Here is a 72,089-nt window from a genome sequence, read left to right as displayed (position 1 = left end):
CATGATACTTTTTCTGCATTTATTTATCCATAAATGATTCAACATTCAATATCCATGTGTGAAAAAGTATGTGAACCTCTAGATTCAGTAATTGGTGGCACGCCCTTGAGCAGCAATTAAGCGTTTCCTGTAACTGTTGGTCAGTCTCACATCGGTTATGAGGAATTTTGCCAATTGCTCCTTACAGAACTGCTTCAACTCGATGACATTTGAGGGCTTCCTTGCATGGACAGCTCGCTTCAGGTCCTGCCACAAAATTTCAAAGGGGGTTAGGTTGCAGACTGACTATTTCTGTGGAATTTCTTCTTCTGCAGCTATTCTTTTGTAGATCTGCTTGTATGTTTAGGATCATTGTCTTGCTGCATGACCCACTTTCGGTTCAGCTCACGGATGGATAGCCTGACATTCTTCTCTAGAATCATGAACACTAACAATAGCCAAGGCGAGAGTGGCCTGCAGATCCTTGGATGTTACTCTGGGGTTCTTTGTGACTTCCTTGATGATTTTCCGGTTTGTTCTTGGAGAGATTTTATTAGGACAAACGCTCCTGGGTAGAGTGACTGTGGTCTTGAACTTTCTCCATTTGTAGACTGCAGATCTGTCTGAAAGTGGATTGGTGGAGCTCCAAATCCTTTAGAAATGGTTTTGTAAACCTATCCTTTTGTAACTGATGAACATCAATAACTGTTTTTTTCTGAGGTCCTTTCTTTTGATCGTGGCATGACGTGTTCCCACACATCTGCATGGTGAAGACCAAATTCACAAACTCACTCTGATCTTTATATAGGATGGGGCCTCCCAAACTCACCCCTGAAGATATACCTAATTATTTAAACACCTGATTGTAATTATCCCTTTAATTGAGCTGATAAAACCAGTGGTTCACAAACTTTCTCTGCACTGTAGCTGCAAAATAATCATAATGATAAGCTGGTGACTTGGTGACTGCTCATAACTGCCCCCCCCCCATCTAAAAATATCACATATACAATATTGTAAAACTCAGTATGTGCAATAAATCCATCTGTGGTGTTATGTAACTATGGTCCCTTGCCTCATTAGTTGTGACAAGTATCAGAATGCAAATAATGGGGAAGTGCCTGCAAGGGAACATGGATACAAAATTAAGAGTTTCATGAGTGAAAACGGAACATTCGTTAGAAAATACCCAGGAGAACCAGGAAGGTAGGCGTGACACCATTGCAGCTTCATTTTGTTATATAAGTAGCACCTCATCCAACATGATGTGCCAATCCTAGCATAACCTTTTATTTTTAAAATGGCTGTAATTGTTGAGAGACTACAGAGTATGAATTGTTTACTCAAGCTTGGCTTACTTGTGAGAAGTGATAAACCTCATCAACATACTGTAAAGTGCAATTGTGTAAATCTTAAGCCAATCAAGCATGCTTTTTTTTTTTCTTAATGACCTATTATACAAGAAAGGCTAGGCAGCTAAATATATACTGAGATGTGTTGTTACTATCATTGTCATACCAGTCTGTCCCATAATAGAAAGTCCAATTCTCCACAATAAGCAGCAAACACTACAGGCCATCAACATGCTGCTGCTTGATTTTTTTTTTTTTTTTTTTTTATCTGTCTTTGAAAGGTTTATATGTTTGTAATATAATAGCATGCATAAACTTAAAGGGTAATCTAACCTATATTTCACTAATAGGATGTTTCAATCTAATATCTAGCATTTATAAACTTGCATAGGCCAGAGAACCTGATTTCAATACATGGCTTTAGTTCATTAGCTTAAATATGGCTTATTTGGCATTATATTTTAACTTAATGCAAACAGACATTTACTGCAACAGGCAATGATACAGGTCATGATATACCGTACTGTCAATATGGCCTAAACCGTGAATTAAGTAAACATTAAACCTTGAAAAGAGAGAGCTTTGTTTGGATTACTTACACTATGTATGTGTCTGTTTGTTTAGTTTATAAATTATGAACATAGAATAACACTTCCTGTTTACAAGGAGCACTCACATAATCAACATTAATACAAATGCATCAGGTAGCCATTAAAATAAGTGAACAAATTACTTCTTTAAAAATGGAAACCAATTCTAAAATTTGTGTTGATGAACAAAACAAATACTACATCAATAATGAATTAAATAACAATTATATCCAAAACTCCTGGTTTTATTTAGCTTGCTGTTTATTGTTGTAGTAAATATATACAGTGCTACCCCATTACAAGGTGACCCGTTATAGTGCGGAATCGGTTATAACACGGTAAGGTTGTGGCTCCCATTTCCCCATGTGGCAGAGTGTCCCGCCCCTATATATATGTGATCTCTTATTATTATTTGTCGCCTTATTGTTTGCGGCACAGATGTAAAGCCACCGCCATTATTTGTTATTTTGTATTTTTGATTTTAAAATCATGTGAGGATGTGTGACTGATCAGACACTGATTATTTAACTAGCTGCCAGTCATGCATCCTTCTTAAACTTGTGAAGGCTATGGCAGAGGGGTAATAATTAATTAATAGCTAGTTAACCCCTTGGCAGGAATATAAAAGCCTGCAGCTGTCTTTGTAGAGAGAGAAGAGTGTCTAGAAGTAGAGAATGAGAGCAAGGAGGTAAATCATTTAAGAATAACAACAATTGCTAAGTGTGCTAGCTTAAACACCAGCACGATACTTATTGTTTATTTGTTTGGCCAATGCACCTTTTTTGTTTTCCAGTGTTTTTGTTTAAATATTTATTTTGTTTATTATTTAATAGAAGAGCTGAGCACTTCAGTTTCAGCACCCATACCTGTTTTATTGTTGCACCACTTCCTGATCCGTGACGTCACCACAAACGTCACTCAAGCCCATCTGGTCACACACCCATAATGCAATTTGAGTCGCAAGCATTGGTGAACGTTCCAGATATTTTAAGTAATCCTGGTGATGTTATCGTGAATTATGCTAGGATAAATTGTACCAGAAACTCAATAAAAAGAAAAGAAAACCTACAACACTGATTTTGTTTTATTTGTTGTATTTAAATGCATTTAAGTTGAAACTAGGACATATAGTACTTAGAAAGCTCCCGTATTGCACTGTATTTAGTAAGAACAAACTGAGTGTTAATGTTACAAAACAAGTACGAAACAATACAAGTATGTATAAACGTCCTTGGATTCGGTGTTATTAATTTACAGTTGTGGCAAAGTGGTTTGTAGTGCACAGGTGTAGAGGTGAAGCAGTTCTTAATAACAACAGCCCACCAACAGTTCCAAAGATGAAAACAAAGCTTTATATATTGCTTTAAATAATAAGACTATGTGTAAAGCCAGTCAAAACCATGAGGTTCCGTCCTGAAATAATAACAACACACTCTAAAACAGACATGGTCACGAATCCCAAGGTGAGTGCTCCTTGTGTAAGTGGTGAATTATACAGTAACAGTGAAACAGTAGTCTGGGGCTGATGCTGGCTGAATAGCGACAGCTCCCAGATTTAGTCTTCTATGAATTATAAGGGTGACAATTAAGAGAAAGTGTGACAGAAATATGAGCTCTGGTGATAAATCTTCCTCCCGACCTGTGAGGGCGCTAAAGAACGAGAGAAGTATCTGGAAGGGCTGGTCTGACAGTTTGTTTCCGGGTCAGGGAAGTGGGTCAGCCTGGAAAGACGTGAGACTCTGTTGTAAGACCGTATTGATTTGAAAGGTAAACGAGAGGCAGCTGCAAGTAATAAGGCAGCTGCAACCGTTTACCTAGATATCATGTGGGATTACATATAGGGGCCAGGGTAACGCTGATCTTTTCCTTCGTTTGGGTTAAACGATTGGAGAGAGAGAAGGACTGAGAGAGGAGCTCTCAGAGTGGATTGTGTTTGTGTTTTGTATTGTTGTGTCTGTCCGTGTAACTGTCTGTTTTTGTATTCAGCACTAGACAGTTAAGCACACCTCTGGAGCTGTCGCCAGAGTCAGCATGAGCCGGAGCACCACTACACTCCACACAAACCTGTGTCTGCACCGAGCACCTGCACGCACCCAGGACTGGTGACCGCGTCTTGTGTTTTGTGCGGGACTGTACCCTGTTTTCATTATCCCCGCGCTTTACACATTGTTGTATATAGCCAGGGATTTATTATTTTACGGTCACCAGACCTGGATTATAATTAAAGCACCTTTTTTACTGAAATACCATTGTCTGCCTGTAACTCCTGCATCGCACCACCGCTACACCTGTTCCCCTTACCAGCCACCTTGCCACAGACAGATGGATACAACACGACAGAAACTCACGGTTACTTTTGGCTTTTACCGTCCTTTACAGGTTTTTCAGAACAACAACAAAGGAACAGATTTCAGTCATGCCCCCTTTGGTAGCGAGTGCAATCATGTCTCCTCCAATCCCTGACTGACACATCGCCTAACGCAGTATGGCGCTGACTTCTGGTATTGTGGCGTTGCCCCCTTTGTAGGTGGACGACTTCTGACTAACCCTGGAATAAACTGTCAAACTGTCCTGTAGCATCAGAGTGGGTCATAATATCATTCTGTATATGAAATTAACAGAAATTAAATATATAGCGGGAGGTCCTAAGTCATTCTCTGTGCATACTTTGTTTCTGGTCACAAACTCCCCCACTGACAAAGAATGCTTTTACAAAGAGCCATAAAATAAATGTCTTGTTTTCCCCCACCGCTGAATGATTCATATGGCGCCAGCAGCACCTTGCACAACGCAAGCCAGACAGTTTTAGACGCTTTGACACCTCGGACAGAGAACAGTACCCTTAATGAATACAGCCAACAGGGGTCGAAACCACAGATCTGTTGAGAACAATGGACTGTCTCTGAACAAGAACAACCAATGAGAAACACCCCACGTGGACTTGGGCACAGCCCAAAATAAACAAACTGACCAATCAGAGGGTGGAAGTGAAGCGGTTTATAATGAAGCGAGATTGAATTCTGGACATTTTAAGGAGTAAAGTATTTCACTTATTAAAGATGTTACATAACCTAAATCTCCTGTGGGAACACAGTGATAAGGTATACTGACTAGTGTGCTGACGAGCTGCTGTCAGGAGTGTGATCTGCAAGGTTACCAAAAATATTATGCAATACACAGTTTGACTAATTATGAGTAAATCTTTTTGTGTAGATTCTGTTAAAGAGTCAACACAATGCTGACCTCCCCACATAACCCAGCATATGGATTTGGATATTGTATTTCATAAATCAGCTAAATAATTGGATATGGTTTAAATAGAGATTGGTAAAGGTGTGAAAATGTTTTATCAAACCTACCTGTAGTTCTAATAGCCATTAGAATTATTCCAACTATGTCTACTAAAAGTTAATCCAATAATGAGTAAGAATGGCCTTGCTCTATATAATTTACACAGAGTAAATGGGGAAATGTAACTGATAAATATCATGTGGGCCTAACAAATGTGTACCACGCTGGAATAGCATTCGCTTGAAACCTTTGCAATCAGAATTAAGAGTGTGAAAAAAATAATCACTCAAATTTAATTTAATTCAAAGTCTGCCTTTTTCATATGTAACACACTTGAAAGAACATGTGCAAGAAACCTTTGCTTTCATGCTACAAATTTAGAATGTAGTGAAAGAAAGAAAACAGAGAAATCTTTAGGTTATCTTTATAGTTTACCAAATTAAGCTTGATAAGTATTCCTAAAATGCAATTTTCAAGTATGTTCATATTAACTAGTTGAGGTAATATTCTCATGTTGAGCAATAATTAGTAAACCTAATAATCTTGTTGTTTTTCTAACCATTTATAAAGGAACAGATTACTTTGCTACGGCCCTATTTTATACCCTCACTCATGACCCCTTGGTTAATGGCGCATCCGCTTCTCCAGTCCACGGATGCCATGCCTTTTCCTGTTCGGGTCATTGGGTTCAGGTACCATAGCTTAGTCCCTATTCTAGCCGGCCGACTTCCACCTATCCATGGGAATAAAGTGTCATGCCTTTTAGTTCAGGCTATTCTGCTCCCTTTATCTAGTACCCTCTCAGGTCGGGAGGGAGATCTAACACCAAGCGCCATTCGCTCTCTGTCACAACTGTACTTGTAAAATTGAAAAACTTGAAATAAATAACTAGTATATTTTTGTTGACTTTGGAGATGTTAATAATCATTGAAACGTTGTTAACTGAAATTTGTAAGAATGTAACTCTCACCGTTCTATAAGAATGGCTCACTGAGGTTTCATGACTACGTGAAGCTGTGACAGGTATTGGTATGAGTACTGTGTCTAAAATAGATCTGTCAGTTTGAATCTCATGTTAAGAAAACATGAAATATGTGGTCTGTGTTGCTGTATATTGTTTGTCATAAGGATCTGTATGTGAATTAGACTGAATCTATTAAGGTTCGATTACAGTAATTCCATTCCTGTGAATGTTAATTGTCATATATTGAAATCAGTAGACACGTTTCGCACACATGATAAATGGTGAACTATAAGTTCGTAAGACCATACCACGAAAATGCATTAGATTAGATTCCCTATTAAGAATACTGTTACAGTAATACTAATATATGTACTTTCTAACGTAGAGCTGATAACTATTGCTAAAACTAACCTTAATACTGTTAAGTAATTCTTTACCAAATGTCAAGCTTTTTACAAGACGTACCTCACAATTGTGTAAGAATTGATTCCTGGTGTATATAAAATGTGTAATACTTTACATGGTGAGATTAGATACAGCACTGTTTGAGAGAAAAATAATAAAAACATTGTATTTTGATGTAGGGTTTTTAGAAAGATACCATTTAAATCAAATTTAAAAATTCCTTTTTTGTGAAGAACAAAAAGAACCATAGACATGTTTTTTTTTTAATTTTGATAATGTAACCAATATTCATTGGTTGTGCGATCTAAAACCCCTCATTAAAATGAATGACTACAATACCTGTGTGTAATAGGAAGTAATTAAGTTACTACAAAGGTTGAGAACCCTTAATGATATAATATCATAAATAAAATATGTAATAACTTGCATGCTAAAGCTAGTTTACCTCATGATTGAGTAGAAACTATTAAACTTGATGACTTAGGAATGCACTGGAATTTTCTCTTTCATATATGCAAATGTTTTTGATTTTTTTCCTTTAGTTCTCGAGTCATAAATGATTAAATTAATTGTTGATGCTTAACTTGCTATAATAATGAAATGATGAAGGACTACAACATCTCAGGACCTTGTCGCCCTCAAGAAGGTGGGAATGTAGCATCAGAGTGGGTCATAATATCATTCTGAGAATTAAGAGTCATAAACTAAATGTCTTATCTTTCCCCACCACTGAATGATTCATTTGGTGCCAGCAGCACCTTGTGCAACCAAGCCAGATAGTTTTAGGTGCTCTGACACCTCAGACAGAGAACAGTACCCCTCATATATACAGCCAAAAGGGGTCGAAACCACAGACCTGTTGAAAACAATGGGTTGTCTCTGAACAAGAACAACCAATGAGAAACACCCCACGTGGACTCGGGCACAGCCTAAAATAACCAGACTACTCAATCACAGAGTGGAAGTGAGAATCACAAAACCAGCCACGTGACTTTCAAACAAAGCGCTCTCCACAAACGAAGAGTTTTTTCACACTAAGCAAATTTCCCCACAGAAGGAACATTGCTCCAGGCAAGACAGAGAGCACTCCACACTGAGAGCTCCCTACACTAGATGTGCCCCACAGAAAGAACAGTGCTCCAGGCAAGAGAGAGTGCTCTTCACACAAGGAACAAGTCTTCAGACAATCAGAAGGAGTGCTAAGCTGAACTGTTCTGAAGAAAGTTCCTGAAGTCATTGAAGAATAATTGCTCAAATTCACAGAATACAAGGAAGAACAAATGTTCTGAAAAATGGCTAAAATCATCTTCTGAGAGGGCGTGTCTCTTTGATTCATTTTTCACCATACACATCAATATTAATTTGGTTTGTGAGCAGTATAAATCATTTCAGGATCAAAAATGCCAATATTTGTTATAAGGCGAAACACAAATAACACGGCCTCCTTGTACTTAGGAAAGCCCTTCATATTGTTGTGGATCAGTAACGGGGCAAAATACTTAACTCATTAAATAAAGTGTACATTTTGTATTTATTTTGTGTGGTTGGGCCCCCCATCCTACACAGACAGACACTAATAAAGAATGTGGTTCCTGTTATACACACACTATGCAGTGTTTATTTTGTGACAATGCACTCTTCTCTTGTCAAGATCAAGGTGAATGACTCTACTATCCATGGTCTCTGGAGTCAGATTTGGCCTGCTGGGCAATTTAGAGTGACCAATCAACCTGAACAGCACCAGAGTACCTGGAGAAAACCCACGCGAACACAGGGAGAACATGCAAACCCCACACAGACAGACCCCTAGGCTGGAATCAAACCCAGGACCCTGGCGCTGTGAGGCAGCAGTGCTAACCACCATGCCACTGTGCCGTCCTACTATTTTTTCATGATAAATGTAATATAATTACAATACAGCATTTCAGATTTTTTTTTAAAGTAGTATTTAAAGGGCATATTTAAAATGAAAAAAGTGACATTTTTTAGGAAATTAAATTCCATACACTCTTCAGCCAGTGTTGACTTTTGTTAATGGATGTCCCTGTGTCTTTTTGATGCATTGGAACAACTGTTATCCAGAACCTTTGGCTTTTGAAGACACCACCTGGATTGAACAGCATTTCCTGGTGACTGTTGCTGATACCTCTGCTCTGTTTGCTCTGGAAACGGCATAAGATCCCAATATTCACCCTGCAATAGGCAATGTGATGCTGACAGTATGTTTATCAACATTCCTGTTAGGTGCAATGCAAATGTCTAGTTTGAAGAAAAACAAAATCTTGATGCTGATGGTATATTTGTATAATAACATAGGCGGGATTACACAGGGAGGTGAAGGTGAACATTTGCCCCCTAATGTTTCCAATATACATGTCTTTAAGGGGTAAAGATGCAGTTTCAATTTTCCTTCTCATTCCTGTACTGTGTTTTCATGTGATCCTAAATAAGATGTAAGCCTTCATGTATCATCAATAAAAATGGCTAAGCGTATACTTTATATTCATATTTTATAAAACGCACAAGAATCACTATTGACTGTGACAGAAGAAACAGTAATACCACTCTCCCAAAGAAGTGATATAGATCAGCGGTTCCCAAATTGTGGCTTGCAAAAGGTCCCTAGGTGGGTCTCTGAGCAGGGTGGGTACAGTTAACATGTGCAAAAAAAATGTTTTGCTCAATTTCTCACCTCTCTCCCTACTACAAGAGCAAAACAGCCATATACAATCGTTGAGAAGCTGATCTTTCTACCTGTCTCAGTGTGGACACCACTGAAGCTAATGCTAAGTAAGGAGGCTGTCAAATAATACAGTGCAAAGCAAAGTAATTGAAGACATGTCAGATGATACAACTTTGCCGCTTGATTGAAAGACTTTGCTCTCCAAGTTGATTCTGAACAAGGATGGACATTTGTATAGGTACTGTGTAGTGTTAGGGTAGGTCTGCATCTGTTTTTCAACAGCAATAAAACAGTTTGTGTAACCATAGATGTGATTTGTATTAGAGCTTAATTTTATTAATTGTTTTGTACATTCTAAAGCCTGATCCCCTCATCAGTTTTACTCCACAAGTGGTATAATGATTGCTTCAAAATACAACAATTTCTATGTAGCTAACTAATGACTGAGTCCTTTGTTGGAAATAATGCTAGTAGGCCTTTCAGTGCAGTCAATACAGTACTTGGTGGCAGTAATTTAGGTGCAGAGGAAACATTTTGTACAGAAAACTTTTCAAATTACAAAAAATAAAAATGTAGCGAGCAGCAAAAAAGCTGTTCACATGTTTCAGATTTTTTTTTTTTTAGTGCAGTACATATTAAAAGAACTTTGTATAAGCAATGTATAATGGCATAGTTATGTAAATTCAATATGCGTGAAATTTAAGGGAAAAGATACAAGTGTAGTAAATGAAATAATAACTTTTGGCTCAATGAGTCAGAAAGCTCATTTCGCTTGTGTAAACACATTTCAATGTTGCATAGTAATCCTGCACAAAACTGTGGTAAACTCTGTTACTGCATATTTCCCAGTTGTAATTTCACACAATATGGAGTTATATGATGTTTTAAATCTATAAACACTTTTCAAGCCAAAAACTTATTATTGCTATTGCATTTTTTTTAATATGTATAGAAATCGTTTTCAGCAGGTTACATTTCTGATGATGAGGCAATTTTACGTTTGTGCTAATCAATTGAAATATTTGAACTTTGATTGAAACTTTCCAGTGAAAGCGACATTTGCATTTGGCCTACCAAATCATTATTTTATAGACCTTTTCCACAATTACTAGAGATGTTAATATAGCTTCCAAACAGAATGTGTTCTGATTCCTGTGCCCCAATCATTTAGTTTTATTGCCTCTAAATTAGTTTCCTTTTAACCCCTCTGGCAAAGAAATTTAATGTTGCATAAATATAATTTATAGACATAAACATTTGTATTCTAAATATTCAACTGAAGGAATTATGCCTCAAGGAAGTAAATTAGTTTCAAACTACTTCAGTTCTCTGATCTCATCTAGTTGACATTTTGTTCTGTAATTTTTCAAAACTGCCTAGGTTTTAGACCTAGCACAACCTTGTAAACGCATCAGGTTTTTGTATTTGAGTTTACCATACATTAACATTTCCCTTCTAGTTAAGGCTTGGAAAAGCTTCTTAGTTAATTTACAATATAATCGTAAATCTTGAAAAACTACTCACTTCTAAATCTTTTGTAGTCATTTTTGTATTACTTTAGTATAAATACATGTTCATTTGGATTCATATGTTGTTTTTTTCTGACTATGTGAACGAAAAGACACATTCGCCCATTTTCTCATTGGAAATAGTGATATTTTGAAATTTACCTGTCCTGGTCACAAAAGCAAAGTTTGTGGGGAATAATAGCCATTTTCTATACTTTTGAGGCATAAGCAATTAGGAAATAACACTTACTACCCAGGAACAAAAAAAAAAAAAAAAAAATTGTTACACGGTGTTATATATTATAGTTTATGGTTTATAATTTGCCAATAATATCTAATATTATCTTACAAGCTGATTTCTTTCATAGTGTATTGGGCACAGAGGAAGGCAGCAGCAGGACTTGTAGGTGACATAATCACATACAAAGAGACACAAGCCTAATATACGCTCTTGCAATGGAGTCGGCTCTTTTGTACAGCGATATCGGCGCTATGCTTTAGTGCGAGGTCCTGGGTTCGCACCTACCCTCCGCCTGTGTGTGGATTGCCTCGCCCTGTGTGATGCGCCTGCCTGCAGGAACTGAGATCGCAACAATATCTACCAGTAATCAACTTAAAAAACGTACTATACTGTAAACAAAATTGGTTGTTCCCTATATTAGAACACACCTAGGTGTCTTTAAGGATTTTTCCAAACTCATTAAAGTTTCAAAGCGTTATTTTATGTTGGCTACATTTCATTTTTGATATTTTGGGATTTAAAGTTTACTTGCCAACTCTAGTTGTTTTACAGCATCTCCATTTTTCACTCGTTTTGAGTGATTTTGTAAAGAGTGTGTAGGTCCTTGTTTTATTATAAAATTTCTGTGACGTCACCCTTTGATCTTGTGATTGATTAATTCTATGAATCTTTCAAACAATAATAATAATAATAATAATAATAATAATAATAATAATAATAAAAACACAACTTGGCAATTATGTGTCAATGATAAGGGAATGTATTCATTTTAATATAAGGCCTTGACAGCATTAAAATACAAATGAAACTTGTATAAATGTGCATTTACCATGCTCAATACTGGAAGAGTAGAGGAATTCAGATAATGGACTATTAACATTCAATGCCACCAACGTATTTTTGGCGCTAAAAACTCCACCACCGTTAGTACCAGAAACAGACAGTTTGGTGCTTTTACTGATTTTTTCCACCTGACATTCTGGGTCAGAAGAAATTTTTTAAACCAAAATTATCTGCTTCCATTTGCTCATTACTACCACTACATAAACAGTACAATCCTATAATCTTAAAATGTCTGTTTCGCTTCAACCGATCGCACAAGATTATATGCGAGTCCACACTTACGAAGCCGACATTTTGCAAACCACAGGTATTAACATGTGAATGGCAGCGGGCACTAGTGTTTATTCAGAACTTTAACTTAGGTCACCTATGCAAGCTATTACTTTATCTCTGAAAATACTTAGATTAAAATCTTAAAATATAAATGTGGAATCACACTGGTATCACTTATGGAAAGAAAAGGTACCAATGCACAAAATGTCATGAAGACAACCATTTGCTTGTAAATAAAAACTGCACCTTACACTTTTTCTTCTTCATACAGTCTACATGCACCTTGCAGTGTAAATATGTATTCACTATTAAATATTCTCTTACTGCTTTGACAAAAAGGGTGACCAAAATAAGTGAAATCTGTAAATGTATATGTAAAAGATGAACTCACCATTAGGCATAAGCAGTATCACAGAATATATTATTGTGTACCCAATTATATTAGCTATGGACCAGCAATCCCTTTATTTGTATAGCTGCCAATAAGATATACAACCCTACAGATCGTAGCTGACTTGAAGGTGGCAAAAGAAACATCTTAAATAATGGTCTTTCTCTCTTCAACACCCATCCATCACTACAAGAGTGAAAAACAGAGTGGGTTATAGGGAGGTCATTCTATCCCTGTCAATATAATCTGGATTTTCTGGACCCCTCTGACCTTCAGATAAAGCGATTTTCTTTTCATATGCTGCTGGTGTTTTACTGCATTTGAGGAAGAAAAAAAAACAAACACGATTCTCACTGGCAATGTGTTCAGGATCAAAACCAACAACCTTTTGTGATTGTTTGTTTTTAACACTCTGTAAGGGTTTGACATTAATCTGAAAAATTCTCAGTTTGAAGTATCCAACTTTCTACAATGTGTTGTACTGGGAGTTAAATCAGATTTTAAATCCAACTTAACAGCCAAGGATAGGTGAATAAATATCAAAGGAACCCTGGTTTTACGTTATAGTAGGATACAAGGCACTCGAGGTCAAGTCATACATCAAAGGAACCATGATACCCTTTAAGACACTGAGCTTACCTGATGTGAGTGCTAGACAGAATTCTAAATAGAATTTAGCACCTTTATAATAGTACTGGTAACAGTTCATTTCTCAGCAATGAAAACAAAAAGGAAAAGGCTCAGACTGGATTTCTTTTTTTACAGTTTCCTACAAACATGCACCAAAGGAGATGTTTTTGGGCTGGTGCTCCAGTACCTACTTTGTTATTCACCCCAGCTAGTGTGAAACATCATTAGAGCCATTGAAGCATGTATTTCTGGAATTAACAGTGCCTGGAAATAACTGTCATTGCTTAACAACAGGCTGTCAGTTACCTGGATTTACATATTTTATTCTGGCATTTGGAATGGACAGCAATAGAACAAAAGCAGTGAAACTAACCATTTAAGCAAAACCACCACACACTTACAGAGATATGCAACATAAAGTCTGATAACCTTTTACAGTGTCTCTTTACTATACTTAATTACACGGTAATAACATTGTAATTACACATAAAGGTCTACTGTTTTACTGTTTGATAGGCAGTTGCTAACACATTTTGTAATAATATTGTGTTGTAATAACATATATGGTTGTGTATTAATAATGTAAACACATTTTTAAATAATACAGAAATACATCAGAATTTTCAGGCAGAATCAAATGTGGTGTGTTTGACGTCATGAAGTAGTTTGGTTGTGATGTGTTGTGGGATTTACAGTATCACAAAAAACTCAAAAAAAGTTCTGATTTTCTAAATTCTCTTCAGCAGTCCATTATTTAAAATATAGTTTGACTGTATTAACTATAATGGAGTGCCTGTTCTACCATTATTGCCAACGGAATTCTTTTTTTTTTTTTTCTTTCCAGTGGCCTTAGAGTTTCTGACCACTTTTGCTGTTAGTTTCTGTTTCAAACATTGAAAAAATAGTAGTGTCTACATTTAACTGCTAATGCTAATCATTTGTATAAGTGTAATGAGCCCACTCACCTTGTTAGGCTTCATAGTAATTTTTTACAGTACATTTTATATAAATATGTTGCTTAGACTGTGCTTATTAATACTAAAGGTATATAAAAAAAAAACATTGAGGTATTGTTATACATGGTGCTGTTCAATTGAAATACAATCATTGGTTCCCTTTCAATTCGAAGATGACCATCAACAATACTTTCGGGATATGCCTGACACAGGTCAGGTATACACTGAGCATTTTATGTCAGAGCTGCCGGTTCCTCCATGGAGTGACTATGTTTTCCCTCGGAAAGCAGGACCGAGGACGTCACTCCCCTCACTTCCTCTTTTGCTTCTCACTGCAGTAATATAAGGTACTAACCTGTCCAGTTGCTGTCATTTAGCCTGCTTTATTTTAAAAGAATATTGCTGGAAGTTAGCTTGCCACTGCCCTTGCAGTAAAAAAAAAACTCCACCGGGGCCTGGTTCTACCTTGCCCCGTGGCTGAGTAGACTTCACCAGCTGTCTCGGTTTGCCCACACAGGCGCAACAGTGCTCTTGGTGCATCGACACTCTGGCATTAAACGCACTAGGAGATCGTCACGCTCTGTGTTTTCAGCACCCTCGGGGCCTCAGAGCCCCAGAGCGTCGGTACTTTTGGTGGTTCACTGCACTCAGTGCCTCTGTGCTTCTGTTTTGGATACCGCCGGTGCTTGAGCAATCAATTTTCTCACTCGCTTGTGCCTCAGTGCTTGACACCTTGTGAACGTGGTGTGACCTTGAGAGCAATCATGCCTAAGTATCATGCTTGCACGTCCTGAGTGACGCTTCGTCCAGAGGAAAAGGACCTCCTCCGCATCCGGTGCCTGGGCATGCAGACCGCCTCATCTGCCTTGGGAGATGAAACTTTCTGCAAGAGCTACGCAGCGTTCCAGCCACGGGTCCTACGCTGCAGAATCGCCTGGTTCACTGGTGCGCCTTCTCCAGCTAGCTAGCTGAGCCATCCGCGGCGCTGGGAGCCCCTGTCTCCCCATCCTCCATCTATCCCAGAGCCCCTCGCAGAGCATTCTCTGCGCTCAGGCTCTGGTGCCTCATGCTCACAACTATTCTCAGTCTCCTACGCGGAGTACTAAGCAGGCGAGACAAATGAAGCAGGCACAGGATATCTCCGACTTGAACGACCAAATGGCTCAAGTCCTGGAGTATTTGGCCAAGCAACAGGCCCAACCTGGGATTTTACACAGCCAGACTTGGCTTTGGCTGAGGAAGACCAGGACACATATTTTCAGTCCCATTTGTCCTGTGCACAGGAAATATCTCTGCTTCTCCATTCAGCCTCTCCTTAGCCCCCCGCACATTTTCAAAGTGCTTGGATGCCATCCTGGCTCCCTTGCATCTGCAAGGGATCAGGGTGTTGAACTACTTGGACGACTGGTTGATCTGTTCCCAGTCGCAGGTAGATCCCACTATGCCTTTGTTAGGCACAAGGGTCCTTCAGATTGCATGCTTCACTGTGGTTTTGCGGTCTTGAGACATCCCTTGTCTGGTGTCTATACTCACGCTCCCTAGCTACGGCTTTGGTATACTATTCCCAAAAGTATTGTTGGTGGTCGTTTTCGAATTGAACAGTAACGTTACGTTACAGATGTAACCCAGGTTCCCTGAAAGAGAAGATGATCACCAACCTGCGAGGTCGCATCGGTCACCTTCGCGAGTTCGATGCAGTGTGAAAGTGAGCTCTCTGGAGTGACTGTTTGTTCCCTCGGGAGCCGTTAAGACAGCACTCCCCGGAGGGGCCTATTGGCAGCTCTGACATTCACTGAACATTTTATACCTGACCTGTGGAAGGTATATCCCAAAACTAATGTTGCTGGTCATCTTCTCTTTCAGGGAACCATCTAACATTCCCAATCTTTTTCAATGTAGGGATTTTTCTCATGGACCACTTGTCACGTATTTTTTCACAACAGCATTTTGAAACTACTTTTTATGTGTATATGTATAAGTACATGTATAAAGAATGTATATAACATACTAACTTAATAAGATTTCTAGGCTTGGATCTTTGCTACCGGGTCAGCAAGGAATGTTGTCATTTTGTGCATTGAATGTTGCTGATGGCAAGGTTCCTGTTTCTTTTGTTTGTTTTTCACATTCCATGCTTTATAGATAAATGGCGTCTCAATTTTGCAGATTTAAGAGTTTTATTTGACAAACAATATACTGGGGCTTGGGTCATTCTCGAATCCAGTAAATGAAATACAGTACATGCTGGTCCCCACAGCCATAAACTTGTGTAGTAAATTAATCTATCCATTTTCTAATGCAACTTATTGCACTCACTGAGTCGCAAATTTGGGCGATGTACATATTAAAAAACACTGGAATACGAATACAAGGTGGGTGGAAAACAATTTGCAAAATAACACAAAAATTATTGGAGAGTGTACAGGATGTTTTATGCCACTTTCAGTGCACTGTGAGATATTAAACCTGGTTGAATAAACCTGTATAATAACATGGAGCTGAAATCTATCATCACACTACTGTACAGTTCACAAGTCAAGCTACAAATATAACCTTGTATTGTTTCACATTAACTTCTGTGTCTATATGCAGCTATCTTCTCCAAAAAGTTATGGAAATAAGAAGTATATTCCCATTACACTTTAGCACAAATCTTATGTTGTTAAAAATGAAAAGTACTAAAACTATGGTTTTAATGTTTTTGTTTATTTAATTTAGTCATTCCAACCAAGCACTACCTTTATGCAGAGTGAAAAGGCTGGGACAGCCAGATTACATTTTATTTCCTGAACTGTGGAGGATGAGCACAGATTAAAAAGATGTGATCTGTGAAGGCTACTTCCCAGCCGGACCTTTAGGTCTATTGTGTGTTCATGATTTATTTTTGTTTACATCTTTTGTTTCGATCTGTGAGAAGTGTTTGTTTTGTTTCAATATTTTATTTATTTTTTTGTTAATTTATTTTAATAAAAGGTGCACGCCGCGCCTTTGAACTGCAGTTACCTTTTGTTGTTCGTCCTTCTGGTCTGACTTCACCGCTCAGCCATTTTCTGCCACAGAAGGCGATGCTTGGTCTTGCATCAAAGGGAGCTATAATATATATATTAATTTATAAACACACCTGTAATAAAAGAAAACAGATAAAAGGGAAAAATGCAGACTACATACATATATTATAATTATAAATCACATGTTTAAGTTGTTTGTTGTGTTGCTTACTATTGGTAGTTGCACAACATGTGATTGTGTAGAAATGGGTTTTTGCAAGAACTGCATGACCGAATTTTGGGAGTTGTTTGCGGAACGCCTGACGTTTTCTCATGGACCAGAGGATGGGAACCACTGCACTAAATCATTAAATTATGGTTTGAGCTGGCCTCTTTATTTGTCCAGGTTATTTTTCTGCAGTCTTTCGTGTTTGATTGGGCTAACGAAGCAGTTCAAAACTACCTGTGTACTACATGGCATCAACATTCTCTCTACTATTCTCCAATTCTGTTGGTAAAAAAAATGATTTTGCAGACATAGAATTGCATTTCTCATTCTTCCTCCCTCAGATATGTTATTGTGTTGGTTCTGGAAAACTGGAATCAGTCCATTATTGTGAGAGAAACATTACACCCTATTGCATCTTAGGCAACTCCTGGTACCTCACAAAAGAGTTTTCAATGAATGAAGCCTAATTTCAGCTACATTGGGATTCAAGCTTTAATAGAAAATCCTTGGGGGAGGTTAATATGTTTTTTCAATCCAGGATTATACAAATCCCAAAGCAGCAATGTTAACAAACAGACTTAAATCCCCATACATAGATGCACAAGAAAAGTCAGCTATGTCTCTTTTACATTTTAACCTATTTCTTGAGCCTGGAGCTATGAAATCAGATTCAAGTAAAGCACAAAGGGGTTTTTATGTTTGACTGCATGTATGCATACCTGTTTGATTTCTATAAAGACATTTTTTTTAAAGCTAATCTAAATGACTCACTTGCAATTAAAATAAGCATTATGTCGCACAATACACCTCAACTTTATTGTCAATGCATCCTGAGAATTGAAAAATTCCAATGATTTAATATCTATTAAAATGGATTTAGAGCCTGCTTTCAATCATGTGCTTTAAACTCTAGGGCAATACCCAGTATAGTGTTGATGAATGCTGTACATTTCCATGCAATGACTTATTGCTGCTTGTTAATATATTTATGAATCTGAGATATAGATCTTAATCTACTTGTTCATATATTCATGAATCTGAGATGTAGATGTCAATCTACTCTACTGAGGACTACAAAACACTTAATTCCCAGGGGAAAGCAGGCACTCATCAATCCATGATAATAGCAAAGACTATAATGCAAACAATGACACAATACATAAAATTAAACACAAAAAAATAAAGTCATAAGTTAACATACAATTATATATATGAAGCTCAGATCTAACTTGTGTTCTTTCCACAAAACTTGGATGTAGATATTTCTCTTTGATTTAGGCTGCATTTCACTCCCAGTCTTCAGTCTTGTTAAAAAGAAAAATATGACAACAGCCTCTTTAGTCTCAGTAGTAATCCTTTTTCTTCTGCTCTGTGTATATTAAATGCCACCAATTACCCATCTGCTGAAACAAACATTATCCAGTCCTTTCTGTATGCCTCATTCTGTGGAGTCAAGCATGTCATTTCAATTCTTTGACTCCATCAGTATTGATTGAAACATCCATAGAAAATAAAAGTAGATACATGTAACAGGGTTAGTAGGGTGTAAGGCCACCAAGGGGATCCAGGATGACACTGAATCTACATTGAAAATCCTTGCAAGGTGTGCAAATTCACCTATTCTAACCATGGTGGGGGCTAGTTTGATAAAGATGCTCAAGTGTATATAAACATTGTAACTGGTTATTTTTTCAAGGTTGAAAAATAAACTGATTTGTGTGGATTCCAAATCCCTAGATGATCCCTCAAGGAAGCTAATAATATACTAAAGGTCCACTAAATCAATACAAATAATCAAAGTAACACACTCTTAGAAAGAGCTCTCAAGCAATAAAGCTACCCCACTATAAATCTCGGGAGTCTTTTGTGATACAGTTGAATTAGGAAGTGGAATAATTACCTAAAGCTCAACTGGAAACAAAAAGGTGTCACAAAGGATAGCATTATAATTATAATAACCAGGAATACCGCTGCTCCACCTTTTAGAAAAGATATTTGACTGATTGTAAATATATATATTTTTTAAAATGTAAACGTGGCAGCCTTACCAGTGTGAAGAAAACAAATCTGACACACAACAGGGCCATAGCCAGCCATGGAAAATCACCCCCCACTGCCCACCCCGACTCCTATATGGTGTCGATGTAGTCTGCAATCACAGTACAAGATTTTGAAGAGTACAGGGGCATATAACATAGGACGAAATGCATTTTATTTTGTGGCAAAGCAATGTGTAAAACAGCCTAAATAAATAATTATTAGTATGATTTTAAGTGAGGCCCATGCCTCGGGTGCCTCACAGCTGGCTATGGCATTGCACAAGTAAGGCAGTCTACACTGTATTAATTGCAGTTCTATATGGTTCAGAGTCTCTGAAACACTGTTTCAAAGTTTACTCTACTTGTAAATTCAGTTCTCAGACATATTAATGTGGTTATGTAAGCACAACTTTTTAAATTATGGATCATGTTCAACTTCAGAGTAACCTAAAATATCAATAACACATTACAATTGAAAGTAATGATTCCAATGTGATAACAAGCATAACCAATATTATTTCAAACCGAATTCCACTTTTTTTTTTTATTCCACACAACAGTTTTAAGCCCTTACATATAAAATTGGCTTAGAAAATGGCAACAAGGAAAAAAAATACATAGGAGAAAAAAACACCAAACACAAGGAGTTTCAAAATTAGCTTTTAAAATATTTACAGACAATAATACAAAGTATTAACAATGTAGTAGTACAGAAACTGGGACATCACTCTTATCTCTTTAAGTAGATAAAACGTAGTAGATGTACAATATGCTGTACAGATTTTTTTTTTCCCAATTGTGTGGTTCACAAATAATTGTTAATTAAAAAAACAAAACATGCAGTTGTCTTAAATGCATATTTTTAATTACATCAAATAACATTCATGAAAAAAACAAAACATTTTAATGGTTTAAGTAAATGCCAATAAAATTATAAACTAATTACAAGATACTGTTGCTGTCTCCTAATGTATCCTGATTAACTGCACAATTTGGTTGTTTCATATTCCACAGAGTTTGGTAGCTTGGCATTGAAAACCTGCAGAGCAGCTACAATTCTCACTACCTCACTAGTGGATAGTTTAAGCCGATGGCGAAGTAAGCAAGAAAAGAGGTCCAATTGCTGCTGGCCAGGCGGGGAGAGCCTGTTAACCCGGTCTCTGATTTCCAGCAGCTGCAGTAGAGCAGAGTCCTGTGATCCCTGAGTGTACGGATAGTCCAACTGTAGAATCAGGTCCTGAATCGCCTCCGGGTCAAAGTGCATACTGTAACCGAACACCTGCACACTGTTTATTTTCATGTATCCCAGGTTCCTTGAAGGGTCCATAAAGTCCAGTGGCTCATAATAAAAGCTGCTGTTGCCAAAGGGGCCTGCTGACGTGACCCGGCTCCTCAGATAGATGTGAACAGTTTCAAAAAAGGTCTTCCATTTGTTACCTAGAGTCAAAGTCCAGTTGTAACAATCAAGAGGTATATCCATCTTAGTCCTTTCCCAGTCTGGGTAACTGTTTTGATCAATGGGCATAAACCAGCTTTCTGAGTGACTACCCCCAAAGGGGTTGATATAAACAGACAGCACTGGTTCCAATGTACTGTTTTTGGTCACACAGATTTGTATAGACATTCCCAGAAGCATGTGGACGAGGCTGGACTTGTACTTGTTGCTCTTCAGTGTAAGCAACATCCGTTTGCGCCACGATGGATCAAACCAGTTGTTGAGCCGCATATCATTGCTGACGAAGATGGCATGGACTGCAATCCTGCTGTCCCTTTTCTGAAGCAGGTATTTCATCTCAAGGTCTTGCAAGTCAGTTTCAAACCCAATGTAATGCTCTGTGGAATCAGATGCCTCAGGCCTACAAGATCCTTGGCTAAGCATGTAGCCTGGGTTGCAACTCCCACATCGGGTGCGGTTTTCATATGAGCAAGAGGCACAGTAAGTCCCATCCCCTACAATACATGGAATAAGCCCCTGACAGGTAGGCTGCTCATAGGGACAAGAGCAGCTTCTTGTCTCTTCAGAAAAGGTCCCAATCTGATTGTTCTCATTGCAGTACAGGATGGACTGTACATAACTCAACCAGTATTTTAGAGACCTACAAAAAAAGAAAAAAAAAAAACAACTAATTATAACAAAGAGTGTGAAAACCATTAACATCAAGCATAAGCAAAACCAATACCTATATATGTCAACTGTGAATTAACTACATGCTACTTACAACTTCCAATAATAATAACAACAAACCGTGGCTTAAATACTATACTGGTGTTTTGCAGTCAGATCCATGTACATTTTTAATTACACCACCTTTAAGTAATCTGCAACGTTTCTGAACAAATTATAACAAAACCAATCATAAGAGCTACATCTAGCTATTTGGTTTTTATTTCTGTGGAACATGAAGAGGCCATGTTAACAAAATGCCTTCATCAGGTTGACCAATAATGCATTTTACAACTTGAGATTTAGTATCCATCTGTAAACAGTGTTTTACAACAATGTCAATTACATTTACATATCATGAAAGGCCTTTAAAATTCCTAATACATTATACATGATGTTGGGACTGTGATAATTACCACCAACTGCTGAATATGAACTGCTGGGTGCATCTTAATGCTTACAATTTTTTAACGAGAAAAAAAAAAAAAAAACCTATGGAAATAGCAAGTTGCATATCTTTATATGGCATTTGATCTAGATAATGATATTCCTATACACTACCAATACCTAAAAGTGTGGATTCGTTTTTTGAAGACTCCCAAATTATGTAACAGCAGCTTAAAGTACAAAGATATCTGAATTGCTTGTAAATTTAATTTAAATACTAAATTGGAAAATAAAGAAAAATTAATTCAATGACTACTGTGACTTAAACTCTCATGAGGCATATTGGTAGTTCTAAAAATAAACTTATTAATTATTTTGATGAATCATTCAAAGAAAGTTTTCAGAACAGTGTGACTCGCATCTGGCATTTTCCTACCTTTCTCTCAGCATAACTAGTTTAGGTTGCATGCGACATCTCTTACTAAGGCTAAAAAGTCTATTGACATTTGTTTGTGCCTTTTTTAGGAGCAGACTCAAGCCTGACTCCAGCTGATTATAGCGATGCTGAATGCTGGAATCCATCTTCCACAAGTCCTGAACAGCAGATGCGTTTAAATTGTAGAATGTTGGTAGTCTTTTCACAAAGAGCTTGAACTCATCTGAAAAAGACAAGTGTGGACTTCAATAAACAGCAATAAGTTTTTGCTTGAATGCTTCAGAATGTATTTTAAATCCAAAGATACACTTCAGTATGACACATGCGCTTTACTAAGTATATCTAAGTACATGGATGGAAACATCTTGTTTTTTAGAGATGTTTTCAGCTGAAATGATAAACATTATTAGCATGTCTAAATGTTGTATGCTTCATTCATCAACCTATTCAGTACAGTTAAGGATAACCTTGATGCAAATATTGATTACAGAAAAGTGATACAAAATAAATAGCACTGTTGACAAGAGAAAAACTGGTTTGGATTACATTTATCGTTAACATGTTTTGAGATTAGTTTAAATTATCTGTGACAAAAATAATGAGATAAACCAAAGATTAAAAGGTATAATCATTTAATATGCTGAAATATAGTATTACTATTATCACTGTTAATCTTCTCAGCTCAATATATACATATTGTCCTAATGGTACATTTTAAGGATTATCCCACTGACAAGTGCAAACCAGGTCACTGTTTTTTTAAAACAAGCTTTATAATCCACAAACATAATCCTTTCACAGCAGCACACAAGGTCTTTTCTCGTACAAAACAACTTTCATATGGCATTTGGTTTAAGGATTTTTTAATTTTATTTCATACCTTTTAAAACACAGCTACAGTTTTTTCTTTATAGAAAATAAATGGCCTGTAGTTTAAACATAGCTGCTTTCTAGTATCATTCATACCTGATTCCTCGAAATCTTTATTCATTATTGTCCAAGCCTCTCTGATGTGTAGTAGGTTATCTTCCATTGCTTTGAGGTCCTTGTATGGACAGTTGCATTCTGGAAATCTGTCACTGCATTCGCACCAGCAGTCACTGTCTTTACAAGTGAATTCTCCCTCCGAGTTACAGCCAATGTAACTAAGAGCAGCCTGCACAAAGCGCTTTTTCAGATATTCTGGTAAAATAACTTGTAGTCCTTCAGAAAAAAAAAAGATGCAGAATATTGTTTAGGCCCCCCAAAATGACACTGTTTACAGTTGTTTGTGTGACAAAATATACATTCTGACAAAAAACTATTGATGTTATACAGCGTATACATGTTACGTACTGTATTCTCTGCAAATTAAAAAAAAAAAACTAACAAAAAAAAAACCTGTAAAACAAGTAAAGGGTTTTCTTGACTGTGAGCGTAAGATATACATTTTGGCAGACATGGAATGTGGACAAATGTACAGTATAAAATATGCATTGTTATTTAGCTGTATTTTCATTCAATTCCTGTGTTTAGCTTGACTGAATTTTTTTATTACGTGGTATATTTCCTTTTTTTTATATGCTTAGGAATGTTCTTTTCCACGAATCTCATCTTGGCTATTAGTGGCAATGTTTCTGAAAATTTTGTGGGTAGCGAAAGAGGGTTAATTCATTTCTCAATTCAATCTGACTGCCTTTGCTTTAACACCAGGATGAAATGTAATTGTATTGAAACTGCAGGCTGTGAAGATTCATGTATACCTTGTAAATGAATTTTGTTTTCGGGACTCTGAACCAGAACAGAACTGACAGAATCAAGGTTGTCATAGTTACTGCATCCAAGAGGACCAGTTCTCGTTTCAGATACCTGGGAAACAAAGACAATACAAGTTATTATTCAGTTGATGACAAAAAAGGTGTCTGTACTCTGATCTATTAAGTCAACCGGCCTGCGTTCACACTATGTAGTATAATTTTATTTTGTAACAAACGCAATGTCAATGCAGATTGCCATCACATTTTTACCACAACACCAAAGTCAGTGAGTCAATGTAACTTCAGTAAACTTACACAGCACCAGGGGTGCAAACATTAGGTTATGGATGTTACCCTGGTTCCCTGAAAGAGAAGACAACCACCAACAGTACTTTTGGGATATGCCTGCCACAGGTCAGGTATTCACTGAGCATTTAATGTCAGAGCTGCCGATAGGTCACTCCGGGGAGTGATGTCCTCTGTCCCGCATCCCGAGGGATCAAACTGTCACTCCACGGAGATCACTTCCTCTTTTGCACTGAACCCGCGAAAGCGACCAATGTGACCTCGCAGGTTGGTGGTTGTCTTCTCTTTCAAGGAACCGGGTGTGGGAACAATTCAATAATTGATCTTTTAATATCTGGGTTGATTAGTTCTCTCAATAATATTTAAATTGACATGTTTCAGAGATTGAGGATTTACTATGAACATACATTCACACGCAGAAACAAGGAATGGTTAATCAATAGTAGTATTTTATTAAGTACACAAATAATAAACAGAAATCAGAAAAGTCAGAAAGTAAACCTCTTAGTCTCTAAGCACAAAACACAATTCCAAAGCTCTCACTACATTCATGCTTGACTAGAAGGCAGTTGAAATACGACACCGCCTTTCCCCTGGAACATCAGCAGCAGGCAGCAGCCTGTGACATAGTTAGTCTCTCACTCACACACACACACACACCCAATGCACAGAGTACAGCTGAGATAATGCAGACAATCTTAAGAATATATCACATTAAGCTTATTAATGGTATACAGATTAAGTATATGGCAAGTCTACTTTTAAAGAAATTCTTCATATAACAATATGAGGTAGATTAATTATAGTTACTTCATCAAGTTTCACTAAAAGTTATTTCATTCGCAAAGTGTGCAAACTAAATAATTAACTGTTCAATTCTATGTGAATGTGTTACAATTAATTAATTTAGTTCCATGAAAGGAAAATGCAACCAGAATTATACTCAATGGTTCCTTGAAGCTTAGACTTTGGTCCGCTGGTTTGGAAACTCAATCTGTTGAAGTGTCCAGTACAAAACTCTCCTCTCAGCAACGAAGTCTTCAGGTCCACATTGGATCGAAACTTAGCAACAAGGTTTCAATTCTAGATAGAATCAACAAACAGCTGTAGCAAAGTTTCCAGTCCTCGGTATAGGATCCACAACAGCGTCCGTCCACTCTGTCCACTTCGTTGACTCTTTAGCTAGCAGGTAGCAGGGCACATTTTCTTTTGGATATTGTGGGCTTTAGGTGTACAGCAGGCCCAGACTGGTTTGTCTGATAACAGTCGCTCTAAGTTTTACGACAGTCTTCTTGCCGGGCCTCTGTCTCGTTGCTTGTGGTCGTTGACTCGCTTGCAGCTTTCTTCCTCGTCTTGGATCCATTCCAGGCAGAGTCCTGTCTTGATTCCGTTTTCAGTCAGAGTCCCAGAGTTGCAGCTTTGCTTAGCAGAGTGACAGCACCTTGTTCAGCATTCAATGTGGAGAGCAAAATGTTCAATTTCGCTTCGATTTTTATAGTCTTTTCACTCTGCTTAGTAGTCACTTTCATGAGATCATTTGTGTATCTTGCTTTTTCAACTCACGAATCTTGGAGATTTGTCCTCTGTCTGATTATTTTTGTCCAGCAGCTTGTTGTTGCAGTTGGGACTTGTTGACATCTGTACTTTATGTCTTCCTTGCACCAAATCGCTTGTGTTTGCAGTTTCGCAGTCTCTTCACTGTCCTTTCAGCCTCACCCAGTTCAGATGCCCCCCTCCTAGCCCTGGTCATCTTCAGTTCAGTATTCCTGCCAGGAACAAAGGGGCTCTTTTTCTTAAGACACAGCAGTTTCCTTTTTTCCTAAGACACAGCAGTTTCATTAATTAGTCCAGCTATATCATTAATACATGTTCATGTATTATATTCATGGAATATGTCCTACACAGGGTTACATCCCTAACCTAACGTTCCCTTTCAATTCGAAGATGACCACCAACCATACTTTTGGGAAAAGTATACCAAAACCGTCGCGAGGGAGCGTGATTGGAGATAGCAGATGAGGGATGACTCGAGACCCCAAAACCACAAAACCACAGTTTGTGGCGCGAGTGTGGACCCTTGTGCCTAACGAAGGCACAGAGGAATCTACCACATTAAGTCGGTAGAACCTGGTTAAAGTATGCTGAATAGCCCAGCTAACCACAGTACATATATCAGTCAAAATGGGTCGCCAGGAAATGAGCGCCTGAGGACATTGAGTCAATGGGGACATAACATGCAGATATGGCTGCCAGGTACACTTTCAGCATAGAGGTGGATTTACCCGCTTCCAGCAGGATTTGCAAAATAATAGCTATAAAGCAAGAGATAAGGTCACACACCAATCTTGAAAATACCTATATTTATAGGCGTACAACAACCTTGTGGAGGACGCCCTAGCGATCTTATCTTCAGTGCACTAAAGGCCATGTCTGAGAGCCCTAAGGCAGACAGACGGTTCTGTTCAGGGGCTACACCCATAGCTGGAGTTTGCCCGGTTCTGAGTGCCAGAGAGTGTGCCAAGGCAGAAGAGGTGTGCTGTATGCCTAGGCATCAGACCCAGAAGAGGTGCTTGTCCTCTGAAGGAAGCTTTCCTTAGGAAGGCATTAACCAGAAGAGCACTGGGGTATCAAGACGCCGAAACAGTGAGGGCACCGGAGCTCTGAGGCACCAAGATTCTGGAACACTCAGGTACCAAGGGTGCAGAAGCACTGAGGACACTGAGTGCAGGTAGGCTGAGTCTCCGAAAGGTGCCAAAGCACTGTGGAATTGAAGCACCAATGCACCGAAGGCACCGAGTGCGGTAAGGCTTCGAGGCCCAGAGGGCGGCAACGCATCGAAGGGCAACGGGCACTGAGGGCGTCTCACTCTGGAGTGGTGAGGCATGAGAGTGCCAAAGAACCGGGGGCAATGCGTGTATCAAGGCTCTGAGGCTCTGGAAGCACCGAAGCACCAAGGGGCAGCACGCACCAAGGACGTTTGACTCTGGTGCGGCAAGACACCGACGGCGCCTAAGCACCAAGGGGACTGTGTGCATCGAAGCTCTGAGGCTCCGAGGGTACGAAAGCACAGAGGGTGGCAAGCATTGAGGGCGTATGATTTTAGAACACCAAGGCACCAAGGGTGCTGGAGCACTGAGGGGGCGGTGAGCACCAAGGGTGTTTGACTCTAGAGTGGCGAGATACCGACGACACTGAAGCACCGAGGGCACTGTGTACACCGCAGCTCTGAGGCCCAGAGGGCACCGAAGCACCAAAGGGCAGCGACCACTGAGGGCGTCCACTTTTCAATGAGTTTACTCCCACCATTGTCTTCTTTCACTGTTTTCATATAATATACAGTAAATATTTTTTCATAACCAGATAAACTGCTACAGTAACAATCAGCTAGCTGTTGCCAAGATATACAGATTACTTTTTTATTATTGCTTTCTCTTGCAGAAAAGTGACAGCACAGAAAAAAAGAGCCTTGTTCTCTTTTTAGCATTGCATTAGTGTCTTCACAAACACAGCTCAATCATTCATGACTAAAGCCTCATTTAAAGCAACAATAAATCAAGGTTCTGCTGACACAATGGTAGACATAAAACCAGACTAAGGGCAGACATATTTCTAGTTGTCGCTTAAGATAGATTATTCTCAGGGCTATAGTGTTTGCTTTTAATATTTTCCCAGAAGACAGATAAAGGAAACAGTAATGTTACATTAGATTAATCATTTTTTCGTAAAAGACAGTTTATCTTTAACATGCAAAAAAACATACTTTACCGTTTTTATCTTTATCATGAAATGTAAGATCAATACTAAATGTGGTTTTAGAAGTCTCTAATATATTTGTACAGCAAAAGTGTTTAATATTTCATAAGATATTAAAAAATAATAAACCATGAATTAAAAACTGTGAATCATCTTCTGGAATCATCAGAAATTATTTTTACAAATATTTTTCTTAACTTCTCTATGATACAACCAAGTATCCTATTACTCGCAAATGATATAAATGTTGAGCAAATTCTTGAAAGTGCACTTTCTACAATCATATATGTTATTTTATACCATTTCACTGGCCCTTGCGCTATTTGTTTTGATGTAGTTCGATGTGCATTTCTTAACATGACATTTGCAACAGAATTACAGGAGATAAGAAAGTGTATCTCTTAAATTTGTTCCATGCGTCAGAATGTGTCAATACCAATTGTACCAAACTACCCCCAGGTGTTCTACACTTGGAATGCGCATTTCCCAAATCCAGAAAAGCATAGTACAATGACAGTATGATGACATGACAAATCTAGAAAAAACAATGTTCCGTTCTGGATGCCAAAAGTCACTGTAAACATAGCCCTTGTCTGTCCTGTTGCACCCTCAGCTACAGCTCAGACTCACCTTCTCAATTAGCCTCCAATTCCTAGCATTTCTTGTAAACCCGACATGACTAATTTGGGTGATATCCCCTCATTCTGATTAATTTGTTCTGTGAGCTAACACTAAATCTGGACTACTTGTGGAATGTAAATGTAAAACTGATAAGAAGCTCAGATTCTCAACTGTAAATCACATTTAAAAGCCATTTACCTCTCCCAACAGCATCAGTATTACAAGTCTGGTTCCCAAGCAAACTGTTATGTTAAGAAACCATTTGTTTTTGGCAGAGCATAAGATGCAGAATATAACTCACCCATTCATTAGTGTTTGACACCTAACTCGCTAGAAATAGCTATCTATCTATGAGATTATTGAGATGGAGCAGATAATGTATCACCCAAATCAATAATCACAGTCACACACTCATTTATTTGATTTTTGTTCATACTGATGGAACAAAGTAAATTAAAAGAAGTGTTTTTAATCGATTCTGCCAACTTTTTCCACATTACTCTTGACCAACATGAGTTCAAAACTCTTTCCTGAAATTCAAGGTTGTTGGTGACATAAATATTTCAGTCACTGAAAGTGTATGGGATGAAAGGCTCTGTGGCGGCTCTTATTCATTCATCTCAATCCACTTGTTCTTGAGTAACCCTCACGATGGATTTTTCTGATGAACCCTAATAAGCCTAAAATGATACCAAGATGCTAAGTTAATGACAGTGCCTTTAGATCTACCCATCTGTCCTGATAGCCTTTCTCACAGGCAGGGTCAATACTGATATGGGTTTGACGCCCCCAATCCTTTTCACTGCCATTATTACCACAGCTAACTGCTTTCTAGAATCATTATGTCTTCACAAGTTCAAAAAATCTTTAACCCACCAGAAAAATGAAGAAAAACTTCAATACATATTACATAACCACAGAATAAGGTGTCGCAGGGACAATACAAGATTACAATGAAGCTTAATATGTAATACAGTATATGTTTCAGTAAGTGCAAATACCAGTATATAAAACACAAAAATAATGTATTAAAGTTAGTGTTTTGTTGCCGACAGTGACTCACTGATAATGTAAAGGACTGAATCTGTTGAACCGTATATGCAAGATTTACTATCAAGTACTATTTTGAATGATATTGTCATAAACTATTTATTGCACTCTGTTTGAATCTCTGCTAATTAAGTCCAGTGAATGTCTGAAATTGATTCGAGCAGCCTACTTTGCAATCAGTGGAGGGAGGTGTGACTCTGAGGAGGTGTTGCAGAACTAAATATAATAAACTGCCCACTAGCCTAATTATTTAATATCTCCCTTTTCAGGTCAGCACTGATTTTTAAATGCATATTGTGTTTTCATTAATTATTATTGCTAGAAGTATCACATTTATACCATGTAGTCTAATAATGCAATAGTTGTAATATTTGTTAATACAAATATGCGCATGGCTGATGTAGTTTTGGTTTATTTATTGTTACCACTCAGTAATTAAGCTATTAAAGTGAAAATATCTATGGGACTGATAATAAAACAAAAGACTGCTAACTTGACAAATGAGTATTAAAGAAGGAAACACATTATATATAGTTTTAAGTACAACAGTAATTAATGGCTTATGCTTACATGTTAAACTGGTATGTAAAGTGATTATTATCAGAGCCATTAATGCATATTATTAACATTATTAAGCTTCAGAATGCTCACATGTTTAATTGTAATTATTTAGGTGTAAGCATTTTACTGACTGTTTTTCTGTTTGAATATGATACATATGAACAAATTATGAATACTGCACTATATTCAATATGGGGGGGGGGGGGTATCTTTACTTTAAAGTCCACACAACATGTTTTTAGTACAAAATAATAAGAAGTAATAAAAATTCTTTAAAAAAATTCTATTAAAAATTTTGTAAATTTGGGCTCCCGTCATTTTACATTATAAAAAGTAATTATTCTTGATTTCATCCCATTATATTGGTAAAAACTATAAGTTTGACATACATACAGTATGCACATTAAGACAGGCAGACAGGAACCTCTTTATATCTCCAGATTCTGATTATCTTCAATAACTTGCGCATCCTGATAATGTGATGTAGTTTAAACAGAAAGTAAAATAATAAAGGACAGCAGGGTATTCATTATGGCCTAATACCAACTTAGATTCAGGTTAGCTAGATTCAATCCATAAGGCGAACTGCTGTTACAAAAATGGTTGCGAAATACCACACCACCACCGGTCCTTCATTTATCCATCTGTCCCTATACTTTTTTGAGTTGTTGTACATACTGTTCTGCTGATTTTGACTAGCCAGGTTTAAATGAAATGGGAGCGTAATTAGATAAGACTCTTGTCTCTTGTGGGTGTACAACTCTGGCTGCACTCCATCTCATAAGAAAAACAGACTGAAGCTGAAACGATAAATTCATTAAGATGGTGGCAAACAGATTGTATCTGGCTGCTATTTGAAAAAGATAGCGCTAAATTGCTATCAGCTCTGTCCTGTTTAAGTGGGAATTGGACACCTTGACTCCACATAAATTACTGAAAGACAGTATGAAACATTTGTGGGAGACAAAAAGAAAAATGTGTGTAGCCCACCAGGATGTTATTAAGCTTTTAAAATGGTAAGCTTTACCTTGATAGCTGTTGAGGCAATCTGACTGTGGTGCAGCTTGCGCAGTGTGCTCTCCCTGTCAATGAAATATGAGGCTGCAAGCTGGTGAAGAGTCTCCAGAGATACGGACGTACTATTAGCATGAGAATCACTGGCATCAGAGTTCTTACTCAGCTTCCTCTTATCCACAAATATAGTCAAAGATTCTTCTCCTGAAAAATCAAGAATTCTGTAATCAGTTTAGTATTCCAAATCTCCATCATATGTTATGGAGATTTGTGTCACTCATTTGTGTCTCTAAAAGTATTTATTTTTGTTTTCATTAAAAAGTACATTAAGCTTTTATTTTAAATAATACAAAATTAATACCTCCCAATGTCGATGACAGTAAAAAATGGGTCCCATATTTCTTTATGATGTTTTCAGTTATCCTGTTGAGGCTTGGTCTGCGTCCCAACAATCTTATATTCTGTGCAAACTCTGGATCAAGAGGCAAAGCAAAGCCAGTGTAGTCTTTCTTTTCGAGAGCAATGTTGTTGACCTTCCAGCGTCCAAACTCTCTAAGAAATGAACAGATTAAGAATAAATTGCAAGCTACAAAGAAAGATTAAAGTAGATCAGTCTAAAAGCAAAAACTCTGTAATGCCATTCTTCTAAGCTTGGTTAGCTTTACCACATATATAAGATATTATCTACCAGAAAGGCCACATAGGAGAATGGCTTCAGGATATCCCCAGTGATTGGCAAGTCTGTGCTTTGCGTGCTTTATGAATAATCAGGGCATTCAGAATGTTCTAATCCTTTGTGCAACTGGTTAGTTAATAAATGAACCAGGTTATCTGCCTTGATAACTATCTGTAACCGCCAGTTGCATACAGTATTTGTACAATGGGTAGCTCCCTGAGAGACCATTAGAAAAGACTGGCTAATGCCTTAATATTTAAATCAATAACTGTACATCTAATAATTCAGATAATGAAAACAGGTGTAACCTAACGCCACTCTGCACATATTAAAAAGTACAGAGTTACAGCAGTGATGAAATTTTGGGATAGCAACCTCCATATCAGTGGATCAAGCTAATTCTGAAAAGAGCATTAACTATGCATGAGTATGGTGGGTTTTATATTAGATTCAATATTCACAGATGAGTGTGGCATTGACAGGGGCTTTAATCTTGTTTTGCACTTGTTTTTGTTCGATGCAAGCCTTTTTTCACTGAAATCATCTGCAGAATTTTACATTATTTTAAATAAGAATGTCTCCTGCATTTTACAAACAGATGGAGGTGTGGAGGCTGCTTTACCCTTTACCAGCAGAGAGAACTCTATACACCACTACCCACCACCCGCCAACATTCAATTAAACTAGCAATAACACCCTAATGTGTCTGTTGTATTTAGGGGGTAGATTAAGCATATTTTGAGCTTATTTAAAAACAAGTTCCATTAGAAGGTGTTCAATGTTGAAATCAAAAATCAAAAATAATATATATTTTTTCTTTATTCAAGGATGTAAGGAAACTGCACAAAACCACAGCATAATCCCAAAATAATGAAAATACAACCCATCTGTGCCTAGCATTACACTGTGTTTGGCAGCCTGTTACCTGCCAGGTTTACTGGTCTGTAACTCACTGCTAACTAATTGCCCCTCAACCATTTGATTCGCTGTTGAAAAAAAAAAAAAAGGTCTGTGACACTGACTGTGTTGTACTTACCCTTGAATGAAATGTACAGTATAAGATAAATCATCCCAAAATGTTATCATATTTGAAGCACTATATTACTGCACTCCTTGTGCTGTCAGATTAAAATAAATGGCAGTAAATCCAGCATTGTTTAGGACCAGGGCATTGTGCCGGATTATACAGTGTGCTGGTTTAGAGAGGCACAGTAAAATCCAGGTATCACTTTATTTTTATTTCTCTCCATTACGAAAACAAGTATTTTACTGTAGATGTACTACACCAGGGGGACGTGTATATTACACATTATAAAATGGGGACTTTAACACTAGAAGGACCAGAGATATACTCATACCTAGAAGCCCCGCAGCAGTCTTTCTAACGGCTGTATTAAAAAAAAAAAAAAACCCTGTAAATAGTATGACAAAAAGAGAGTACACCACAAACATCTGAACAACCAAAGCATATTTACGTATACTGTGTATATGTAAATGATCTGAACAGACATCGGTTTACAACATACGGTACATATTTTTAAAACTGAAACGATAGCAATACATTTTTTTTACATTTCAACAGCAATCGGCTTATTATCAGATGCAACTGAACAACGTAGATAAAAAAAAAAAACATTTTACAGAAGCGCACAGCACAAGAAGTTATAAAAAAAGTCTAATTTATTTTTATTTTTTTCGACAAAAGGCTATTCCTTTACCTTGAGTCAGACTGTTCACAATCAACATAGCTAAAGCGCTTCTCCACGCCGCCTTTCTGCACATGGCACAGCTGTCCGAAGTTTTATTTTTATTGCACTTGCCAGCTTCAGCTGTGGGTACACGCTTGGCAGTCTCCTTCTGTTCCAAATGCTTCTTACGAAGTTCCTGTGCTAACTGTAAAATATATTCTCTCCTTGGTAAATTCTTCTCCGTGCATTCTTTCTGAAGTACCCGGGAGCTGATGGCTGCTAGGTCCAATACATTGTAAAACACCTGAAAAGGTCACCTTCGGGAGCCAGCTTTCACAGAATACTTCCGTGCCATCTGATCCAAAACATCAACTCCATATTTTGTTGCGCAGTAAAACTCCACGGTCTCTGGTATTTATTTTTACTAGTCCCGATGTTAATCGACTGACCAAAGCAGCAATGCTGGCAAGCAAGAGAGAGCCTTCAAAAGGCTGATTGAAAACAATAGACTGCCAGTCATTCACTCAGGCAGAGAGACTAATCTGATTACAGCTAAACACATTGCGGACTGGTAAATAAAAATAACAAAGTAGAATACCGTTCTGTATAATCAAAATACAGTTGTTTTCCGTGTGGCCGTCAATGTGACTGCTCCCGGGGCTTTTAGGGATAATGTAATATATCTCCTTTATTTCTGCACTGCTGCGTTTCATGCTTTGTGAAAAATACATATTGACAGAAAGGTACATGAACACGCAGCCCCATATGTGTTACACGACTGGAGAAAATTACATGTAAAACCAAAAACCGCCAAAATGACTGCCGCTGGGCTTCTAGTGTTAAATACTCTATCCTGATTGGTCAAAACAGGTCACATTGGGGTGATGATATTACAGTATATCATCATGGGTCAGCACTTCTTTTCAAAAGGGGCAAATCACTGGTAGATATCCATACACCATTAGAATGTTGAGAAAAAAAAGTGACAGATATATTGAAATTTATTGCAGTAAACTGACAAGATTTATGTAACTATTGACCTTTTGGGAAACCAAAGTGTACGTGAGATATTGAATGAGTCTGAATAGGATCTGAACCGATTTTGCAGATTTTGTGGAAATTGGGAAATTGAGGGGTCACCGCGTCCAGCCGTAAACTGCAAAGTCAGTTTGATACGGAACCAGGTATTCTTCCATAATGCAAATAACATTTTTCTCGCCTCCGTGAAGCGGTATCAATAATCTGATACGGATACCTCCTGTTACTACCCCGGATAACAAAGGACAATTGAAAAAAAAAAAAAAAAACAGCACTTGCACCTGACACTGTTGCTGATCTTGTAAGGAACGGTCTGCATGATTTAAAGGCAGACTCATTTGTGCTGTGTCATAATGAAAATGGGCTGTAATATTTTACTTTACAATGTAATAAACAAACCAAGAATTACAAGAAACATAATTAATCAAATACAGAAAGACTGCACTTTCAATGACAATGTTCAATTCAACATTTATATTTCTCTCTTTTTTTAATTTATGCATTTTTTAAGTTAATGTATATGGAACTATTTTTTCTTAGCTCAGCTTTAGGCAGAAGGATATTTAATAAAAATAACTTTTTTTGTTAGTTAAAAAATGTTTTTTCTTTTTATTTTCAATATTGTTAGTTAACCCATTTTATAAGCGCAATAAGGCACGTCAGGTTTAGTGATGTAATATCACCACACCCCGGGCGGGTGAAGCCATTCGGCTTCACCTCGTGACTTACAATGCATACGGGTCGTGGTGATATCAGAGTCTGCTGTGTCTTATTGCTTACATGTAGTTGATTACAAACTTAGAAAAGACAAATCTCAACATTTTGTGCAGAACTGCACGGTCAGTTTTACATTGATTTTAGGAAGACTAGATTTACAAATCTATAGGAATTTGGTCAGGATCAAAAAAGAATGCTGAGTTATACAGAATGTCTGTATGTAGAAGGGCTGGATTGCACTGGCTTTACCATTCAGTCTTCAATTATCAAATGTCATATTTATAATAAATAAATAAATAATAGTAAAAAAAAAGTAATCTAATCCACCAAAAATCAACCAACTTTTTACTTTTTGTATTTGCTGTTAGTACTTGTACACAGATGTCTTAAATCTCTTTAAAGAATGTGTTAATTTTGTTAGATAACAGGGTCTAATTTAATTATTTAGACTTAACCAGTTGACCTAAAAAGTATTAACCTATTCTTTGGAATCCACTGTATATTGTAATGCAAATAAGGGGTTACTTTAATATAACCATAATATATATATATATATATATATATATATATATATATATATATATATATATATATATATATATAGCGTACGTATATATATAGCATGCAGCTGAATAAAGTACCTGTATTCCCTTTAGTCCTGAAACTATTGAATATGTTACCCCAGGGCAGTCTTTATGTAAAGTTACTTAGTGTTCAGTAGAAAGGAATGATTTATGGTTGAGTATCTTACCTGTAAATCTTGTATCTGGTAGTAAATCCCTGCTGGTACCTTGCCACACATTCTGTGAATTCTTGTGACTGGTGAAACGGCCCTTTGTCAGACAGGAGCCAGCCCAGAGGACCAGCTGCATCACTGGAACCTGCTGTGACAGCTACACCCCAGCAGTGAAGACTCAGTGTTATCCACTCCCATAGAACCATTAGTAAGAGCAGTTTAAAAACAATATACCAGTAGATCATGCTTCACCCAGGGACTCTTCATTCTTCCAAAACGTTTTCCAGTTGCCTGCACATAGACAATAATACATAGATAAATACGAATAAAATACATGCGAAAGTAATCTTTTTAAAGGGATATTAATACTGAACAATGTATCGTAATTTGTCAATTTAGTGTTTCTGTTCTTTATTAATTTGTTTTTAAAAAATCACAAGCAAAGACACTATTCGTTAGATCTTGTTTATCTAAAGCTTTTTTATTCTCTAAGCACCTCCTACTGGGTAACACTAGGTATGTTATTAATTATGCTATTAACAATGATAGAATATGACTATTATCATACACTTTTGCCACTGTATCTTTTGTGTGATATTTTATAATCACTTACAACGGATAACTAGGCTGTTACCTTCTACTGTAAGTGAAGAAAACTGCATAAAGACTTTGATAGTTGAAGCATGGTGACAATTTGTTTCTACTGTACTTATAAAAGCTGGTCTATGCTTTTACCAGTTACTAAGCCACCCATTTAGTTCTGGAAATTGCAACAGAGTCAGACTCATCATGCTACTTTAAAAGTATCAGTCACCACAACTTTTACTGTAGGCTACTTAAATGTCTGTATTAATGAACAGTGTACAGTGGGCTACTACAGTATAATGGCCCTGAATAACTATTAAGAATAAAATATTAATAATAATAATAATAATATTTCCCTTAACCGTACCACAAAAAAACAAAACAGTACCAGCTGCATTGTGTAAAAATACCCCAAAAAACCTCGAAATGTTCTTACCTGCTGCTGACGCTTTATTATCCAGTCAACTTATCTGATGTTTTATAAACATCACTGGAGAAGTGTTTTTCCTCTTGCAGTTAAACACAGATGTCCATGACTTAGTGAGTATGTGCGCATCACAGCTGCTTCAGCAAACCTGGTGCAGCAACATTCTCATCTCACAAGTTCACAAAATTACACTAAGCATTTCCTTCAGAAGCTGTACATCTACAGCAGTGCGACTTCTGATTACTGTTTAAAATCAGATTCCAAAATGTATCAGACCCTTCTAAACAACTTCCAAAACACAGGTGTATGCGCTCCTAATGAAACTATTTCTCTTTATCAGAGTGAGCTGCAACGATGTGGACATTAAACGTGCCAGTCACACCAGCAACAGCATTATTTTCTTGTCCATATGGAATTTCGGTAATATTGTTAACATATGCAGCTTATTCAGATGAATTAGTCTTTCGAATTCGACTTCAAGTCAATACCTTCTGACTGTTTTACGGTTTTAATGATAAAACTACCTGACCAGCTATCCACTCGCACTGCCACTGGTTTCCATCGCTACTCTTTTGCTCTGTCAAACTTCCAGTGCATTCTTGCACTTCCCCCTCTCGCGCTCTGTTTGGTTGTTGCTGATGTAAGGGGGAGGGCTCGTCTTCTTAGGCTGGTTTCTGGCAGGAGACTACGACATTGCCGAGTTGGTGTCCTGCATTGAATTAACCCGTTTGCGTTTGGACTCAAAAGCATCCTATTTAGTGCATAGACTCATAAACTGTATTTATTGCCTGTGAGACATTTTGAAATGTGACTTACTGTCTTGCTTCAGTGGAATAATGGAATTAAGAGCACTGATGTATTACTTCTTATGTTAGATAGAAAATTTGAATGGCACAGAGAATGTCTTCTAACCCACCGTTTGTTGAAGGTCTTAAATTTGAAGACACTTAAATATTTTTGTCTGGTTATGGTTTATTTCTCTTTACAGGTTTATAGTTTTTTGTACTCACCTTGTTCTTGTTTAAATAAGGCATAATGACACACTAGGCTTGTACTCAGATGACATCCACTGACACAGAACTTCACATTTTTTCAACTTTGAACAAACATGTTGTAAGAAGTGACAGATGGTGATCTTTGGTTCAGTAATCACTAATTTACAATCACCTGCAATTACCAGGCCATTGTGTCTTCTGCTAAAGGTCACAAGAAAAGCAAACATAAAAAGTGTAATTGCATTCCTCCATTCTTTTACTGCATGTGGAAGCAATTAAATAAAATATTATACCTTGTAAAATATGAATGTAATGTGAAATAAGAAACGATCAACCAGAGAAAAGCGTGAGCAGTCGAGATGCATTTAGAGAGTTCATATTACATCTAAAAGGATGCTCAACTAAATAACATTCCTAAAATATAATCACTAAAGCATGACCTTCTCATCTTATAAACCAATAATGCTTCCATACATCAAATTTTCAATCTGCAGTGTACATAACTTATTAGATTTTCTTAAAACTAACTAGGAACCTTATCTAATCTGCATGAAACCCAACTGCTGCCATATTTAATAAAATACACTTCTTATAGAATTTGAAAGGCGGAAAGCCATTATTTTACTGTTGGGAAGGGCAGGTGCAAACCCAGAACAGAGGTTCCAGTGTTCACATATCTGGAAAGACAGTAAGGTTTAGAAAGTAAGAAACAGTCAAATACTCTTGAAGAAGAAGCTGTTGTTTTCTTTCCAAAAAAAAACAGTGCAACTTTGTGAGAAAGAGAGAGGAGCAGTATATTTCTGGGGGTAAGATGTAATAAAATGAGGTACTGTGATTAGTAACAAAAATAATGTTATTTTGCATTTACTCTACTAGCTACGCCCCTGTGCATAAATGAAGATAACCTAGTGTGGTGGCAAATGCCTATAACATGTTACTATCCTAATTTCTCTCTCTTATAGTCCCCTTTTGGGAATTTATATCACCATACATATGTCACAGTTTTGAGTTTTGCGTGTGATGAAACTTGCTAAACGTCTTTACAAACATTTTACAACATATCATAATCCTGTGGCATATGAGACTGCTTCTTTCTCCTTCCAACTGCTTTGAGTCATTTTGAAGATAGATGACACTTTCTAAGAGGCTTCATCATAATCTCTCCATGTATATTGTCTGTAAGCTTCTTGTTTAATATATTCACGTATTGCATGTTTTCTCAGCCAAAAAAAAAAAGAAAAGAAATAATTGCTGTGAAATGAATTTCCCTGCTGGCATATTCCATTGTACTCTAGAATGGTGAACATTCTATTTTTTTAGATGTTTTTAACCTGCCATGCAATTTGTTTATTGACTGCTCTGATGTACAAAGCTGAGGCTGGTTATTTGTGCTGTAATCATCTATTGGAATTCTGTTTCAGGAAATGCAGGAGGATAAAACCAGGGACAGTAAGCACAAGCTGAATCTGGGCGCCTGTTATTCTCTTTGACATTTAGTGTGAAAATGATGTGAATATTATACAAGGGCTTTCAGACTGGATGCCAGCATGAATCATATTTAAAAGAATGATTTGTTTTCAAAGAGACTTTACTGTTTTTATTTTAATGTTGAAATAGTCCAAAATGTGAACATTGATGGTGATATGAATGGCCATAGTTTATATTGAATGAAACTAAACTGTTTAAATGGAGTGTAACAGGGCGAGGAGCCATGTGCATGTATTTGTTTATTTATTTTTAGAACAGGATCTCCCCCTCCACCCCTGTGTTATTTTGTATTTGTGTTTTATGATTTATTTATTGTATTTATATATAACGGCAAAAGCCATGCGTTTTTGTTTTGTTTAAATATGTTCTGGCAGAGGCGAGGTTGGCAGCCCGTCCTCTGCCAGTTACTAATTAAGAAAACCTTGTGCAGATTGTGGCCAAGGGGTAATGATATAATTGATAGTTAACCCGTCAGCCATAGTAAATAAAAGCCTCTGGGTATGAGTACAGAGGAGAGTACGGGAGAGCGAGAGGAGAGAAGAAATCAAATAAATAATAAATCAAACATTCTAGGAACAGTGACAGCAACTGCCCAGCCTGACCTAGGATCGTATTGTCTGTGTTTGTGATTATTTTGTTTAAACTTGTATTTGCTCTGTGAGCAGTGTTTTTTTGATAAAATATTTTACTTTATTATTGTTATTTAAATAAACGGCACATGTTGTGTCTTTTTGCAACTGCAGTTGCTTTGTTTTTGGTTCTTACTTCTGGCCTGACGTCACCACATGGCTACTCTGTCACACGAAGTAATCTGTAGAACACGGTGAAGAACTTAGTATGCATGTATTAAAATTTAATTAAAACAATGTTATTTTGATTCTTGCACCCTTGCATGTATAGACGTTATCCTTCGGGCATGCTCTGCCGCATCAAACCGTAACTCAACTGTTGCTATTTTATTTGAAAAAATGTCACACAACTCTCACTAGAGATCTTGCTAAGATGACACAAATACTATTTAAATTAGTATATTGCGGCTGTCTTCATTAACATATTTATTCTTAATACATACAACAAAATGAACACATTGAACACTTTGAACATTGTCATAACGAAAATGCAAATTGCGGTTTGTTTACACTGCGACTGGCCCATCTTAGTACATCTACCCCTAAATGTCCAAACAGTTTAAGCCACATCTGGTATATCTGGCATATTGTGTGTGTATGTGTGCTGTAGGACATCATAAACAAAGCAGAGTAACAGTAACAGCATGCATGCATGCAAGTTTTTTTTTTTCCCAGTTAAGCAACAAATATGTGTTTTCAGGGAGCACAGACACACACATATATATATAAAGTCTATACCCCTTTTAAAAATATAGAAAGTCTATACCCCTTTTCAAAATGTTCACCCTTTGTTACCTATAGACTGGAATTAAAATGCTTTTTTTTTAATCTGTACATCCTACCCCACAACTTCCAAGTGAAAAAATATTCTAGAAATTTGTAGAAAACCAATTAAAACTAAAAACTGAAATAGCTTGGTTGGATAAGTGTCCACCCCCCTTGTAATAGCAATCTTAAATTAGCTCTGGTGTAACCAATCGCCTTCAAAATCTCACACCAAGTTAAGTGGTCTCCACCTGTGTTAAATTGTAGTGATTCACGTGATTTGAGGATAAATTCAGCAGTTCCTGAAGGTTCCCTCTGCTGGGTAGTGCATTTCAAAGCAAAGGTTCAACCATGGGCACCAAAGCGCTTTCAAAAGAACTCTGGGACAAATTTATTGAAAGGGACAGATCAGGTGATCGGTATAAAAATATATCAAAAGCCTTGGATAGCCCTTGGAGCACGTCAAGATGATTATTAAGAAGTGGAAGGTGTATGGCACCACCAAGACCCTGCCTAGATCAGGCCGTCCCTCCAAAATGGATGACCGAGTGAGAAGGAGACTGATCAGAGAGGCTACCAAGAGGACAATGGCAACTTTACAAGAGCTACAAGCTTTTATGGCCAAGACTGGTCAAAGTGTGCAAGTGACAACAATATCCCAAACACTCCACAAATATGGCCTGTATGGTAGGGTGGCAAGAAGGAAGCCATTACTCAAGAAAGCCCACCTTGAATCTTGTTTAAAGTATGCAAAAAACCACTCTAGATCCTGTAGCCATGTGGCAAAAAGTTTTGTGGTCTGATGAAAATAAAATTGAAATTTTTGGTCTAAATGCAAAGCCTTGTTTGGTGCAAACCCAATACAGCGGATCACCCAAAGAACACCATCCCTACTGTGAAGTATGTTGGTGGCAGCATGATGTTATGGGGATGTTTCTCATCGACAGGGACTGGGGCACTTGTCAGGATAGAAAGGAAAATGAAATGCGCAAAGTACAGAGAAGTCCTTGAGGAAAACCTGCTGCCATCTGCAAGAAAGCTGAAACTGGGACGGAAGTTCACCTTTCAGCATGACAACAACCCAAAGCACACAGCCAAAGCTACACTGGAGTGGCTAAGGAACAAAAAGGTAAATGTCCTTGAGTGGCCCAGTGAGAGTCCTGACCTAAATCCAATCGAAAATTTGAGGCATGACTCTAAGATTGCTGTCCATCAACGCTCCCCAAGCAACTTGACAGAGCTTGAACAGTTTTGTAAAGACGAATTGTCAAATATTGCCAAATCTAGGTGTGCAAAGTTGGTGGAGACCTATCCCAACAAACTCACAGCTGTAATTGCTGCCAAAGGTGCTTCCACCATGTATTAATTCAGGGGGGTGGAGACTTATCCAATTATGATTTTTCAGTTTAGTATTTTTAATATATAATTTTTTTCACAATAAAACCTTTTTTTCCCCTTAACAGTGTGGAGTATGGTGTGTAGAGAAGTGGTGAAAAAATCCTCATTTAAATGCAAGAAACTCTGAGGCACTGACACAACAATATGTGAAAAAAGTCCAAGGGGGTGTAGACTTTCTATAGGCACTGTATACATACATAAAATGGTTTGCAGAAGTATTCACTCCCCTGCAAAGTTTTCACATTTTGGTGAAAGGTATAAGAACATTTCAAAGGCATTGATTATCCCTCTCAGCATAGTGAAGTCCATCATTAAGAAGTGGAAGATGCATCATACCACCCAGACACTATCCAGATCAGATTGTTCTCCCAAACTGAGCAGCAGGGCAAGCAGGAAACTGATTCGGGATGTCACTCTGAAGCCAACAAGGACCTTGAAAGATCTGCAAAGTTCTGTGTCTGGGATGGTAGTCAGTGTTCACAGATCAACAATAAGCCGGTCCCTACACAAAGCTGGCCTGTATGGATGGGTGGCAAGAAAGAAGCCATTACTCAAAAAGCCTTGTATGGAGTTTGCGAGAAAGCATGTAGATGACACTGCAGACATGTGGAAAAAGGTTTTGTGAACTTTTTGGTCTAAATCGCAAGCGTTACGTCTGCCGCAAGCCCAACACTGCACATCACCCAGTCAACAGCATCCCAGATGTCAAGCATGGTGGTGGCAGGTTAATGCTATGGGGATGCTTCTCTTCAGCATGGACTGGGAAGCTTGTCAGAATAGAATGGAGAATGGAAGGTGCAAATTACAGGCGAATTCTTGAGGAAAACCTGTTTCAAATCAACAGTACACTCTTGAAATCAGGATAGTAAGGATGTGTTGCAGTAAACATGCCTGTTAAGAAAGGGGAACAATACTAAAAGGTTAGAATATGCACAAGAACTATGGAACAGTGGTCAAAGGTGCTTTTGACTATTAATGGATGGACAAAGACACCTGTGACTTCTGCGAATTCTGTTGACAATTCAACATTTGTCTTTCTATTCCTTGAGGATATTATCTCATATATTACTCATGCTTGTTAAACAGCTTTTTGGGTCTTCCAGTCCTGGTTTTGTCAATTACAGATGATGTTTCTCTGTACTTGTTAATTATGTTTCAGATACCACACCTTGAAAAAACAAGTGATACGAGCTATTTCACTCAATGTTTTTCCTTCTTTATGCAAGTCAAGGTTGTTATAATAGTAGAAAACACTAGTGGAGGCTTTGAGTAAATTGTTGATGCGAATACAGTAGACAAATGCAACATAAGACTTTTGCACAGCAATGTGTGTATGTATCTCTCTCTCTCTCTCTCTCTCTCTCTCTCTCTCTCTCTCTCTCTCTCTATCTATATATATATATATATATATATATATATATATATATATATATATATATATATATATATATATATATATATATATATATATATCTATATATCTTTAATGGAATTATCTAATGCATCCATAAACCTTTGTCCTAGTGTAATACATCATGAGAGTACAAATCAGCAACAATTCTTAATATATACTAGCAATTAAAGAGCTGCAATGCTCCAGGCTTTTTATTATGGCATCTGGAAACACCTCTGAGTCTCCAGAAGCGGCTGCAGGTTGCAGGTGTATTTTCTTGTAATTTCTCAGAGCTGTAATGCATATACACTGAGGGATATATTCCAATTTTCTAATTATTTATTTGTGTGGGCAGTAAGCAATTTAACAGAAGATTCTATTGATCTGGGAAGGTTCAATATTGTGCATAAAAATAACATTACAATACTTTAATATTTATGTATTTATTTAAATAGAGATTAAATTGAAAAGTTTTAACATTTAAATACAATTCAATGTGTTTGGAAGCTGGAGACCCCTCAAACTATGACAATACAAAAATGTGTTAATACAAGATTGTGTTATCAGTGTCTGTAAGGAAGTTAGAATGGTGGCAATGCATTGGCAGTAGATACACCCTAACTGTGGGATCAGCACAATGAAACTGATTGATGTCTCAAAGCTGGATACAGTCCTGGTGATGCTCCCTATAAAGTCATTAAAATCAAGCTCTGTAGAGCGGGTATCTTAAATCTCACATATTGTTATACAATTGTTTTCCACACCTTAAACTATTTATAAATCATTGTTTTTGAGATTTATATGTTATGTTTGCAGGTACAGTAGCGTGTAATTCAGAAGTATATAGTGTCTTGGGAATATCACTACCAAAATAACTTGCAGTATATTTTGTGGTAGTTAAAGCCAAACCTCTATATACGCTACGGTCTATCAACATTTTTAAATGTGGCTAAATAATTTACTTGTTAATGCAGGTTAAAGTTACAGAAAAAACAAGCTGATTGGAAGCATGTTAACACCAGGAGGCAACAGAGACTGAATTATTTATAAAATGGAAAGGATGCTTTGGAGCTTTTTTGGACATGGTTGAACCTTTTGAGAAAATCTCTCAAGTCTCTGTAATACAGAATGAACAGACTTGTCTGAGCTTACCGCCAAAGAAGGGAACTAATGCAGTTTATTCTTTTCAGTTCAGTCTTGCATACTAATGTCTGAACTGGTATTCTGCTCATATAGAACAACAAACTAGCATTAGGATTCAGCTGTAAAAAAGGCCACCACACAGCATCATGCCATCATGTTTATTTTTTTTTAGATATTAAATGAAGCAGATGCTCAAGAAAGAAAAAAAAGCAATCTGAGAACAAAAATGCTTTTGCTAAACATATTTATTTGTAAATTAAATGAAGAGTGCTGTTTATGATTTCTCAGCTTATTGAAATTGTATTGCTCATCTCCAAAGTATTATCCCATTGTTTGTGGAGTAGATCAATGTTTACAGCGGGGTCAATAAAATATAAACATCTATTTATATAGCATCTTTCACTGTTAGAGTTCCAGGGAGTCTTACATAGCAGTAACACAGTACCATCTTAAAAAAACAAACCTTCATGACAGTAACACCAGTACTGTTCAATTTAACAAGCGGTGCATACAGGGTTTAATAACATTATAAAATCGAGGAACGTGTCCTAAGAAATAGTGAGCGTGGATCCTGTACTTACAAGCTACCTTAATTGCATGAGAGCAGAGGCCTCATTTTTAGGAAATGTTATTTAATTTTGCACTGCAATATACAAAGCACTAAGAAGCTGGAGGACTTGCAAATGACTGCATTTGCTATACTGATAACTGTGTATACAGTATTACATGGTATAGTTTAAGCAAGTCAAGATACATTTTTTTAATGAATAATGTGACACTTTACATTTAGGCAGGTTATTGAAAATGTTGATGAAATGAATGTTTGGTTGCTGGCAAAGTAGTTAACAATTCCCTTGCAGCTGTATTAACAGCAGTATCCATCTGTGCACAACATTTACACTGTACTGTTTAAAGAAGTGCCCAGCTTTGATTCACAGTGGAACACAGTGAACATTACAGTACTCCTCCCCATCTTTACCTGTGTTGGCCTTTGATTGACAGTATGGCACAGCTCTACTTCATTAGCAGAATAATAAAAAATGTCAGCACACACAGCTGGGTAGTAAAACGCACAATAGATGAAACGCGAATCCTGCTAATACTGCAAATATAATGACATTTTATTCAGTTTGTTTAGTTTCTTCCTTATGGCTTACAAATGCCATATCAATAAAGAAAAAGACTACATTTTTGTACGATACAAATGACCATTAAATTCCTAACAGCTCCCTGGAGACACACGTCTGGGAAAAAAAAAAAAAAAAAAAATATATATATATATATATAGTATATATATATATATATATATCTATCTATATATATATATATATATATATAAAACAGGTCACGCTGCACCGCACGATAACCGCGGTATACTGTGACGTACCTCAAGGTACTGCAAGTTTAACACGGTACCGGGACATATCTGAACACACTGTATATCAAGCGGTGTAGACTGGTAGTCATGGCATGTGAACAGGATGGCTGCAAAGGTGGAGTCAGACCAGAGAAATGAAACCAAAACACAGGTAACTGGAGGGTGAAACTGAGATGTAACAGGTTTCAGCATTTATTAAACAGTCAAGCAAAAGAGTTAAAACAAAAGACACAAAACAAAAGGGCACGTTGGCAAAACAATAAAACACTAACAAGTGTCATGCTGGTTGATACACCTGCATGTCTAGCAATTGTTATTTCTGATTATTTAGACTCACGTCTCGCCTCTGCTACTCTGCTCCTCATGCAGCCCAAGCTGCAGGTTCTAGAGAGGTGACCGAGGGATTAACTGGCTAACAATTATCTTATTATCCCTCGGTCACATTTTGCACAAGTTAAATAAGGACGTGTGACGTGTCAGCTAGTTAACAATCAGTAGATGATCAGTCACGCATCCTCACGTTTTAAAAATAAAACAACAAATAATATTGGCTTTCACCGTCAATATACATATACATCATAATATAAAATAAATAACAAACAAAGGGGTGGGACACTCCGCCATAAGTTATAAGTTTCACTTGATCACTGCGAGTGAGGGGAATATGAGACTGATGCACTTGTGAAGAACAATGGATACTGCAAAATCCCATTGGCTGCCAGGGAACAACTATAGGAAATTCCATAGAAAGCACTTTGAGTGTAATGTTAAAAAACAAACAAACAAACAAACAAAAAAAAAAAAAAACTTTTTTCCTTTCTTTAATGCATATACAATAAACGTCATGTTGTGCAGCAGCATATTTTTCTTTTTATTCTGCTTACTCGAGAAATATTGATTGACAAGCCTCATTTCTCTTCCTTGTCCATGGATCGGGGTGACATTGCTTGCGAAGGCTTGTTTAAACTATTTATTTTACTTTGTGTTAAATTTTAAATAAGTAGCCAAAAAGTAGTTGTAGATGTCACGGAAGCGAAAGGTGCAAGTAGAAAACAGAAGATTCCGAAATCGTTAGCCAGATGATTATATCTTTAATGAATAATTTTGACGGCGAGGCAATATGTCTGATTTGCAGTGCAACTGTTGCAGTTATGAAAGATTATACCATACAACGTCACTATGACATGCTGCACAAAGTAACATATTTTGAGATTACTGGAAATGAAAGAAGCTATGGAGTCAATGAAAGGGTGAAAGCTTGCTGTGCTGGAAATTTGAAATGCAAAAGTACCTATTTTCTCACTGGATTCTGCATCAACAGGCATGTGGAAAAGTTGCAGAATTAGAACAAGTAATGAGTAGAGTTATCAAGTGTATGAAAGTAGTGCCAAGGGTCCTGACAGAGGTCATAATAAGGTACATTTCATATTGGTACTGTTTACTATTCTGCATTTTCACAACTTGTCAGTATCTTTTTTTTCAGTGCTGTTAAAAATGTTATATTTTGGAATATAAGTTAAATATTGAGACTTAACATTATATACTCTGACATTTTTTTTTTTTTACTGTTTGAGATTTCCATTGAAATGAAATACTCTTATATGTCCTCCATTATATTACATTTGTCATATTTATTTACTTTTTGTCAGTGTTCTAGGAAAGCTGTTTCTAGTTATATCTGCCTATTACTGTACTATAAAATACATTAAGTAATATGTTGATTATGTACTGGTATGTTTCAACAAGAGGTAGCTAAGACCATTCTACTAAATGCCTTGGTATAGAAAACCTCCAATCTTGTTATATTTCTAAGACTTCAACTATTAACTAACAACCATTATATTAATTTTGTGCACAACTTAATAATGATGAGCAGTATGTTGGTTTTAATCTGACAATTCTAAACAAACATGTATGTAGCTTAAATGCATATACTTAGGTGTAATATGTGAATTTATACATCAATGGATCAAAAATATATTCATGGGGCTCCCAAGTAGGCATTCCGCTCGGAGTGCAGGATGCACCCTATAGCTTGGTGATCGCCAGTTCGAATCCAAGCTATGCCACTGCTGACCGTGGACGGGTGTTCCCAGGAGGCAGCGCACAATTGGTCAAGCGCTGCTCAGGTGGGGTAGGAGTTAGGTCTACTGGGGAGTCCTTGGCTCATAGTACACCAGCGACTTTAGAGGCTGGGCGGGTGCCTGCAGGCTGGCCTATACACAATTCAGAACTGCGTTGTTCTCCGACACTGTAAGTTCTGGATATGGCTACAAGGCGGGCTTGCAAAGTGAAAAAAGCAGATGGCTAACGACACTCATTTTGGAGAACGCATGTGCTTGTCTTCGTCTCTCCCGAGTCAGTTCGGGGATTGCAGTGGTGAGCCAGGTTGAATAATAACACTATGTAACACAGTTTTTATTCCTGGGTAGTAAGTGTTATTTCCTAATTGCTTATGCCTCAAAAGTATAGAAAATGGCTATTATTCCCCACAAACTTTGCTTTTGTGACCAGGACAATGATATTTTGAAATTTACCTATTTCCAGTGAGAAAACGGGCGAATTTGTGTCTTTTCGTTCACATAAAGTCAGAACAAAACAACATATGAATCCAAATTAACATGTATTTATACTAAAGTAATACAAAAATGACTACAAAAGATTTAGAAGTGAGTAGTTTTTCGAGATTTACGATTATACTGTAAATCACTTTCACGAATCAGCCCCCAAATGTAGTCTCCCATCATGTTCTCGTTATACTGTCCTTGGTAGCGGCGTTGAAAGTCCAGTGTATCCTGGTGGAAGCGCTCGCCTTGCTCCTCCGAGTACACTCCGAGGTTCTCCTTGAATTTATCAAGATGAGCATCAAGGATATGGACTTTGAGGGACATCCTATAGCCCATTGTGCTGTAGTTCTTCACCAGAGTCTCAACCAGCTCCACATAGTTTTCGGCCTTGTGATTGCCCAGGAAGCCCCGAACCACTGAGACAAAGCTGTTCCAAGCCGCTTTCTCCTTACTAGTGAGCTTCTTGGGGAATTCCTTGCACTCCAGGATCTTCTTTATCTGTGGTCTGACGAAGACACCGGCTTTGACCTTTGCCTCAGACAGCTTAGGGAAGAAGTCTTGAAGGTACTTGAAGGCTGCCGACTCCTTATCTAGAGCTCTGACAAATTGTTTCATAAGGCCCGATTTGATGTGCAGTGGTGGCATCAGCACCTTCCGGGGGTCCACCAGTGGCTCCCACTTGACGTTGTTCCTCCCCACAGAGAACTTGGTCCGCTGTGGCCAGTCACGCCTGTGGCAGTGCGCCTTGGTGTCCCCGCTGTCCCAAAGGCAAAGATAGCAGGGAAACTTGGTAAAACAGCCTTGGAGACCCATCAGGAATGCCACCATTTTGAAGTCTCCTATGACCTCCCAGCCGTACTCATCATACTTCAAGGCCATCTCAGAAAAATGCAGATATGTATCCACTTAGGCAGCTGGAACTAAACTGAACTGGTGGGCTTAAGGCCCCTGTATTTATACTACTATTTATATTACTGGAAAGTTCTAGAAAGTTCTAGAAGTTACTCCAAGTTTACTCAGCACTGAATCTATCTGGAATGTTCTGGAAAATAGGTAAATTTCAAAATATCACTGTCCTGGTCACAAAAGCAAAGTTTGTGGGGAATAATAGACATTTTCTGTACTTTTGAGGCATAAGCAATTAAGAAATAACACTTACTACCCATGAACCAAAAAAAAAAAAAAAAAAATGTTACATGGTGTAATTGGACATTCCAAAAATTGGGAGAAAATTGGAAAATTAATAAAAATAATGGTTAAAAAAAGAATATATTCATTATATTGTCTTTCACAGAAATACCTGAGTGTTCATGCCACGCTGGTCAGGTTAAAGGAAGAGCCCCTTTAGAGCCAATGCATCTCATTTTAAATATATCTGTGTAGTGACAGTATGGCTGGAAGTGAGGACAGTGAAATAGACAATTCTTGTCATCTTCCCTGTGTTCTGATCTTTTTCTTATTTCCATTGACTTCTACACCATCCTAGAATGACACATGTTCTAAGGGAGATGTATTATGTCACCTTAGCTGTAGATGAACATGGTATCTCTACATAGGCTGTACTTTAATTTCTTATTCTCAGTTATAAAAAGTGGAAAGCCACATTCGTCATGTATGCCCACTCACCAGAACAACACCAACCTGCTGCTCCTCAGTCTCCAGCTTCTCTTCACACTTTGGTACTCCTTGTCTTCAGCTACTATCAGTTGTCATCCCAATTTCATCTTTCATCACTACAACATGAAACTTACAAACAGAAACCGGAATCCCGGCTCTGAAATAGTAATATAAATATATTATCACATCCAATACTACTGCTGCTACTCCTGAACCTTCATCAGACAATTGGTTCACACAATTGGTATTAATCACTTCATTGCTATCAAAAATCGTTAGCTTAGGTTTCTGAAGCTCCAGGTTCAAGGAAGCAAGCTTTGGTAAAAACTAAGAGCAAACAACCATGTACTTCTGTATTGTGTAGCTTTTGGGACAGTTCCAGGGAAACTTTGTTCAAAACCTCTACAAGGTCTTCCTGGAGCTCAGACAGCCTCGCTACACTGTTATTAAAACTAAGCCAGCAGACCAGGTTGTAATGCAGCAGCACATTATGTGTCTCACTGCTTGTTTCACACAGAGTTGTGAATCCCCTTTATTGATACTACTGGTGTTGACAGCATTGATGCTCTTTTTCACTACCGATTCAACCTCATCAAAACACTTCATTGAAGCCTTGCTGGCAAGTACTTCTTGGTGTGCAAAACAGTGAAAAAAAAAAATAATTCTGAGTGCAGCTTTCTTGGAAGCTGTTGAACACCCTAACCCATGCACTTTGCATAGCCACTGTCCCATCTGCTGTCATGCCAGACAGACTAATGCAGCACTCCTGCAACCTCATAATCTCAAAAATGTGTTTCCCAGTTGGCCATTGAGGCTCACCTGACACAAAACACCTTCAGAAAAACAATGACAATCAGAGTCAAGCGAACACATACGATTACCTTGGGTTTCTGTGTGACATCAAGACTCTCATCCAAGCACCATATCTCTTGTGCTCCTCTGTAACGTGTCGTTGCTCAGTGGTATATCTGAAAAGTTTATTTTTTGGTTGTATGGCCAGAAAAATGTTCTTTACGAGTTCTCATTCACTGAATGGTTTCCTTCCTTTCCCCAAAAGTAGTGTAGCTTTAAAAGTACCCTCCCGCATCAGATCCGCTTTATTCACAAAATCTCTGAGCCGTCGCTGTTGACTTTCGAGCCCAGTTTTTGAACCATTTATCAGCTTACGCCTCTGAAACTCACTGTGGAATTTTTTTTCAACTTACCCTGCATGAGTGCTATAGTGATGTTGCATTGCGTACATTTTAATTTGATTAATTTAATTCTTGCAAACAGCACACATTGGAACTTGCTCTGAAACTGAATCATATGGCTTCAGAAATACAAGAAACTGCGTTTCCCACTTGTCTTTTGAAATGTTCATTTTTCTTTCCTCCATGTTCTGCTTTTCTTAGCAGCAGAAGGCTCTTCTCAGACGGTGTGTATCACATTCAGGGTTGTACCACTGATTTTGTGAAAATTTTTCTGACATCCATACTTTTAATTTGAACTCTTTCACATTCTGCCACGAAAAATCTCAACCGACCCTGTCCTAAACACCATGCAGCGATCTTGCCGACGATGACGCTGGCCAATAGCCGCTTACAGAGCTACACTTGCGCGAGTGGTAAACACTGGTTAGCCAATAAGCTGTGTAATTTGAAAGAAAACCACGCCTATGTAGTTAGCTGCGAATGTACTCTACCATAATATTTATAGAAGGGAATGAGTTCGCATTCTAGCGTTTACATGGTAACTTTAATACTTAACATCTTAGCGTTTACACAGCAACTTTAATACTTAACATCTCAGCGATTGTCGTGGGCACAAAAAAATCCGCTGGTGGCCGCATTTCAAAAACTTTGCTCTAGGGTCCCTATTTTAATCTATCTAATCCTGCACTTAACCCAATCTGTAGTATTTTGTATTTCACTTGACTCGTATCTAACCCTGATGTAACTATCAACACTGTCATCTGCTCCTGAACTGCCCTGATATCAAATTGTACTGTGTTTTGTATTTGTTCTTATTAGGACTGGAGTCATTGTATTTTGTAGCTTGCTCTTAATTGTACTGTAATTCGGGGGGGGGGGGTGATATGTATATATATATATATATATATATATATTATATATATATATATATATATATATATATATATGTATAGTCACCCTGGGTAAGGGCATCTGCTAATAAATAAATAAATAAATAATAAATAAAAATAATAATAATAATAATAATAATAATAATAATAATAATAATAATAATACAAGCTTGCACCTACCCCATTTTTGTAACTGGTGTAACACAACCAGGTTCTGCTGTAACAGAAGCTGTTACCCTTTGTGAATGTAGCTGCACTTCAAATAGGCCTGGAATAGGCATGGAAAATACTTTAAGTTTTTAATACATATCATTTCTTCGCAATGCAATTCAAAATGGCCTTGTGCTCCAGATATAGGCTGGCTGAAAATAACATTCTGGAAAAAATAAATCCTTACATGTTATTGTTCTCTATTTCATGAATAAACTACACGGACTGTAAGGTTGAATTGATTAATGTCCAGAACCTAGATGGCAATCTTTATGTTTTTAGACCATCAGCCACTGTAGTTTAAATCTAAACAAAACCACCTTTCTTACTCGATATGTGAATACAATAAAATCTGTTGGCTGAATTACAACTGCTGTCTAATGTCCCGTGACATTTATATAGAAAAAAGGGTATCATTAGTCTGAAAGCTGTGTAATAGTATAAGAAATCTCCTTCACTTCGTTAAACAATGAATAATTTAACATACATTCTAATAAGGTTCTCTTCAAAATGAGCAAAACAAACAACATATTCCTTTAATTGCTACAGCTACCAATTCCCTGTATGCATGACAAGAATCATATGATGCAAATGTGATTAAATATATCAAATATTCATTTCAACTTGGGGTGGAATAAAAGTATCATTCTGCAGTATGCTGTTGGTGAAATGAATCAAGCTTAATTTGTGTATTGTTAAGTATTATTACTGTAATAATTTTCTGTAGTGGTTGCTCGGCTAACAGTCTGTAGCACAGTTTTGAGTCACACCCAAATCAAACCTCTAAAGGATTAAGCATCCCTTCGGCTGCAATTGTACACACCCCCATCGAAGCAAAAGGTTGGAAACTAGTTTATAAAATATGAAGACAAATGCAGCTAACTACCATTGAAATTAGCCAGGTATTTCTATATTGTATGACATGACTGCTATGTTAGAGTATTATTGGATCTACTTTCCTTATAATTATTAACTTGGAAAAAGTGAATGTGCAAAACCAGATGATCTGTTTTAGGTTTAACTGAATGTGTTGAACGTCTTTTGGTGGGGTTGAGGGCAGTCATTGTTTAAACGTGACAGAAACTGAACACCAACGGAAATGCAATGAGTAGCGTTGGATTTTCAGCATCTAGTAAAAGTAAAACTGAAATAACAGTAAAAGGATCCAGAGTCCTTTATTGAAGGGAGATAGGCTATCATGATTGCAGTTATGAAGGATTTTGAGGGGGTAGAGGCATATTAATGTATTATGTTGCTTCCGAATCAGGAATTAAAAAAAATATAATTAAATACATTTTAAGCATTAAAAAAATATACAATGCATTTTCCCTGACATTGATGGCAGTTTTCTTCACCAGGTCGACAGATTCTGTGCTTTACGAAATTTTAATAGAAACAAAGGTGATGCTGACAATGGAGTCTAAAATGAACTCACATAAACAATGTTGTTACAACATTCTGTAGTTTTCTTTTTATTCAGCAGGCCTCAAAAAAAGTTTTGGAGGCTTAATTTGGCTGCTGTGTAGTTTAGTCTTTCAGCATGTAAGCCTGGCTTTGTGATTAGTTGTTGTACTGCATACAGTACTCGTTAGGAGGCATATGCCTATTAACTTAATGTACCAGGAAAATTATGCAAGAACAATGTTTTCTTACACTTGAATATGACTTATTATACAGCCTCCCCTTTTAAGAAGCAGAGGGGCTTTGTCTAAATTAATATGAATCTAGAAGGGAGTCTCTAACTTTGGTGACTTCAGTTTATTCATATACAGTATGTATGTATCAGCAAGAGGGAACAGTTGTATGCCATTTAATACAGAACCTACTTTATTCCTAATTTAAATCATGGTGAAATGACACAGGTTAAGGAAGAAAAACACAAATAGGAGGAAACGCCTGGGGCACGAAACCTCCTAAACCACTATCTGTCAAGCTACAGTAAATTTTTTCATGATTCTTAAATTACCCAGTGATACAATTAACATACGTTCAGGAAATCTAAATAAAATGCATTTTGTAATTAATGTAAGTAATTTAACCCTCACTTGACACTCAGGGAGGCAGTATTCAGCTACAATAAATTGAAAGTTAAAACATTAAGTAGGGAAGTTGCATTATGTTGCACAAGTACAGTTTTGAACAATGTTTTAATGTAGAACTCGAGTCAGATGAAAATAAGTTACAGTATTTTGAGTGTTTTTTTTTTTTTTTAAATAACACTAAAAGTAAAGTGTTATGTATATATTGTGAGTAATTTCAATATTAAAGACATGCCATGGTGAATTTAAAGTACTCAATAATGTAAAAGTAAACAAAAACACTTTCAGACACTTTCTTACAAAAATACATTCAGCAAACAGTAGTAATAGTCCTTCACAGAAGGTAAGAATACAAGCTCTTCAAGATGCAAGTACTGTTGCTAAATTGTCAAGCTGCTAATGTAATGTACAGTGAATTATTATGCTCATCTATATGATTCACAGAAGGGGTATTTTGCCAGCATTGTGCTGAAAACAAAAGTCTGGACAGAAGCCTTTTAATGAATGTGACCCCAGTAACACCCATCACAGCAAATGGTCTTAAAGTGTATACAATATACAGGTGCATAAGATGATTGTAAAAGTGTTGTAAAACTAATGGCTTTTAAGGCTGTACTATACAACTGAAACAACTATACAGTGTTGTTGATGTGGGCACTTAAATGGTAACACAAACAAAGCAGAGTGATTGTCGTTTTAGAAAATGTATTTTATTTTCTAAAGCTTATGCACATAACTAGACTGATAATAGAGTACATGTTCAGTACTAAATAGTAAACACCATTTTAAACAGCACACAACTGTAACATGGTAGTTACAGGTACACTGACAGACTAGATGTTACTCAGACTAGTTTGTCCAGCTATGAATGTCATGTAAATAAAAGCAGCTAGAGGATGAACTGTAGGATGAACCATAGGTCTAGCGAGCTAGTTTGTTGTATGTAACAGCAGGAATCCGCTACAGTTCTCAATTTGGTTTAACAGATTAGCATTGATGGTGGACTACCTTACCTAAGGTAATATTAGATAGTCCAAGATAAATCCAGATTAATTCAGAACTACCATGAAAATACCTTCATAGGTTTAGTGGTTAATAAAACCTACCACTTTATGAACCATCCACTTTTTGTGCCAGAATATATATATATATATATATATATATATTATATATATATATATATATATATATATATATATATATATAATATACACAGCTCTGGAAAAAATTAAGAGACCACTGCAAAATTATCAGTTTCTCTGGTTTTACTATTTATAGGTCTTTGTTTGGGTAAAATTAACATTTTTGTTTTATTCTACAAACTACTGACAACATTTCTCCCAAATTCCAAATAAAAATATTGTCATTTAGAGCATTTATTTGCAGAAAATGACAACTGGTCAAAATAACAAAAAAATGTGTTAATGCATACCTCGAATAATGCAAAGAAAATAAGTTCATATTCATTTGTAAAGAAAACAATACTAATGTTTTAACTTAGGAAGAGTTCAGAAATCAATATTTGGTGGAATAACCCTGATTTTCAATCACAGCTTTCATGCGTCTTGGCATGCTCTCCACCAGTCTTTCACATTGATGTTGGGTGACTTTATGCCACTCCTGGCGCAAAAATTCAAGCAGCTCGGATTTGTTTGATGGCTTGTGACCATCCATCTTCCTCTTGATCACATTTCAGAGGTTTTCAATGGGGTTCAGGTCTGGAGATTGGGCTGGCCATGACAGGGTCTTGATCTGGTGGTCCTCCATCCACACCTTGATTGACCTGGCTGTGTGGCATGGAGCATTGTCCTGCTGGAAAAACCAATCCTCAGAGTTGGGGAACATTGTCAGAGCAGAAGGAAGCAAGTTTTCTTCCAGGACAACCTTGTACTTGGCTTGATTCATGCGTCCTTCACAAAGACAAATCTGCCCGATTCCAGCCTTGCTGAAGCACCCCCAGATCATCACCGATCCTCCACCACATTTCACAGTGGGTGTGAGACACTGTGGCTTGTAGGCCTCTCCAGGTCTCTGTCTAACCATTAGACGACCAGGTGTTGGGCAAAGCTGAAAATTGGACTCATCAGAGAAGATGACCTTACTCCAGTCCTCTACGGTCCAATCCTTATGGTCTTTTGCAAACCTCAGCCTGGCTCTTCTTTGCTTCTCATTGATGAAGGGCTTTCTCTAACTTTGCACGACTTCAGCCCCTGCCCCTAGGAGCCTGTTTCGAACCGTCCTCGCCGTGCACTTCACCCCAGCTGCCGTTTGCCATTCTTTTTGTAGGTCACTTGATGTCATCCTACGGTTGCTGAGTGACATTCGAATGAGTTGGCGGTCATCCCGGTCAGTGGAGAGTCGTTTTCACCCTCTGCCGGTCTGTAGCTTTGTTGTCCCCAATGTGTGCTGCTTGACCTTGTTCTTATGAACCGCCGTCTTTGAAATTTTAAGGATGGAAGCAACCCGACGCTCACTGTATCCCTCTGCCAGTAAAGCCAGAATTGAACCCTTCTTTTCCTCACTCAAAACTTTCCTTTTCAACTCTTTGGGCATGGTCAATAGTTATTTTTTGATTCCAATTACTTTTGAGGTACTACTAGCACTGTTTTGCCATCCAGCTGGTCCTATTGCAAGAGGATAGTGATGACCACAGGAGTGGTTTTTATACTTTTCCTCATTAAATAAGATTTGGTTCAGGTGATCCCCTAATCAGTACCTCATTCAGTAGAATGAGGTGTGCCTGTGTTGGAATTCAACAGACACTGGAATGGAATGGCTGCCATACATGTAGAGATGCTGATTTAAGAAAAATTTGCAGTGGTCTCTTAATTTTTTAATATTTTATATATATATATATATATATATATATATATATATATATATATATATATATATATATATATATACACACACGTATACTAAGGGTAATTCTCCGATTACCCCCATTAAGAGGTTTTCATTGTATTGGCCAGTGATGAAACAGTTGTTAAATCGTTAAAAAAAGAAGAAAACAAGGAAATGTTACTTTGCCAAGGGAATCAACAGCCTGACTTTGTTGGTAAACTTAAAATAAATTTGTAATGAGATTCAAAACATGACATTCACCAGGCTCTGAAAGGGAACCATGGATGCATTTTGTGAGTAAAATAAGCAATCTAGAGGCATTAATCGGATTAATATTAATTAGGAACCACTGCTAAATTTCTGCAGCTGCTGCTCGTTTAACAGGTTGTAATATTCAAGGGAGCTTTTCATATTAAGGGATTTATTAAATGTCATTACCGTTTTGCAGGATGGTTTATCTCTATAGCTATTGTCTGTCAAACTTTTTTCTATGTTTGTGACACTAACATGAATATTTCACAGCTACAAGATGTTCTGAGTTTAGTGGTAATGCCTGGGTGTGTAATTCCCATGATACAAAAATATCTTAAACACCATTACAAAAAATGATTCTGGGTGTACAAACAACATAAGATAGTAATTCATAGCAACAACCATAAATCACAATACATTTAACAATGTAATGTAATACTCTACAAAGCTTTATATTAGTAATGGGCTAAGGTTAGGGTTAGGGCTAAGGTTAGGGTTAGGGCTAAGGTTAGGATAACATTCATCAAAGTAAAGGGTGGTAATTTTAAATGTTCAATTTTGTTTATACAGAGGGCTACTGTATTATACTGAAACACAGCTTATTGGCCCCCCTACTTCTTTAATGGGCCCCTTCACTTTTTTTGGGGGAAAGTCAATTTTAGTAACATAAGTAAGCCAGTTATTAACACCAATTAGCTTTACCTTGGCATGCTTTATATATTTGCGGGGATGGGGGTGGGGGGGCATTATAAAAGCAAAAGTGCTTTCTGCAGTGTTCATGCCAGCATACACAGCCTCTTACTATCAATCAAATAGTTAAAACTAACTGATGCGCTTTTATGCTTGTCTTGAATATTCATATTCATAATTACTGTTAGAGCAGCTGCTGCATGTAAGTAGGGGTGCTTTGTTAATTTAGTTTGTCATCAGTTAGTTTAGTTTGTGAGTTTCTTACTTATTCTGTTAATTTCATATGTTGATGCATGTACAGTAGGGCATAAGTATGGTACTAAATACAGGGGCAATATAACAAACGCCACCAGCTGCAATTGCCGCAGTGCCCAAGCTACTTGACGCAATGCCTCCCAAATTTTTTAAACCTATGATAACATGGAAAAATGCAGATTTTCTATGTTTTCTGATTGTTTTTTTTTGTTTTAAATTTGGGGATGGGCAAAACACATGCAAGGGCAATGAAATGTATTGAGAAGCCCGTGATCGGGCTTGAGGTGCTTGTAAAGCTTGAGATTGAAAAGAGCAACTCGTGATCAAGCTGCTTTAAGGTTTGGGCTTGAGAGATAGGGATAGGAAAGGAGGGTCCTCGACCATCGGGGGCCTTTGATGATAATGAGGACTCAGCCTCAGGCTGGTTGCATGACAACCTCAAGGACCCGAAAACACATGATAGGCGCTGTCAGGCTATGAAGCTGGTTCTTGGTATGATCAGGAACCTGAAAGGAAATGACAGAAAATAATTCCCTGGCTGCTCTGGAACGGCCCTCAGAGTACTGGTCTCCGAAGCCGGGTGTGGAGAAGCATCTGCAGGGAACATAGAAGAAGTACGAAAGAGATTAGTTAGTTTAGGACTCGAGCTCTGGAAGCGTATTGCGGGCCACATCCTGAATATAGGCTGAAAGAAGACATAACCTCTTGATTGAGGTAGATGACGCGCATGAGCTGCGAAAGAATAGAGTGTGTCCGGGAGTCCCCTCTGACTCACGTGGTGAGAACCTCCCTTTGAGCTGTGAGGGTAGCTGAAGCCTGACCCGAGGTCGGGGAAGCGTGATCACTAATCCCCCAGAGAAGAGTGATGCAGAGGCATATACGGAGAGAAAAACATGGTGGAGCGGAGGAGGCAAAACTGAAAACAAGAGGATAAACTGAGTAGGAGAAATAGAGAGAGAGAGAGAGAGAGAGAGAGAGCGAGAGCGAGGTCATTCTTAACTCTTAAACTGAAAACATATTTAACCCTTTGTGGCTCATTTATTCAACGCCTGTCAGGTCCAATTTATTTTCACACGCACTGTTTATTGTACATACAGTGTTAAAAGTATTTTGTTCACAGTAAAACAGGTTTAAAAGGCACTGCATATCAACAGGTCACTCGGTACTCCATCTCCAGCCCCGCCCCACCCTTTGTTCGCTGTATTGTATTTATGTACGGAGAAGATCATGCGCGTCAGGCCTGACTATTTAGTAGAGGACTAAGTATTCATAAGTACTAAGCATCGTATTACCAACCTCCTCAATAATGCTGTCCAAGTCATTTTATTACTGTAACATCTCAAAAGGCTTGGCAAATGTCTGTTATGTTCTTTGATTGCTGGATGTGGAAGCAGCTACCTTGTTTGTTTATGTCCGTGTTATCTCTGTGGTGCAAGGGCTATGTGTATGGCTCAGATCTGCTCCCTTTTTTCTCGGTTTCTCTCGGCTCCTTTCGGTCTCACTCGGCCATTGAAAGGTTTTCTCTGCTTTTTCCAGAGAAAAAACGACTGGAGACCTGTGCTTGACGTCTTTTTTATGTTGTCGAAAAGGAAACGGAAAATTAGATTTTAAAAAATACATTTGTAAAACAATCTTTTTTTAAACAAAAAAAAAAAAAGGAAAAGTTTAAATCTTGAGAAATAGTTCATAAGACCAGAGATGAACTGAACTAGATAAAAAAATAAAAAGAAAGAAAGAAAGAAAGAAACAACATATTACCAAAAGAAAATCAGACAAACTGTTAAAGAAAAGAAAACAATAAAGCAATCTAAAAGCTGCTCAAGTCAAGAAAAAGGGTATGCCTCTCAATTTATAAAGGTTTACAGAAATTAAAAAACAAATAGTGTATGTATAGCTTAAATCTGAAAAGTGGTAGTTTGAATCTGAAAAGACAGTTTGAATTTAAAAAATGACAGTTGGTCTGAGAGTTTGGAATCGATACAATGTTGTGCAGTGACAGAGCAGCAGAGCATCCCCCCCCCCCCCCCCCCCAGCTCTACAATATAATTCCCTGAGCAAGTCAAGACTGTACAGGCTCTCAATGCAGACTGCTCCCAGATTAGAGACAGGACTGTAACAAACAACCTGCTGTTCTACAGAATACACTAGGGCCTGGCATGCAGCAATCTGCAGACAGTATAGCCATATCAAAAAAGGAGGCATAGGTAAAGGCAGACAGATAATATATGAGGAATCTAACCCTGGAAACACAGTGTTTACAATAAATGTGGATCAAAATGGCACGGTCATGGTGCAGGGCAGTGAAGCCAGTCTGATGTGTTTCGAAGAAAAATTCCTGGCCCTAAAAAAATCTCAGAAACAGAAAAACCAAAAACAGAAAAAGAAAATAATGCGGGCTTTAAGCTGAGATCACATCCCCACAGCAGAAAGCTTGCCCTTGACAACACACAGACAACACTGAACATTGAGAGCACAGCTGTCACCGAGGTCCTCTGGGGGGGGGGGAGCCTCGGTCCCAGACCAGCCTTCGGAGCTCCACAGCACAGTCTCACAGCTGAAGGACAGCCTGTCCCTGATGGGGGTGGATTTGGTGGAACTCAGAGAGATGGTCCTGATCAAGCTCTTAGACAGCAACCTCACACAGCAGCTCAAAGACCGGCTCAACCAGACCAGAAATGAGTACAAAGCCTCAGTCAGAGAGCTGCGGGCTGAGGTGAAGGAACTGCAGCAGGACAGGGAGACTCTGAGGAGGGAGCTCACAAGAATGAGAGAAGAGCTGCAACGCAGAGAGAAGAGTGTACAAAGCCTGAGGGAGCCACTGCACAAACATACAGCCCCTCACAGCAACACCACAGGGAACACAGCCACCCAGTCGGCTCCAACACACACACACACCACAACACAACCACCACCCCAGCCAGACACACCCACACACACCCACACACACACACACACACACACACACACACACACACACACACACACACACACACACAACACAACCACCACCCCAGCCAGACACACGGACACACACACACACACACACACACACACACGGACACACACCACCAACCACACAAGGAACGAAGACACTCCCAGTGGGAACCTGACACCACACACGCCAGTCCCAACATGCAGACTGAGACAGACACAGAGGTAGTTCTGCTGATCGACTCCAACGAGAAGTACATTAACAAGCAACATTTCTTCCCTGGACGGAAGATCTCAAAGATCTGGTGCCTCACGATGGAAAAGACACTGCAGGCGCTATCCAAGTAGACCCTCGGCTCACCAAGCCACATCCTCATCCACACTGGCAACAACAACTGCGGGTCCAGCAGGAGAATGTGGCCAAGTCCATCCGGAGAGGGGCAGAGAGGGCCACCTAGGAATTTCTACACTCAAAAATTATCATCTCCACCCTGCTGCCTAGGAAGGATTTCCACCCTTACACCATCCACAGTGCAGCCCAGAACAAATGACCCCCCCCCCCCAAGCCCAGCCCAGCCGAGCAGACCCAGGCCTGACCCTGCCCATCACCACACCCAGACAGACCAGCGGGGAATGGCAGCACAGAACTGGGGGAAATACACCACCTCCTCAACCTCATCTGCACTTGACTCATGAGATAAGTAACTCATTATTGTGTAATAACACAAAATAAAAAAAAAAAAAAAAAAAAAAAAAAAAAAAAGTGTGTGTGTGTGTATATATATTATATATATATATATATATATATATATATATATATATATATATATATATATATATATATATATATATATATATCCAATTCTCTCATATTACCGAATTACAAATGGTACATTGAAATTTCGTTCTGTTTTTGATATTTTATTTTTAAACACTGAAACTCAGAATCAATTAATTATTGTAAGGTGACACTGGTTTTATGTTGGGAAATATTTTTCAGAAAAATAAAAAACTGAAATATCTTGCTTGAATAAATATTCAACCCCTGTGCTTTGGAAGCTCCCAGTTTGCACCGATTAAAGAAATTGCCCTAACGAGGACACAATTACCTTACCATTGGCCTCCACCTGTGAACCATTAAAGTTGCTGTCACATTTTCTGCATAAAAACCTGACTATTGAAGGATCATTGGTAAGGCTGTGAATCTGAAGGAAAATGAAGACCAAAGAGCATTCTACAGAAGTTAGAGATAAAGTAAATCAAATGCATAGATTAGGGAAAGGGTACAAAATAATATCCAAGTGTTTGGATATCCCAGTGAGCACAGTTGGATCAATAATCAGGAAGTGGAAGCTGCATCACACCACCCAGGCGCTGCCAAGAAAAGGACGTCCCTCAAAACTCAGCACTCAAACAAGAAAGAAACTTGTGAGAGAAGCCACAGAGAGGCCAACAATCACTTTGAAGGAGCTACAGAGTTCAATGGCTGGGAGTGGAGTAATGGTGCACCAGTCAACTATATCAATAGCTCTGCATATAACATTGGCCTGTATGGGAGGGTGGCAAGAAAGAAGCCGTTACTCAAAAAGTACCATCTGAAAGCATGTCTGGAGTTTGCCAGAAAGCATCAGAGTGACCCAGCTGTGATGTGGGAAAAGGTTTTGTGGTCAGATGAGACCAAGATAGAGCTTTTTGGCCAAAACTCAAAGCGCTATGTGTGGTGCAAACCTAACACTGCCCATGGTGAATGTCCTACAGTGGCCCAGTCAAAGTCCTGATCTGAATCCCATTTAGAATCTGTGGCACTATTTGAAAATTGCGGTCCACAAGCGTCGTCCAACCAACCTGAACAACCTGGATCAAATCTGCCAAGAAGAATGGGCCAAAATCACTCCGACACTGTGTACAAAGCTGGTACATACTTACCCCAAAAGACTTAAATATTGCAGCAAAAGGTGGCTCTACCAAATATCAATATAGGCGGGCATCTATGCAAATTAGAAGCCCGCTAGATCTGGAAGCAGATTGGCTGTTCACACTCAAATTGTTTATATATATATATATATATATATATATATATATATAGATATATATATATATATATCTTATACAAAGATTAAACAAAGAAAATGTTATATGACAATATGAATATGTTTTACAGATGTAAATAATACTTTGTTTTGTCTTTTTTAAAAAGTTTGTTTCATTCTAGGCAAATTAATATGTAGAAGAATAGCATTAAATAAAAAAAAAAAAAAGAAATCATTATCTATAACAATGTGGAAAATCCAGGGACTGAGATCCTAAGCATTTAGGCTGAAGAGCACAGCATAAAAGATACAGATATTATCATTCGGCAGGAGACATGGTGCAGGGTAGACGTGTCCACCCGCTGTCCTTCAGGCTACAAGGAGATCATACTGCCCTACACTCCACAGTTAAACATGGCAGAGACTCTGGGGGGATAATAATTTAGTATAAAACAGAGCTTATCAACTCTATACAGCCCATAAAAAGGGGGGAATCGCATCTGTGGCAAAAAATTTGCAGAGATGTTGTATCCACTCAAAATGAAATCTTCCTGTGTATGGTATATTCCACCCCCCACCCCCTCGCCCAAAATCCTCATACTTTAATGAGGAAATATTTTACAGTCTCCAGACAGAGATCTGCCATTTCCAGGCCTAGGGGAATGTGCTGATCTGTAGAGATCTGAACGTTAGGACAGGCACACTGCCTGACTTTACCAGCACACAGGGAGACAACCACATATTCGGCCAAACCCCCTGTGGCAAAGTGGCTAGTGGAGGGGAACAGGTATAACGGTGATGCGATGCAGGAGTGACAGGCAGACAACAGTTTCCAGTGACAAGGTGCTTTTATTTATAATCCAGGTCTGGTGACCGTTAAATAATAAATCCCCGGCTATACACAACAATGTGTAAAGCACGGGGATAGCAATAATACAGACACAGTCCCGAACAAAACGAACACACGGTCACCAGTCCTGGGTGAGTGCAGACGTGCTTGTGGTGGGTGAAGACACTGTATTTCGTGACGGTTCCGTGCAGTGGTGATCCGGATTGTGCTGACCCTGGTCGACAGCTCCGGACCGGTGAGTTAACTGTCTGGTGGTGCAAAACGCAGACAATTACAAAACAAACACAACAAAACACAACACGCAGTTCTCTTTACAACGAGAGCTCCTCTCTCGCTCCTTCTCTCTCCAAGCGTTAACCCAAACGAAGGAAAAGACCAGCGTTACCCTGGCCCCTATATGTAATCCCGCATGATATCGAGATAAACGGTTGCAGCTGCCTTATTACTTGCAGCTGCCTCTCGTTTATCTCTCAAATCAATACGGTCTTACAACAGAGTCTCGCTTCTTTCCAGGCTGACCCACTTCCCTGACCCGGAAACGAACTGTCAGGCCAGCCCTTCCAGATGCTTCTCCTCCCGTTCTTTAGCGCCCTCACAGGTTGGGAGGAAGATTTATCACCAGAACTCATCTTTCCGTCACACCCCCCTATACTGCACACCCGTCAACTCCCACAGAAACAGCTGCGACATGGAAATAAATGCAAATGGGAGACAATTATTGCAGCTCTGTCAAGGCCTGGGCCGGTACATTGTTAACGGTCAGAACCGAGGGGATTCTTTGGGAAGATGCACCTACAGCTCTGCTCTCGGCAGCAGTGTAGTAGATTACACTATTACTGACTTACTCTTACAGATGGGCTCCAAACAATGCTGAAGAATACCAGAAAGCAATTGGAAACCCAAGAACATTAATAGACAACTTTCTGGTCACCTAATACCCACACCATAGTATAATCTGCTTGCGAGATATATTAGTTATAGAATTTTAATATATATGATTTATGTCATATTTTATTATAGAATAATATATATTAGCTAAAATATTTTATATTATATAATTTAAAATGACAGCATTCTTAAAATCTAAATTGAAAATAAATAGGAACACTAAGCAGAAAAAATTGACAGAAGACAATTGGTTTGACGAAGAAGAATTTAAGAAAACAACTTTGACAATTATCAAATAAAAAACACAGACAACCAGACAACTAAGATCTACACCTTAGTTACTATGAGACATTAAAAAATTACAGACACACACTCGAAAAGAAAAAGAACAACCAGATTAATAAACAACTGACAGAAATCGAGGAGTACATTAACTCAAATAGATTCTGGGAAAATTGTCACAAACTGAATAAACCAAAACCTGATGAATTGGCTATTCAAAATGGAAACACATCGAAAGAACATTTTGAAAAACTATACAAAACAATACCACAAAATGAACAAATATTAGACCAAAACGATATTTATAAAAAACTAAAACATGGAATTGTCAATTTAAAACAATCAGAACCCCCTACCCTGATCACTGAGCAGGAGCTAAAGGAGAAACTGCAGGCCCTACAGAACAGAGAAGCCAGCGGGGCAGACAACATCTCCAATGAGATGCTGAAACACAGCATCCCGAAGCTGCAGGAGGCCCAGCTCAAACTCCTCAATATAATTCTGAAGGTTTTTCCCTGACATCTGGAATCAAGGATTAATTACACCCATTAACGCCTGATACTGGCCTTCCTTACCGAACAGTGTCCTGAGTAAGAGTCAGATAGGATTCCTACCAAAACACTGGACATTTCTACACCCTACACACCCTAATAGACAAACATGTAAACCAAAATAAAAAGAAAATATTTGCTTGTTTTACATATTTCTAAAAAGCTTTTGACTCAGTTTGGCATGAAGGACTATTTTACAAACTTATCCAAAATGTTGTAGGGGTTAAAGTCTGTGATGTCATCAAATGGACAAACACCCAACAGAAGCCTTGCATACAGAGTTTTGTAAAATTATCCTACAAATACAAAAGAAAACTCCAAACAATGCATGCAGACTGAATTAGGCCAATACCCACTATTGATTAATATCCAAAAAAAGAGCAATTAAATTTTGTCTCCATCTAAAAAATAATAACTAAACTCTTTCCACCATAAAGCCCTGCAATACCAAGAGCAGAGCCCACAGAAGTCTTGTTAATGCCGGAACTACAAAAGTGTTTGAAAAAATCTTTGCAAGCACAGGGTGCTTCGTCTTGGGACAACTGCGTACAAAAATCTCCTCCAGTGGAAAACCAGGGCGAAGGGGGAAAAAAGACAGCAACTTTGGTAAAGTCAAGTCCGTATCCACACAGACCTGCGCACTGCAAACCACTTTGCCACAGATCCATAATAACATATAAAATCTAGCATAACAATAAACATTAAACATCACACACACACACACACACACACACACACACACACACACACACACACATATATATGTGTGTATGTGTGTGTGTGTGTGTGTGTGTGCGTGTGCAAGGTATATCTGTATTTGGACTAGTTTAAATTGTGATAACAAAATACCTTATTTGAATTCAAGTCATGCAGAACCACCTTGATCGAAATAATCAGACTAGACAACGTTTCTAGTGAATACAGGGCCGGCCTTGGACTGTATGGGGCCTAGGTGGGGGGCGTAGAAAAAAATCCCAATTTAAAAAAAAAAAAGAAACAACCCTCAACTGCTGACCTTCAGTAATCAAGTAGGGAAGCCATACTGCGTGTGTGCTGTCACTTAAGTGAAATAAAAACTGTTTGTAAACGTTAACCTTTATATAAATCTAAAATTATATGTTGATTGAAAATGTAATTGCATATCACGTCCATTTATAGTATGTTTTGTTACCCTTGAAAATGTGTAATAATTTCCCATTGTTTACATGTTTATAATTGAAAATACACTTAATCTGACTAATATATCGGACGAATTTAATTGGACTAATTAATCTGACTAATTTAATGTTAATGTATTATGTAATTGCATATCTATTACATATTAATTTAACATTAATGTATGATTGCATATTTATTTAATATTAATTTAATGTACATTTACTATGCAATTGCATATCTATTTAATATTAATTTAGGCAAGAGAGTCCACTGTTGCTGTCGCCTCCCGAGAGCCTGCTAGCGCAGTCGCTTCCCGAGGGTCCATTGCCATCGTCGCCTGGGGTCGCTGAGAGCTCTGCTTCGCGTGGGGTTGCTACTGGCTATGCTTTGCCTGGGGTCGCTGCTGGCTCTCCTTCACCTGAGGTCACTGTCAGCTCTGCTTTACCTAGGGTCGCTGGGAACACTGTGGCCGGAGTCCCACAAAGGGGAGCTACCGATAACAAAGAGGGCGAGGGGTTTCAGGAAACCAGCTGCCCCCACAGCAGTTAAGGGGACGCTGTCGGATGACATCGTCCTGCGGGCTCCGTCCAGTCACCGCCGTATTTGCGATATAGGCGCTATATAATAAGTATATATATATATATATATATATATATATATATATATATATATATATATATATATATATATCTATATATATATATAAAAGTTATATTTTCCTTAACACATGCACATGTTGATTTGATTAACAAAAGTAAAAATGAATCTAGTGCAAAATTTTGTTCCGAATAATAATAGTCTTCAACTAATTTAATTAGTATATTAAAAGTTTTAAAGTTGAAGGCATAGCCAAGCATAACACATTAACACAGGTATTGCTCTACACTTTGTCACATCATTTACATTTATAAGTCAATTGAATATCAAGCAATAGCTGTGAAAGAATTCCTTTCCTGTGTTCCTTGCCTAACCAGTAAGTCCACTCAGTAAAAGTGAGGTGCTCCTTCAACACTCTACTTTGTTTTCCTCTCAGTCTCCACACTTGTACTTTGATTGTCAGCCATGCTCATTGAATGTCTTGAGTGTGACAGCCAGATTGTGGGTCAGCAAAGTTTGGGCTATGATTGACAGAGTGATGCCTAAATCCTTGCACGCTTAAAGCCCTGACATATGCACCCCACTTGTCACTCAAAATTGATGATGCTCAGCATACATGTTTCCGAATGATTGGGATCAAAGTATTCTGAGAATGATTTTTTCCTATTTTCAGAATAGGCTGCCACCGATCCTGCTTCACTTCCAACATTCCAAAGACCCAACCTTTTTTTCCCCCAGGTTGTTCCAAATCGACCACGGTTGTACTGAAAAACAAAACAAAAGTAACAGCAATAAACATACCTTTCTTTTATGAGAAAACTTGAATTCATCAATTACAACAAACTCATGTTGTCCACCCATTTTAAGACGTTTTCATCTTCCGAGCCTTTTCATTTGACACGGCCCTTCAGAATGATACAAACCATGGTGAGTATTCTGATTAAATTATTATAACTTATTTATTTGAGTTTGAATGAGTTTTTCATTACTTTTTATTGAATGGTATTTTTTAAAAATAATAAATCAGATGTAAACAGATGATTTGTTTGCTAAAAGAAGCATTGTGGATTGTAAATACTACTCCCCAGACTCCCTATTACATAATATTATGCAAACAGCATTCAGAAATAACATGAATAACTTGCTACAGTAACTGTCAGGTGTATTACTTTACATACAATATGCACACTAGTCAATTCATTAGAACCCACATGCTAATTTAAATTTTATTTATCTTTCACCACAGTTTTTGTTCAAACTACAGTAAACTATTTTAAACTTCACTAAAAATAAGATGACAGAGAAATGTCAGTGAATCAAACAAAACAGAGGACCAAAGAAAGACGATCAGTAAAGGTACACTAATCATTACAGCTGAAGATCTAACTGTCTAGCATGCAGGTTAGTCAATCACGCTTTTAAATAAAAACTACAATGTAGGCTCATCGTCTGTACATGTGCCAACAGTCTAACTACAATATCCAAAAGCTGTATGATTATCTTTTTTTTTTTGCATTAAAATACCTTTCACAGCTTTTTGGTCATCTCAGTTAGTGTTCGAGAGCTCCGGGGAATGCCATCCTCAAGCATATCAATCAGTCTCAGGTGACGGCCCTGTGAAAATCTAATATCAATACAAATATTAAGAACTTAAAATACATAAGTCTATTTAAGTTTCAGCATAAGAAAATCAGTTTTATTTCTCATTAAAACTTCTATTTTGATTACACTTTGCCACTATTCCTGAATATTATTGTTGAAACTTTATACAATATAGTAACAACACAAAATCCATTGTCCTTGAGCTATCCAACACATTGTTTATTATATTACATTGTGAAAAGGTGCAACTGCTGGCCCAAACAAGTGCAATGATGTGTCAAAACTTTTTTTTTTTTTTTTTTTTTTAAAAAACTTTTTTTTTTTTTTTTCTTTTTTTTTTTTTGTTTTTTTTGGTTTTTTTTTTTTTTTTTTTTTTTTTTATTTTTTTTTTTTTTTTTTTTTTTTTTTTTTGTTTTTTTTTTTTTTTTGTTTTTTTTTTTTTTTTTTTTTTTTTTTTTTCTTTTTTTTTTTTTTTTTTTTTTTTTTTACAGTCTCAGATAATACAGTAGATGCCGCTTATTAGTAATCCTGATATAATCATCTGTCGGTTATTATTAATGTTTTTGTGGGAACCAATCCTGTCCCATAGACTTTAATGCTAACAGATTTCGGATATTGACAATGGCATGTGTTGAGCCCTAGAACATACTTGCTCGTGCTAGATAGCAAACGAAAGTACAATGATGTGTCAAATTTTTTTTTTTTTTTTTTTTTTTTTTACAAATCCTGTAGTAAAATTGTTATTGTTTAAGCTCTGTGAACTTGTAAATAACAGACAGGTGCCTATATTAGTACTAGTGACAGGGTGTTTATGGGTTATTCAGGGTTGCAGTGGAAGCTAAAAAGGGAAGGAGAGAAATAGAAAGAGAAGTAACCACAGCATACTCGTCTGTAAAGGGGGCCATTATTGCAGAACTGAAAAGTGTGTATTATATGGCCGAGACAATCACAGCCAGCCATAATCTTCAGCAACAGCTTTTATTGCAGGTTCAAAATGTATGTATTTCTGCTCCCAAGTGGCGCATCCTGCAAAGGCACTCCACGCGGATGTGCCCTATAGCCTGGGGATCGCAGGTTCAAGTCCAGGCTATGTCTCAGCCAACCATGACTGGGAGCTCCCAGGGGGTGGTGCACAATTGGCCGAGCGCTGCCTGGGTAGGGAGGTCTTAGGTCGGCAGCGGAATCCAGGGTTCACCACGCATCAGCGACCCCTGTGGCCGATAGGGCGCCTGCGGGTTTGCAGTGGAGCCGTCAGATCTGTGTTGTCCTCCGGCGCTATAGGTCTGGTGGCCTCATTGTAGATCCGCAGTGCAAAAAATGATAGATTGGCAGGAGCACGTTTCGGAGGACGCATGCTCCAGCCTCTGTTTCCTGAGTCAGCGGGGGGGTTGCTAGCGGTGGGCCGAGGATACAGATAACAATTGGGCATCACAAAATTGGGGAGAAAACTGGGGTTAAAAAATTGGAGATGACTAAATTTATTAAAAAAAGTATGTATTTCTTAAGGAATTTATATAATGCTACATTAATTATTAATTTTGTTTCTGTTTTACATCCAATCAAGCATTTAGCAATGCAAGGTGCAGGCATGTATACTCATTCAGCCTCAATAAACGATTTCTACAAAGCAGATGCAAGAACTGTACAAGAAGGATTCCTAAAGGGACTGGAGACATCGCCATGCAAGATGTACTCTCTGCAACTTGATGAGGGTACAAATATATATAATAAGAGCACTTTAATGATTTACATTCAATTTATTGATTCTAGTGGACATGTTCAGTCTAAATTCCTTGGTGTGCCTGAGTTCAGTAACTGTAAAGCTGAGGACAGTAAAGTAAAATAAATGATTAAAGAAAATAAATTAAAAGACAAAAAATGTTGGCACTTTCAACTGATGGTGCAGTTATGACACTGTCTTGCTCGTAGACTCAGCTTAGCTTCAGAAAAGGCAGCAAACCAATTGCCATACCTTGGAATAGGGCATCACCTAATAAATGAATAATAATGGTTACTTAAATCGTAACCAGTCTCGTTATTAGAAATGTGCAGCATGAACAGTATTTCAAATACATGATATATATATATATAATATATATATATATATATATATATATATATATATATATATATATATATATATATATAACATGATCAGTGTATGTAGAAACTCCACTAAGAATACAAGAGATACATTT

General features: G+C 37.7%; 1 protein-coding gene across 1 annotated transcript; it reads right to left on the bottom strand.

The window, feature by feature from the left end:
- Window positions 1–20,262: 20,262 nt before the first annotated feature.
- Window positions 20,263–37,801, bottom strand: LOC121326656 (BMP/retinoic acid-inducible neural-specific protein 3-like). Its single transcript, XM_041269995.1, has 8 exons — window positions 37,266–37,801; window positions 36,260–36,535; window positions 31,751–31,941; window positions 31,403–31,593; window positions 24,091–24,196; window positions 23,315–23,551; window positions 22,349–22,571; window positions 20,263–21,457 (listed from the first exon to the last, which is right to left on the bottom strand). Exons 2-8 carry the CDS (start codon window positions 36,487–36,489, stop codon window positions 20,341–20,343), a joined length of 2,295 nt encoding a protein of 764 aa, XP_041125929.1. The 5' UTR covers window positions 36,490–36,535; window positions 37,266–37,801; the 3' UTR covers window positions 20,263–20,340.
- Window positions 37,802–72,089: the final 34,288 nt, after the last annotated feature.

The sequence above is a fragment of the Polyodon spathula genome, chromosome 14 (genome assembly GCF_017654505.1).
Source record: "Polyodon spathula isolate WHYD16114869_AA chromosome 14, ASM1765450v1, whole genome shotgun sequence".
NCBI classification, from domain to species: Eukaryota; Metazoa; Chordata; class Actinopteri; order Acipenseriformes; family Polyodontidae; genus Polyodon; species Polyodon spathula.
The sequence above is the reverse complement of the archived record's forward strand: the minus strand, read 5'-3'. Positions and strand labels throughout refer to the sequence as shown.

What these genes read in the sequence shown, in the direction of transcription:
- LOC121326656 (XM_041269995.1), bottom strand. Translation starts at nt 36,489, where the DNA reads ATGATCTACTGGTATATTGTTTTTAAACTGCTCTTACTAATGGTTCTA. An exon ending in ACTGTCATCGACATTGGGAG is followed by an intron (nt 31,594 to 31,750) that starts GTATTAATTTTG and finishes TTGATTTTTCAG; the next exon opens with GAGAAGAATCTTTGACTATA. An exon ending in CTAGTTATGCTGAGAGAAAG is followed by an intron (nt 21,458 to 22,348) that starts GTAGGAAAATGC and finishes CTTTTTTTGTAG; the next exon opens with GTCTCTAAAATACTGGTTGA.